The 72,089-nt window shown below is 27.6% G+C and overlaps 4 protein-coding genes across 5 annotated transcripts in view; 3 read left to right on the top strand and 1 right to left on the bottom strand.

Annotated features, from left to right (window-relative positions):
• LOC100203621 (dual specificity mitogen-activated protein kinase kinase 5) overlaps positions 1–6,167 on the top strand; it is a 27,059-nt gene extending 20,892 nt beyond the window's left edge. For both annotated transcript variants that reach the window (XR_010643348.1, XM_065816816.1), the window contains exon 20: positions 5,950–6,167. Coding sequence is in view for 1 of the 2 variants with exons in the window: in XM_065816816.1 (XP_065672888.1) it covers positions 5,950–6,051 (102 nt within the window). In the remaining variant the exon portion in view is untranslated. The remainder of the gene's footprint in view (positions 1–5,949) is intronic.
• Positions 6,168–27,812: 21,645 nt separating this feature from the next.
• LOC100215554 (uncharacterized) lies at positions 27,813–41,562 on the bottom strand. The gene is made up of 4 exons (XM_065816803.1): positions 41,412–41,562; positions 32,999–33,143; positions 28,896–29,016; positions 27,813–27,984 (listed from the first exon to the last, which is right to left on the bottom strand). Exons 1-4 carry the CDS (start codon positions 41,482–41,484, stop codon positions 27,904–27,906), a joined length of 420 nt encoding a protein of 139 aa, XP_065672875.1. The 5' UTR covers positions 41,485–41,562; the 3' UTR covers positions 27,813–27,903.
• Positions 41,563–45,993: 4,431 nt separating this feature from the next.
• On the top strand, positions 45,994–52,580 carry LOC105845389 (uncharacterized). Its single transcript, XM_065815333.1, has 4 exons — positions 45,994–46,136; positions 51,863–52,007; positions 52,092–52,212; positions 52,432–52,580. The coding sequence occupies exons 1-4, from the start codon at positions 46,064–46,066 to the stop codon at positions 52,510–52,512; spliced, it is 420 nt and encodes a 139-aa protein (XP_065671405.1). The 5' UTR covers positions 45,994–46,063; the 3' UTR covers positions 52,513–52,580.
• A 456-nt stretch (positions 52,581–53,036) lies between these two features.
• On the top strand, positions 53,037–62,328 carry LOC136089364 (histone H1A-like). The gene is made up of 3 exons (XM_065815332.1): positions 53,037–56,062; positions 56,709–56,996; positions 62,001–62,328. The coding sequence occupies exons 1-3, from the start codon at positions 55,744–55,746 to the stop codon at positions 62,198–62,200; spliced, it is 807 nt and encodes a 268-aa protein (XP_065671404.1). The 5' UTR covers positions 53,037–55,743; the 3' UTR covers positions 62,201–62,328.
• Positions 62,329–72,089: the final 9,761 nt, after the last annotated feature.

The raw sequence follows: 72,089 nt of genomic DNA, 5'->3' as shown, positions 1-72,089 counted from the left end.
GGTAATAAAGCAGGTATAGAGATAAGTAAACAGGTATAGAAGTTATATTGAGGTATGAATGTAAAAAAGTATGGAGTTTGGCTTTAGGTTGAAAATAATCATGTTTAAATGAATAATTGAATTAGTCATGATGCCCTTGGACCAGGTGAGGCTCTTTAGATGTTTTGAAGACAACTTACCCAGAAGAAGGAAAACCAATTTAGTTGTGGGTAGGCACAGAACGAGCTTTTAAAACTTTGATAGTAATTCGTCTAGTAGTAGTAGGTAATATTAAAATAAAAACTCTTAGTTTTGATCAGCAAAACACATTATTGCCCGACCCTTTTCTTTTTGAAGTTATTTCATTTTTGGTCCCATAACTTTTACTGATAATATATTATTTACTATCTGTTTGTCCTCTAAGTGTTATTAAAGGGAGACAGTGGAGGGAACTCCTCAGTGAGGTACTACATGTGATTGCCTAAAGATTTCAGAGCAGCATTGGCAATAGGTATGGCAATAGCTTTATACTCTAATAATGAATTAACATTTAAATTGTTAATAGGAGCTTAAGATAAAGATGCCACCATTAAATATTACAAAATGCAACAAAGTTAATAATCATTTGTAGCTTAGTAAGTTGTTGTCAAGCAAAAACTGTTCCTTTAGGTATATACTGATTTTCTTGTTCAACATTACAAGTTTTATATAGTATAACAATTTTGATATCCACCTTGCATTATGCAAATCGCCTAATCTATTAAATCCAAAGAAAACCACATTTTGCCCATTACTTAGATGCAACAATATTAATTGAAATTTTAATTTGTTGCTTTTTGGCAATAAGATTTTGCTTATTTATAATAATTTGGCAAATCAGATGCTCAAAGTTTTTCTTAAATCTAAAAACCGAACAATGTAGCCATTATTTTATAGCTTATAATACTGATGTTAGTTTTAAATATTTTGTTATTATATATTATTATAATATAAAATATTATGTTAGTTTTATATATTAAATAATAATAAAAAATTTATTTTATTAAAAGTAAGCTATTTATTTTATTAAAAGTAATATATTTTCAGATTTTCTGCATGAATAATATAAGAAAAGAAGGACATTAATTAATATAATACTCCAATTAATATTCTAGTAGCTTCAAACTGATAATTACAAGTTACTCCGGATTATAAACAAATTTTAAAAAGTTGTATCAAGCAGTCATCAACAAATAAACTGTTTTAGACCCCTATCTCCCCCCTCATCACAACATCGTAGTTCTTTAGTAACAAGTTCCGTATGAGTCGTCACAAAGCCACTAACTTCTCCCCCTCCCTATGGCGTTACATAATTTATGGAGGATCCCCAATCTTGAAACTTCAATTAAAATCTGCTACCACTAAACATTATCAGGTTTAATCAAAGCACATAAGGGTGGGTGAATTACCCTAATATATATCTATCATGTTAGATTTCATTGTGTCTCCAATGGTAACTATACAACATGTATATCTATTATTATCATCTCTATAAGCATAAAAATAAATATTTTTTTCAACAGAAAAAAAATATAGTTTTTCTTTAATTAGAAGAAACACAATATTATTCCAAAATAAATTAAGTTAATGTCACAAAAAGTTCATATTTAAATTAAATTAAAATAGTTCTGCATTATAGGTTTTAATTTAATTTTTTTTATTTTTCTGTCTCCTAGTTTTACTGCAGCAAAGAACAGTTTTACTATTTTTTTTATTGTTAAATTGCTTATTTATGGTTTCATATTTGTTGTATATAAGTATTTGACAAGAAGTAAATCACAGGTTAATCTACTTATAAATTGACTATGAAAACAATAATAGACTAACTTGGACCATTCCTTAATTTTTTCATCATTTACAATAGCACTTTGGTGTTCACAATATATTTTAAAGTTTACACAGCAAGTAGAAGGTTGTTTAATTTACTAACTACTACATAATACTAACTACTAAGTAACTACTACATAATACTAACTACTAAGTAACTACTACATAGTACTAACTACTAAATTTACTACTACTTGTTTAATTTTTTTATAATTCTTTGACAATTTCATAAGTGCTTTAAAGTAAAAAATTCCTCCATAGTGCATGTCTATGGATTTAGTATACCATTCTATAATTTATAACAAACCATTAAATTTTTGAAAACTTCATGAAGTGGATGTAAAAAATAGTTCAAAATTATGAGATTACTTGAAGACAAATGTACAATTTATATTTAGACATAATTATTTTTTTTATAGTCAGTTATTAAGGTGCTCCAAGACAAAAAGACCTAATGATTTTATCACAGACCACTATGGAAGAGCATTAAGCTGGGAAGTTCATGTCTTCTTCCTTGCTAAAGTTGCTTATCTGACTAGGCATTCAAACTCAAATTTCTTGGTTCTGAGCTAGAACTCTTATCACTGCACCACATCTGCAAAAAATTCCTCCTTTTCCACATGTCTACGCATTTAAAATACCCTTTTATAATTGATAACAAACTATGTGTTGTAAATGGGTTTTTTATGTTCATGTTGAATATTTGAAAATATTTTCATTTTACTTGTAAAAAAAATTTATCTGTATTAGTTATCCATTAAGTTATCTATTAACTTTCACTTAACTCCATGAATTAATTTTGCTTACATTAAGGACATCCAAGAATTATTATATATGTCTAAAATTATATTTCCAGTAATCCCATAATTCAAAATATGAAAAATGGTTTGCTAATGTTGTAGTTCTTTTTTTTTTTAATGATGATTATGATGAATTTAAAATGAGACCTGACAATTGAGATTCAAAAGACGCAATTTGCTTTTTGTTAGTATTTTGATTCCCGATAATTTTATTTTTTTATCAAATTTAAAAGTTTTATTTTTTTCAAATAATTTCTACCTTGTTTTTCCCCACTATCAAGCTTTTTAATGTATCTTTTTTTTTTCAATGATATTTTTTTTGTACAGCAAAAAATAGTTATTTACAAATTATTCTTCATATTTTAGATATCAGTGTTTTTCAAACTATTTTTGTTTTCAACCCCTTTTTACACTTAAAAAATTCAAAGAATGAGATATGTGTAGAAAACATCTAAGAGGGAAGAGGAGGTGAAAATCATTTACATTCAGAGGGAGTTTGTCTTTAATTGCACTGAAACACTCATAATTTTGATTGATAGAAGATTTATTTTTAGTATGAATAAAAATTAATTACTTATCTTTGGTACATCTTTAAGAAAAATGTTCTATGAAGACATATGTTCCGACATATGTCTTCATAGAACATTTGAGTTTTGAGTCTTCATTTGATTAATTGAGTTTATTAAATATGTTTAATACGATTGGTGAGCATGTTTATTAGAAACAAAAATTGGATTTTGTTTCTAATAAAAATTGATTTACTTCATTTATCAACCCTATTAGTCATTTTGAAGCTCATTCATTTGACATCTACCTCACTTCTGTATGTAGTAAAAGCTGTTAATAATCCGCCTCCATATCCTTACATGATTTGTAAACGACTATTAAGTGCATGGCGTTTTATCAAATTTATAATGTGTATGGCTGATATATCTTAGATCTTATAAATTATATATAAAGATCACCAGATCTTATATATATATAAATAATATATAAGATCTGGTGATATTTTTTTATCTACTAGCACTTCTCGATAAATGATATAATGGGTAAACATGATATGTCCGTTTGTAATAGATTTAACATACATCAATACAGTTATTCCCGTCCAATCTTTTTTCTTTGTATTTCCTTTTTCTGTTTTATAACTTTTTATTGGCCGACAAAACCTTAATTTATATTAAAGGCGTAGCTGCATCAAACATAAAGAGGTAATTGAGCTAAATTTGTAATATCTGTCGATTCAACCAGCTGAATTGCATATTTCAAGATTTCTTTAATTCTCTGTATAAGTTGCTGAAACTGATGACAGCTAATATCTGAAATCCTTCTAGTTTCTGCAAGAGTATCCGCTTGAAAATTGTCGATTTTACACCGACCTTTTTTATACTTATTCCCTACTTCATTTTTTAGTGAGCGCTAGACTAACTATATACATATAGAAAACTATACGTATTGTTTACCGTTTAAAGTTACGGAAAAAAGATTACTAATATTATTAACTTTAAAAAAATTTAAACGCTTCAGTAACCGTTGCGCGATTCACTATTTATCAATGAATCCGATCTAAGTACCTGTTTAAATAATATTTAGAATACCCGCTTGAAATGTGTCGATTAATTACAATCGCAATAATAAGTTTAAAAACGTGAAAATATGTGTAATAAAGGACTTACCATGACACTGTCTAATACGGGTCATAATAAGTCCATTCCGCACTATATCTATGTATATTCTTTATATGGTTGTTTTGTTTCAATAATTTTTAGTAAGTAGTAGAAATTAATAAATCTTTAAAAGTTATTGTTTTAAAATAAACAAAAGACTTGATAAAAATTGATAAAATGGCATATAAAATGCTATAGGTTAAATTTAAAGAGATAATGACGCAATTAAATTTTCAAAAGTAAAACTTGGTATAGTTTTTGATAATTACATAATTTGAAGTTTACATATGTTAGACGTAGACTTTCGTCCACATAGATAAAATACGAATCATTACGCATTGTGGTTTCAAATATATATATATATATATATATATATATATATATATATATATATATATATATATATATATATATATATATTTACGAAATAAATAATATTAAAGAGATAACTTTCTTACTTATAGGAAAGTTGATTTTACATTTAAACCTTTATTTTTTTCAAAATTATTTAACGGGGTGAGTGTCTTTATAAGCTGTAAATGGTTTGAAAAAAAGTTATGGTATGAAACTAAAGAAAAAAATTAATAAACCCGTCGCCGTTTTTTTTTTTTTTTTAAATAGTTATACAACTCTATAAAAAGAAGTTATTAAGCATTAACATTATTCGTTATTGTTACTCAAAACAATAATTTTAAAGATTTTTAATTTCTACTACTTACTAAAAATTATTGAAATAAAACAACCATATAAAGAATAAGCATAGATATAGTGTGGAATGGGCTTATTATGACCCGTATTGTACGGCGTCATGGTAAGTCCATTATTACACATATTTTCACGTTTTTAAACTTATTATTGCAATTGTAGTTAATCGACACATTTCAAGCGGGTATTCTAAATATTGTTTAAACGGGTACTGATATTGGATTCATTGATAAATGCGATTCGCGCAACAGCTACTGAAGTGTTTAAAATTTTTTAAAGTTAATTATATTAGAAATCTTTTTTTCCATAACTTTAAAAGGTAAACAATATGTGCAGATTTCTATATGTATATAGTTGATGTTCTACCGCTCATTAAAAATACTGAAATAGGGAATAAGTATAAAAAAGTCAATGTGAAAGCGACTTGCTAAAACCCGTATTTTACGTTTACGGACAGTGAGTTACTTAATATTTTTCAAAGGGTCTGGTGAATATTTTCGTATTGGAAAAAAACGTTGAATCGATTTAGCGATTTAATCGATTTTACCTGTCTATGGATAAGATTATAAAAGTTTCAAATTGGAAGAAAATCAAAAATTATTAAAAATGATTAATTTCTCTAAACAGGGGTTTTTGAGTAAACGTTTTTTGCAAGTATACTCACCATATAAAAGAGTACAAAAAAACTTTTGTGGTATTTTAAAAATATTTTTAAATAAGTGAGCCTGACTTGTTTATTTTTTTTTTTAATTAGAATCAGATTTAAAACTAATTGATAACAGATTTGACACTTACTTTTTATTGATTACAAATATACATAAAATCAAAATTTTTAAAATACTAGATTTTTTGTCATTTTAATGGGCGTGGGCTCCATTAAATTTAATTTACAGATTCAAATTCCGTTATATTTTTCATAACTTTTTTTTTAGCAATATCGTTATATTCTTCAAAATGACACTGAAAATTTGAATGCGCTTGTCGCTGATTTTGTAAATGGTTTTAAACAAAAGCTTCCTAGTGAAATTTTGTAGATATATTTTGATTTGTTTTTAAAATAGTTTTTATGGTTTTTGTTATAGTTTGCTGTATTTATTTATTTTAATGTTATATTGTTCTTAAAATTAATGTCTAGAAAAGTGGATCTTAATTTTTTTTTTTGCGGTATACTTTTAATATTTTCAAAATGTTGCGGCTCACAAGAAATACCGAGTGACCAGCAACTGCGTAGCGCAACTTTTTAAGGCCCCAGCAACTAATTTTGGATATCTGTGGCACTGCTTGTTTTTTTTTGAGACAGCTACATATAAAAACAAGCGCACTCTGGTCTAAAAGTCAAAGGTATCGAATTCTACAATGCAAAGGATAATGAAAGACCTTTACCTGAAGTTGAGAAAGGTGTTGACAAAACACTTAACCAAAAGTCACAAAGAACGATGCAAAAATCTTTTAAAATTAGTAAAAATCACATATATTACGTCACCTTTTTTCTGTTGAAAAATATTCACAGTTAAGTAACAAAGTAGTTAATCGGCTAAACACAAGGTATATGAGCACTGATAAGGTTAAATATGTTCTAGACCACACTAAACATGCCTTTAAAACCAAATATCCAGCTCTGTAATGATGCCGAGTGTCATTGGAACTAATGGACTGTCATGCTCTCCTTTTTTCCGATGAAAAGTTATTTTTAGTTGACAAAGTAGTAACTCAGCGCAATACATAAATTAATTCAACAGTTGTTTCCTGGATAAAGAAAACATAGTTGAATGGTAATTATGTTTTTTAGCAGGATGGTGTACCTGCTTTTACCTCTAAAAAATCTCATCAGTTCCTCTGTGATTCAACGGTGCAATTCTCGGATAAGTCAATGTAGCCCCCTTCAAAACCAGACTTTGAATCCTTTATGCTATTTTGTGCTGAAGGCTGTTAAGAAGGTGCATGTAAGACATTACAACAGTGCCAAAGCTTTACAGTAATCTCCTAAGGGTGGGTATTCCGGCTATTTTTATAATCAATGCCTGCTGGTCATTCCAAAGTCGACTTCAACAATTCTATGATACTGTTGGAGGTCAAATTGAATAAAACAGTCATTTGTGATAGTTTGCAGTGAAAAAAATTTTTTTTTTCGTTTAAAAATAAATTTTCTTATATATATATATATATATATATATATATATATATATATATATATATATATATATATATATATATATATATATATATATATATATATATATATATATTTGTAAATTATCTAGCACATGTATTATGTGATTGTAGGGCACGTTGTCAGAGGCCTTCATATTATATGGACCTGCGTGTCTATTGGAACATGTATCACTGTTCTAATAAATTTTAATTTAATCTAATCTAATGTTTTATTTTTCAGATAAAGGAATTTTATTTTTTTCAGGTTTTTAATGATATTACCAAGCTTGGTTGTAGGAATGTCGTACAACAGTTACACGACAACTTTGTTTTACAATAGAAACATTTTAAAGCGTATGATGCAAAACGTCGATTGTACGATATAAGTTGCATTTAAAAATTATATTTAAATAAATGTTATGCAAAATTAGCTTATAGGGTGACCCAGCAACTGCTCAAAGTTTTAAGACAAAATTTCAAAATTTCGAAGAAAATTTATTTTTAAACGAAAACAAAAATTTTCTTCGAAATTTTGAAATTTTGTCTTTAAAACTTTAAGCAGTTGCTGGGTCATCCTATAAGCTAATTTTGCATAACATTTATTTAAATATAATTTAAAAAAATGCAAATTATATCGTACAATCGACGTTTTGCATTCGCTTTAAAATGTTTCTATTGTAAAACAAAGTTGTCGTGCAACTGTTGTACGACATTCCTACAACCAAGCTTGGTAATATCATTAAAAACCTGAAAAAAATAAAATTCCTTTATCTGAAAAATAAAACATTATATTAGATTAAATTAAAATTTATTAGAACAGTGATACATGTTCCAATACACACGCAGGTCCATAAAATATAAAGGCCTCTAACAACGTGCCCTACAATCACATAATACATGTGCTAGATAATTTACAAATATATATATATATATATATATATATATATATATATATATATATATATATATATATATATATATATATAATATATATAAGGGCCCTGCGAGTCATTATTTTTGGTATCGAATCCGAATCAAATCAGGCGTTGATTCGCAAATCGAGTCGAATCTCGAAACAAATTAGCATTTTGAGGATATCTATGTTTTAGTTAAACTTAGATTTCTTCAAAACGCTTATTGGACTCGTGATTCCATTCAATTTGCAGTGATTCGCAGGATATATATATATATATATATATATATATATATATATATATCTATATATATATATATATATATATATATATATATATATATATATATATATATATATATATATATATATATATATATATATATATATATATATATATTATATATAAGACCACTGTTATAAAACAAAAACTAGTTAACCGCAACAGTACTTTTCGAAGTAGATGGAGTTAATTTTAATTTTGAAGCTCTTGATATTTTTGACATTAAAGTCAGACGGCAAGTTATTCCAAATGTTAACCCTATGTGAGAAAGAGTATTTACAGGCATCGAGTTTACAGTTTAGTTTGCGTAGTTTGAATCTGTAAACTTGAGTATAAATAAAGTCGTTTATTAAAAAGAAACTTGATTTATCTAGGTAAACTAAATTGTTCAGATATTGTTCAGAAAACATGTAATCATGTCTTGCTAAATGCGACGAATTTCTAGTAGTTCTAAACCAAGAATTCTAAGTCTATTAAAATAAAAGCTGTTTGGGTTAGCAGTTCTCTTGGTAAAACGTCTTTGCATTCTTTCTACTGCTTTATTAATTTCAGTGCGGTTTGGCGACCAAACTGAAGAGAGCGATATTCTAAGATTAGTTTGGGTTTAGCCGTTCTCTTGGTAAAACGTCTTTGCATTCTCTCCACTGCTTTATTCATTTCAGTGCGGTTTGGCGACCATACCGGAGAGCGATATTCTAAGATCAGTCTTATGTAGGTTGTGTAGTGTATTCTGTAATAGTTTTAAATAATTAAGCCAAAAATACAAAGATCTGTTTCAACAGCAAAATTCCTAACACTTATATTTGCTTTTTCTAAGAAACTAACCATGGCCGAGCATACCTTAAGACTAGAACTTTAAGATTATGTACTTTAAGACTATGACCTTAGGAATATAATTATTTAGTTTTTTAATAAAATAGTAATTTTTTTTTCCAAAAGGATCTAAAGTCCTATATAATCTAAAAATCCTGTTTTTTAAATGTTTATTAAGGCGAAATAAATTAAAACTTCTTAGGTTTAAAATTCATATTTTAATGTAAAACTTAATGTAAGTCTTTGCTTATGTCAAATATATGAATTTTTGTGAAATAAATTTAATAATTTAACTAGAAATTTAATTTTAAACACCATATTTCTACTTACACCATATTTCCATTACTTTTTCGCAGAGCTTGGGTATAAAAAAGACATTTGGTGTAAGATGCTTAGTAAATATTTTACTTATATAAATCGTTTTTTGAAAAAAATGGTTGCTTTTTTGTTTCTAAAGAGTGTTTATTAAACTTATTTGGTATGAAGATATGTGTTTGTTTGTTTTCACTGTTACGGTTGTCTAAAAGACAGTATTGTTCAAGTAAATCTATTGCACGTGCAAACTCCTATACTTTAGGCTTTTGGGAAGACACATCGTTTAACTCCTTGTTTGTCTCTTCTTCTTCCACAACACAATTGTTAATTAAAAGAAAATTTCTTATTTGTGATAGCACTCGCTTCACTTACATAAATCACATCATTTAATTTTATGAAATTGTCAACCGTCCCCCTTTACTTTAACAGCTTGAAAGGATTACATTCATTATTTTTACTTGCAACTTGTGTTTCTTGTGCCTGATCTTCTAAAGCAAGTTTTAGAGCTTTTTATAGTGTTTGCTGATACAGCAAGAAATATTTTAAAGACTTAAGGAATATAATCAGGGAAAAAAAAATGTATAAATTCGAAAAAGGCAGGAATCTACAGAATATAGAAACTATGCTAAATACTACAGTATATAAAATTTTGAAATACTACACCTATCTTTCTTACAGCAATATTGTGTGGAAAAGTACTAATTAGAGTTAAGCAAAAAAACTTTACAGTAATCAAAAGTATGCTTGCATAATTGCATGTAGCACAAACAGAACTGTGCAACCTTTTTAAAATCTTTTAAATGTCTTATAAACATTAATATTTAGTAAATATTATTATTCATGTTGAAAATGACACAATGCGTCATTATTGATTGCAGATCTTCCATGCGTCATTACCGCACGGAATACCTCCACATTTCAATGTTACTTAAGTGAAGTCTCATAAATATTCAACAAAATTTTTAAAGAACTTTATTGTTTCAAAAATTAATATAAAAGAGTTCTTATCAAACTTAGTATCAAAAACCTTTATGTGTTTTAGTAGTTTTAGTAAAAAGTTTTAATAAAAAGTTTAATAATAGAAAAAATTATATATAGCAGAAAAAGTTAAATAACAGAAAAAAAGACCACAACACCGTAAAGAAGTTTATAAGAAATTTAAAAGACTCCTATTGCAATTAGATTTTAATACAACAAAATTTAACTATTTTAATAAATCTCTATTGATGTCTATATTTTTAATAAATATATTTATATTATATAAATATTTTTATATTTAGATATAAATATAGTTAGTTAAATAAAACCATTGGTCACACCTTTCAGATTTCCAAAGCGATCGAACTGTAGGTGCTAGCATGATAGGCACTAAAATATGGTAAGAAAATGTTTCAAAAAATCTGATGAAAGTATGTTTTATAGAATTTTATATAAGTATGCTTCAAGAACTCAAATGAGAGTATGTTTCAAGAAGTCTGTAGATTGGTTGTTTTAAGAATTCGGATGATAGTATTTTTTATGAAGTCTGATGAAAGCATGTTTCAAGAAATGTTTTAAGTTTCAAGTATGTTTTAAGAAACTTGATAAAAATATGTTTTAAGAAATAATATGAGAGTATGTTTAAAGAAATCTGATAAAATATTTTAGTGAATTTTCATGAAAATATGTTTTCAGAAATCTAATTAGAGTATGTTATAAGAAACCTGATGAGTGCATGTTTCAAGAAACCTGATGAGTGTATGTTTCAAGAAACCTGATGAAAGTATGTTTTATAAAATATGATAAAACTATGTTTCAAGAACTCTGTAAAGAGTATGTTTTAAGAAACTTGATTAGAGGATGTTTTTTGAAATCTGATGATAATATATTTCAAAAAATCTGATGAGATTATATTTTAATAAATTTTCAGGAAATTTGTTTTTATAATTCTGATCAGAGTATGTTTTAAGAAATCTAATGAGAATATGTTTTAAAAAGTTTGATAAAGGTATGTTTAAAGAAATTAGATGAAAATATATTTTAAGAAATCCGATGTTTTGAAAATATATTTCAAGAAATCCGATGTTTCAAGACATCTTATTAAAGTATGTTTTAAAAAATCTGATAAGAACATGTTTCAAAAAGTCTGATAGGAGTATGCTTTAAGAAATATGATAGGAGAAAGTTTGAAAAAATCTGATGAAAGTATGTTTTATGAAATGTGTTTCTTTAGAATTTCTCTCTGCGTTATTTTGTTATGTGTTATTTTGAATTTCTCTCTGTGTTATTTTGTTATGTTGAATGAATTTCTCTCTGTGTTTGTTATGTTGAATGAGTTTCTCTCTGTGTTATTTTGTTATGTGTTCTTTAGAATTTCTCTCTGTGTGTCTCTAATGTTTTATGAAATGTGTTTCTTTAGAATTTCTCTCTGTGCTGTAGTTATCTTTAGTATATAAGCTCTTTATTTATTATTTATTTATTTTGTATTTATTTATCATTGTGTTATTATTACATTTTATGTTATTATTATATTTAATTATTATCTATGATATGTCCAAACAAATTTATATTTTATTATAATTATTTTTAAAATTATCGATACTTCGCTTATTAGTGTTTTTATTTTGTATTACAACTATAATTATTACTAATGTAATTAATATTTTTTTTAACAATCTTTTTTTTTCTTTTTTTTTATCTAACTTATTTATTTCCTTTATTTTTTTTCTTTAGAGTTTTATGTTTTTAAGGTATCACTCAATTGACTAGTTTGTAACTTTATGAGTGACACCTAACCAAATTCTGTTAATTTACGATAAGCATTTATAAACTTTTATTGATATGGTTGAATAATAAAAAATAAAAATAAAAATAAGATGAGAGCATGTTTTAAAAAATCTAAAGAGTGTATGTATCAAGAAATCTAATTAATGTATGTTTTATGAAATTTGATGAATATATGTTTCAGTTTCTGATGAATATATGATGAGTGTATGTTTTAAGAAATCTGATAAGAGTATATTTAACGAATTCTGGTGAGAAAATGTTTTATGAAATCTGATTAGAGTATGTTTAAAGGAATCTGATGAAAGTATGTTTCAAGAAATCTGATGAGAGTATGTGTCCAGAAGTCTGATGAGAGTATGGCTGAAGTAATCTAATGAGAGTATGCTTTAAGAAATTTGAAAAGCTTTCTGATTAAATTATTCTTTATTTTATAATCTGACAAAGTATGTTTTAAAAAATCTGATGAAAAGATGTTCTAAGAAATCTGATTAGAATATGTTTCAAGAAACTCTATCAGATTATGTTTCAAGAAATCTAATAAAAGTGTTAAAAAAATTTTTAACAAAGTGTTAAAAAAATTTGAGTATGTTTCAAGAAATCTGACTAACGTATGTTTTAAGAAATCTATAAAAAGTATTGAGAAATCTGACGAGAGCATGTATCAAAAATTTTTCTAGAAATCTAATGAGTCTATTTGTTAAAAAATCTGATGAAAAAAAGTTTCAAAAAATCTGATAAAAGTATGTTTTAAAAAAACCTGATAAGGGTATGTTTCAAGAAATTTGATTAGAGTATGTTTAAAGGAATCTGATGAAAATATGCTTTTAGATCTCTGATTAGAGTATGTGTTTATAAATTTGATGAGAAAAGGTTTTTAGAAAGCTGATTAATAAATTTTTTATGAAATCTGACGAAAGTATTTTTATGAAATCTAATCATAGTATGTTTTAAGAAATTTGAAGTTTGTTTTAAAAAAAAAAATTAGACTATATTTTTAAAATATCTGATAAAAGTATCTTTCATAAAATCTAACGGAAGTATGTTGTTTGAAATCACTTCATTTTTCAAGAAATATATATACTTCTTGAAATATTATACAATAACAGTATGCTTAAAGAAATTTTATGAGTATGATGTGCTATCATGTTTGATGTATAAGTATGATAAGCATTTGTCGTTAATAAAAAAATTACGATTTTAAAAGAAAGTAAGTTTTTTAAAATCTTATTTAAGTGTGTTTCAAGTACTCTGATGAGAGTATGTCAATAAATCTGATAAAAGTATGTTTTACAAAATTTAATAAAAACATTTTTGAAGATACCTGATAAGAGAATGTTTCAAGAATTCTGATAAAAGTAAAAATGTTTTAACAAATTCTATGAAAATATGCTTCAAGAAATCTAATAAGAATATGGTTTTTTTTTTAAAAAAACATGAGAGTATGTTTTTTAAGATATCTGACAAAATATCGTTCATAAAAATCTAACAATTCAAAGAATCTAATGAAGGTATACTTTATGAAATCTAAGAGAGATGTCTCAAGAAATATAATGATGGTAAGTTTTAAAACTTTGATGAAACTTTGTTTAAAGAAATAATATGTATGAATAAATATGATAAAAGTTTTTTCAAAATATCTTATTAAAGTTTTATGAATTGTAATGAAAATATGTTCTAAGAAATATGATTAGAGTATGATTAAAGAAATCTGACAAGTGCATGTTTCAAGAAATCTATTGAAAGTATTTTTAAAAGTCTCTGATGAGACTATGTGTCAAAAAATCAGATGAAATTATGTTTTTCAAAATCTGGTGAGAGTACTTTTCAAGAAATCTGATGAGAATATGTTTCAAGAAATCTAAAGGTTGTATGCTTTAAAAATTCTGAGATTATGTTTCTAGAAATTACATTAAAGTATGTTTTGAGAAATCTAATGATTAAAATAATTTGATGAAATTTTGTTTTAAGATGTAATATGAGAATATGTTTTAAGAAATCTGATAAAATTATGTTTGAAGAAATCTGATAAAAGTATATTTTATGAATTCTGATAAAAGCATATTTCATATGATGAGAGTATGTTTCAAGAAACGTAATATAAAATCTTTTATATCTCGATTTATTTTATGAAATCTAATAAAGGAATGTTTCAAAAACTCTTATGAGTGAATGTATCAAGATATCTTTTACGACATCTGATAAGAGTTTGTTTAAAGAATTCTGATGAGACCATTTTTCCAAAAATCTGATGAAAGTATGTTACAAGAAATCTGAAGAGAGTATGTTTTAAGAAATCTGACAAGAGTATGTTCTAAGAGTTTTTGTAAGAGCACGTTTTACAAAATTTGATAAAAATATGTATCAATAAATCTGATGAGAGAATACAACATGAAATCTGTATATTTTAAAGATGAAAGAAGTATATTTTAAGAAGTCTGATGAAATTATTTTTCAAGTAATATAATGAGGTTATGTTTCAAGAATTCTTATTAGAGTATGTTTTGAGAAATCTGATAAAAATATGTTTTAATTAATCTGATGAAAGTATGTTTCAAGAAATCTAAAGTATGTTTTAGGATATATGATGAGAGTATGAGGTAAGAAATCTGATAAGTTGATTTTAAGAAATCTGATGAAAGTGTTTTTTTATAGAAGTTGATGAGTATATATTGTGTTTTTTTATAGAAGTCTGATGAGTATATATTGTGCGGCCATGGCGCAGTGGTTAGAGCGCTTGCTTTATAAGCATATCCAGGTTCGAAACGAGCTTTGGACATATTTTTGCGTCACGGTAAGTAAGGAGGCGTGAACTTCCTGGTTAAATGCACTTCCGCGGTGCTCTGTGACAAGACCGTAAGGTTTTCTCCAAACATACTTTCATAAGAATTCTTATGAAAGAATGTTTGGAGAAATTTGATGAAAGTTTTTTTATAAGTAATCTGATGAGAGTTCGTTTCAGGAAATCTGAATAAAAAATATTTAAAAAATGTTTTATAAACTCTGGTGAAATTATGTTTCAAGAACTTTGATGAGAGGATGTGGCAAGAAATCTAGTGAGAATATGTTTTACGAAATCTGATAAACGGATACTTTAAGAAATGTGATGAGAGAATGTTTTACAAAATCTAACGACTTGAATCTATGTTTAAATTCTAACGATATTATGTTTTAAGTACTTTGATGAAACTATGTTTTTAAAAATTGTATTAGAGTATGTTTTAAGAAATATGGTGAAATTATGTTTCAAGAAACGTGGTGAAAGTATGTTTTAGGAAAGTATGTTTTATGACACCTGATGAAAATATGTTTTAAAATTGTGTATGTTTCAAGAAATCTAATGAAAGTATGTTTTAGGAAATCTGTTGACAGTATATTTAAAAAACATTGATGAGAGAATATGACACGAAATCTTATGAGAGTGTTTCTTTGCAAACACCAAATTACTATTATTAACATTTTTAAGTGCACTGAACTGCAATTACTTTTAATTTTTTCTGTTTAGTGGCTGTTGTTAAAAACTTTAAAACTTTTCGTCAAATTAACTCATTTCAACAACGTTTCAACGTTGGGTAGGCTGGTTTGGCGCTGTCATCCATATTTTGATGAGAATATGTGTCATGAAATATAATTGGAGTAAGTTTTTCGAAATCTGATAAGAAATTTTTGTATGATTGATGTATTAAGAAGTCTGATGAGAGATTGTTATAAGAAATCTGATGAAAGTATGTTTTAAGAAATCTAACGATAAAATGTTTCAAGAAATTTGATGAAAATATACTTTAGGAAATCATATGAGAGTATGTTTTATAAAATCTGATGAAAATATGTTTTAAGAAATCTGATGAGATTGTGTTTTATCAAATTTAATGAAAGTATGTTTCAAGAACTCTAGTGAGAGAATGTGTCGAGAAACTTGACGAGAGTTTGCTTTATGAAATCTGATGAGAGTATATTTCAAGTAACCTGATGAAAGTATATTTAAAGATAACTGATAAAAGTTTGTTTCAAAAAATCTGATGAGTGTATGTTACAATAAATTTGGTGAAAGTATGTTTCAAGAAATCTTATGAAAGTATGTTTTAAGAAATTTTGTGAAAGTATTTTTCATTAATTCTTATCAAAGTGTGAACTATGATGTAACTATTACATCATAGATGAGAGTATGTTTCAAGAAATTTTTAAACAAGGCTTTTTAACAATTATATACGTTTTGCTTATTTATATTTTTTTAATTATAATATGTGTACTGGTTATGAATGATTTTTTTTAAACCTGGCTTTCGAGGTCAGGTTACTTTTAAGCAGAGATGTAGATCTCGAGACTCATATTTAACTGGCTTAGTCTTGGTACTGGTCTTGAAGCCTAAAGTCTTGGTCCTGGTCTTGAAATCCTAGATTATTGGTCTTGGTCTCGGGCCTCTACTGTCTTTTACTTTCTTGATTCTTACGAAAAATAAAACCGCAGATAACCGCAACTTCCCGCTTTAAACGCGATTTCGTTGCGTTGGTTTGACAGGTTCTAACTGAAACTATTAATTTTAGAAGAATTTTAAAAAAAAACTTTCAATTTTTTTTAATGTTTAATTAAAATTATTTATATATATATATATATATTTTTTTATTTGTTTATGTATTCTTTTTACACAGCAATAATACATGAATGATACACCGTATAAAGAGAGCTTATGGAGAAGATCAACATACCAAATTTTATCAAAGGCTTTAGAAATGTTGAGAGCGATAAGCTTAACCTCTCCTTATTTATCTAATGCACGATAAAACCTTTTGGTTATTATTTTTAACAAGTCAACAGTAGAACGAGAAGATCGAAATCCATATTGATGATTAGAAAGTAAGTTAATATATTCAAGATGAAAGATTAAGTGTTTGTAAAATGAAGACTCAAAAACATTGTTTATGACAGGAAAAAGAATGATGGGGCAGTAGTTAGATGAGCTAAATTGCATTACAGAATTTTTGAAAATTGGGATAATAGATGCCGCTTTCCAGCAGGATGGAAAACAAGAATCTGATAAGCACGTGTTAAATAGTTTTAAAAGTATAGATGACAGCTCCAGAGAGCAGTTCTGCAAGACCATAATAGGTATGTTTTCTAGACCTGCAGCTGTAGAAGAGTCTAAGCAGGAAATTAATTTAGATGCAGAAGCTGGAGTGATACGAATATCAAGTAATGGATCAACATGTTTGTCTGCTAGTGATGTGATTAGTGGAATCAAGAGATAAAATTGATAAAATTGTTTATCAAGTAGCTCAGCTTTGTCTTAAAGGTGAAGTAACAAAATCCGAATCATTTAAAAGAGGTGGAATGACAGATATGCCCTTATAAATAGACACTGTAAAAGATTCTCCGAAAATCTTGGGAGCCTAATTTTTAAGATGAAATACAAGATTTCGAGACACGAGTATTGCGAGTTTTGGCGTCAGACAAAAGTTTTTTAGAGTGGTTTCTCGCAATAGTAAACAGTTATCTGCTTTCTAGAGAACTGTTTTGGCGATAGATATACAAGTAATGGTTACGATTAGAAATTGAAGCAGCATAATGAGAGAAAAACTATAAAGTAGAGTGAAGCTTAAGTTGAAATTTTTGAGGGGGAATAAAAGATTCCATGACAGCCTGAATCCAAGAAGTTACATAAGTAGCACATTTGTCAGCAGGAAGACGAAAGATTTCTACCCAAAGGCCGTCACAAAAAAAATCACGGAAAGAGTTCCAGTAAGCTTTAAAATAGTTGTAAGAGCAATGATGTTAAGGGGATTTTGATGATGAAGAACAATAAGATTATAGTTTTAACGAGATCAAACCGTAATCAGAAGCACCTAAGGGTAAATGTGGAGAAACTAAGCACTGACAAGCATCAGAAACAAGACATAAATCGAGTAGAGAAGGCAAATGATTCAGATTGTTTGGAAAGCCAATTTGAAAGTTGACTATTTGTGTTAAATATGGAGAAAGGCAAAAATTGTGGGCCTAAGCACCTGCAGAGTCACTGACAAAAGAACCAAGCCATTCAGTGTGATGATCAATAAATTCACCAACAACTACGATATTGCCTGAAGGATAAAGAGAGGGCTTGGTTAAGGATATATTTGATAAGAAATAACATCAAAAAGAGTGCAGTCTTGAGATAACGGAGAGCGATATAGAACATAGTGAAAGGTGATAGAGTGAAGTGGAGTTAAACGAGAGTTCATAAATTGATCAAGCATCGGAAAATCAATATTTTTGATGTACGGAAGAAGAAGAAACGAAAGTTAAGAGTTTTAATGTTGTTTTAGATCACTTGTTAAATGGTTTGAATGATCGTTTCAATCAGGAAACATTAAAACTTGTACTTACTGTTACGAATATATTAAAACTTGAGCTATTTCAAGAAGGTTTATTGTATTTGAATAATGTATTTGGAATTGATAGTGAGCAAATTTAAGTTGAAATTATGTTACTTAAAAGTATACCTATTATACCATCTGGAACCTTTTCTAAAACACTTCATCAATAGACTGATTTTCTAAATTTAAATATTAGAACTTGTATTTTTCTTTACTTCTATAAAGTCACAGTACTTTTTACCACTAATCCGGTAACAACTTGTTCATGCGAATGTGCATTTTCTAAGCTGACGATTGTAAAAACAAAACTACGCAGCTCTATGACTCAAGAAAGACTTGACTCTTTAATGCTTCTATTCATATAACAATAAATGACAACAAATATTAATTATGACGAAGTTATTGAGGAATTTACAGTGATGATACCAACAAAACGACGTTTAGAATTATAATATATATTAAGACCATTTATAATTATAAAAATACTAAATTTGTAACAATTTACAAGTAAAATTCAATAAACATTAATAGATAATAACGATAAAGCTTATTAAGGTATTTGGAGGTCATATTCCTAAACCGAAACCTAATTCTTTTGGGGGTGATGGGGATAATGTTCGTGCTGGTAAATAATAATGTATTTCTGAACAAATATTATGGAATTTTAATAGTTTTTCTGGAAAAATAAACTTTGAAAGATTAGTTAATCATAAAGCAATACGCCTAATAAAGTTGCAGAAAAAAGTTATCGATTCCATAAATGATCTTGAAAGACTGGCATTACGTTCGATGGATCAATTAGCCAAAGGATTTATACTTAGGTAACAGTTTAGAAAGAAAATTAAAATCTCTTAGAGGAAGCTAGTTTATTTATTTTAAAATTGCTACAGCATTATCTAAAGCAACTATAAGTTCTCAGTGTTGTTCAGTTTGTGGATGCAATACAACAAAAATGAATTATCTTAATGCCGCTAAAAATACGTCATTGACAAAGATAGGTCTCTGCTTTGGCCTTTTAACTTTCCATGCTTGGATTAAAAGCATCGAATGTCTTAAAATTAGTTATAAATGAACAGTGATAAGGTGATTTATAAAGACACCATTTGAAAGAAAATTATTCAAGGACGAAAACAGAAAATTCAAATAAGATTTTATGATGAAGTTGGACTGGTAATTGATATGCAAAAGTCTGGTGGCTCTGGGTCATCAAATACTGGAAACACTGCTAGAAGATTTTTTTAGAATGCAGAAAAGTTTGCTCAAAATCTGATGTCAGTATAACAAAGATGTTACATGTTATTTTGTGTACATCTTTCAAATTGACACTTCACTAGAGAATGCTGCAACAAAACAGTTGAAAAGTATGTAAATCTATATCCCTGGTATCATATGTCGCATATGCACACCATTCTTATTCATGGTTGGCAAGTTATAGAGAGAATGACAATGCCTAATGGCATGCTCAGTGAAGAGGCATAAGAAGCTTAAAATAAAAAAGAAGTTTTATGAATCATTTTCCAGAAAGTGTTCGCGGACAAAAACAAATGAAGATTTATCAAGGCGACTAATGTGTTCTACTGACCCTTTGATAAGTTGTTTGAGAAAATCATATTATCCTAAGAGCAACACTATTCTAAGTGACTTTCGTGATGTACTCAAAGAGGTTCCAATTTTTGACTCACTATAAATTGAAGTTGCATAGTTTTGATTTTAGTTGATATTCAAGATGTTGTTTACTTTGTTTGGATTTATTATTTATATTATAAAATAATACATGTTATGTAAATAAATGTTTTGTGAGTATATAAATTTGCTTGCATTCTTACATATACTTTATAAAGTATTCTATAGCCTAATTGTATGAACACTTGTTGGCTTTTATTTGGTCGCTAAGAACAATTTAACTACATAGATGCAATTAGTTCAAATTCTATTAACTGTATCTATATACCCTTGGAGTTAAGATTGTTTTCAAAGTTTTTATTTCATTTTTTAAAGAAATTTTGAGTTAAGCAAAAGTTTCATTTAAAAAATTAAATAACTGGTTTTTAAGAGCCCAAAACTGCATAGCAACACAAGTCTATTAAATAAAGGGTCAAAGTGGAAACTAATTAGTGTAGAAGCAATTTTTAGCCTAAACGTCTCTACTACCCTTCAATTGTTGAAATCCAAAATCCCACCTGCATACCCCTTGAGCGTTTTTCACAATTTGATGTCAAAGTGAGGTACCTAGTACGATAAATTTCAAAAACATGGTTTTCTTAGGAAATCCTAGAAAGGCACCTCTATTCAAACTAAAAATATGAACTTGTCAATTACTAATTTGATCTCATTTAAGTTTTTATTTATCAAATATAAATGTAAGTTAACAAAGATAGTAATTTTTTTAGAAAAAATAATATCAGGGGGTCAAAAAAATTAAAACGAAGCTCAAGGTTGAAATTTAATAGTTATCTATTTTCAGGGGGTAAAAATAATTAAAAATTCTGGATTTTTAGCCAGTTTTGCATAAGTTAGTCTGTAAAATATTAATAATAACTGTTATTGGGCTATCTTATTCTTAATTTTCATGATTAAAGGAAAATTGAACCTCAACAATAAAATTTAGAACTGTTATGTATTTTCAGGGGGTCAAAATAATTGAAAGTTATGGATTTTCAGACAATATTTCATAAAGTAGGCCTTTTATAAGCTGTAAAATGTTACCTTATTTTGAATTGTCATGACTAAAAGAAAAGTGAACCTAAACGATTAAATTTAAAACTGTTGTATATTTTCAGTATTTTTTTATATCAAGATAAAAAAATAAATATTATATCAATATGAGTGAATTTTTAAATTATATCAAATATAATTCCATCATCAAGTGAGTCGTCATCAGAAATATCGTCGGATTCATCTTGAGTTGTGTTTTCACAACCAACACCTTTGCGATCACCACATGCTGAAACACAAGAAACGCCATTTCTTCGACACAAACATTGCTTAAATTCACATGGCCTCGACGATAATTTGCAGTGACATCTAATAACGTGAAGAATTTCCTCCGGGGCAATGTTCTAAAAAATTATAGTTTTGTATATTTTCTCAAAGTATGGAATATGAGTACCATAAGAAAAAAAAAGATATCTGGTTGGTCATGATGGGTACCAATTTTCCACTTATGATCTTCCAACCCCATTCCAACGGATCAAGCTACACTTCATCAACGTTTTCCACTGCCAAACCTGAAGGTATACTCTTAAACTATGATACCATACTGCCCTTTTTGTAGGTGGTAGCGTAAATGGTACAATTCTTGAGGCAGATGCAACCATTTTCTTATATGTGTTATATCTCATCTCTGAAAGTGTGTCATCAGCTTTTTCGTTGTACAGTATCATTGGCAACTACTATTACGAAATCTCCATTTTTGCATTGATCCAAAAGCTGTTTTAACTATCATTGTGTCAGCATCATCATTTGCATGAATAACAGTGCAGCCTTCAACTTCAAACTTATCACTTATCAATTCAATTAACTTACTCTTGTTAGTTTGATTTGAAAGGAAAGTGTTTTGGTTGACTGACACCTTTATGTCTGACCGTACATCAATATCAGGACAACTAGCTAACTTCATTGACCGCCAATGATGTTCATGATCTTTTGTTGATGGAATGTTATTATAACCATCAGAAACAATTGTAGCTTTTGTGAAATTGACTTTTCTTAAAAATTATTTTTTAAATTCCATTTAAAAATTTTTAATTATGCTTAAAAACTAGAACTGAAATAATTTACCTTTCTTAACGGTGCTCCGCCATCCACTATGTGGTGCTTCATCTCGATAATATCAGATTCATCAATTGACTGAAAACCCTTTCCTAACAATGTTTCGATAAGAGACGCTTTGTTCGGCTTTCTTATGTTATTGTCTAAAAATAATGCTGTTGGAACTGGAGTCAATTCGTAGTCGAAGTCTTAATATTATCACATCGCTCTGCAATCACTATCAATCGCGTGTATAATAAAGCAGGATCAATGCTGATCTTTTGTTTGTTGATACGAGCAATATTCTTCAGATCAGACAAAGTTTTGACTTGCTGCTTTTGTTTTATTGAAACTTCAACAACAGTTACACCATCCAACGTAAGTTGTAAGTTGAACCCAACACTTTCAATTTTGTCACAGTTTATTGTTTCATCTGCAATCAAACCATTAGATTGAGACTGGAGCTGTTATTTTTTTAAATCAAATGGTTTATTTGATTCAAAAAACTGAAATATTTTATCTAATTCATCAGTCTTTTTTAATCCGACTCTTTCCCATTTCTTCATTTTTATCGCAACTGTTGTGTTTGTACCGGTCAACTCAGTCAAAGCATTGTGAATGTCCGCACAAGAATGCATAGATTGAAGCCATAGAGTGCGCACTGATGAAGTAAATTCTTTACCTCTAATCAGGCTTCCTCGATTTTTCAATGAACGCATGAGCACCTGGTAGAATAAAGATTATAAACTAAAATATATAACTAGTTCCAGTTTCCAAGGAGCTAATAATATTCTAAAGCCTGACGAATAAGCAATACTTACCAAACCTTTCAATACTTATTTGAGCATAACCAACTATAAATTTTAAAGCGGAAAGAAAGATCATTAACACATGCATGCAAATACCTGTTCAATCACAAGATCAGGCCACAAACCAGCCCAAAAGTGTTTTGATCTTCGAATTACATGAAAACCATTAGATGCTAACTTTTGATACATCCAAGGATGAGTCTGAGCATCCGTTGTAAATAAAACTTGTACTTGCTGATTTTTTGTAGTGGATGTGATCTGTACCTGCAAATAAGTTAAGCATTTGATTCAACGTGATCAAATGAAGATTCCAATCCCCTTTACGCAAAGCACGGATAAATTGACGCATATTGTTGGAATTTTAGAGTGAGAGTAGCATCAAAAAGAATGTGCCCTCGTATTGCCCTAGCAATCGCTTTGCCGTTGAGCATATGTATTACACTGTTCTCTTCATAAAGAGTTTCAAGAGTGCACTCTAAGCCTGAACCGTTCATAAAAGATCCAATACTACCGGCAAAAGTCATCACTGTATGGAAACCACCTAGATGTACTACTATATTTAGAGACTTTTAACAACAATTTCAATTGCTTTTTCCCACACTGGTTGGTCGAAAGTAATTGAAGGTGTTTCCACATTTAGTACCTATTATTGATTGATGACGAATAGCCAAGTAAAATAAGTACATGTCAAATCTGAAGGGTTGAGATCAATAATTGGTAAGATTGTAACTGTGGATTTTGGCGGATGATCACCTGGTCTTGCATGTATCCCAACCAACTCGGTCTTGGCATTTCCTTTTTTGAAAACAATGTTGGAGTTTTCCAGATGCTATCCGCTGACAGATTTGAAGGTAAGACGTATGGAAACAATAGCTCAACTCTTTGTTTAAAAATAATTTTTTAATACCATCTAAGTTTTAAATGTGTGTAATCGGCGATCGGTACTTTACTTCCACTTCTCGTCACTTCGTCTTTTAAAAGAAGTCTACTGGATCTATGTAATTATATTTCTTTAATTGGGTGATCTCTCCTAGATATGGTTGATGCAATTATACCCATCCCATGGAATGTCCCAAGCCCGTCCAATGTGCAAATATTATGATCAACATTGTTCGCTATAAAATGGGTGAACGCATCCTTAAAACTAAATTGTTTCCACTGTTTATCTACTGGTTGTGACAGCGATGCCTTTTTAAATCTTGTAACCTCGCTGAATAATATTCCAAACCCTAATTTAAACAATTCGTCATTTAGCAACCTAAAACCTTATGGATGATCTACTTCAACTGCAAGTGCAAACGATATTAACGGTATTTTCATAGCAGCAAAAGCTTTAAGAATATATAGCCCAATACTTTATTTTTGGATTCTTGAGTTTGTGAACTCTCCAAGAAACAATCTCGAACTTTCTGGAATCCAATCATCTTTTACTTCATCACTTGTTGGGGAGTAGTCAGTGCCGTATACCCTTTCTCGGATATCGGCTTTTAATAAATTAGCTGCCGCCTTTATAATTTAGCTTTTTTCACACTCAATATATTTTCTATTTCTTTAAATTTTTTGTTTATAATAAAAGTCAAATCCCTTTAAAATATATTATGCTGTCAACACCTTTTGAATTGTTCACAAATAATATATGGGGTCCAAATTTATCTTTTAATAACCTCTTTAAGTAACGTTTATCATACACTTTCTCATAATCGGCCATAAGTTTTTTTAATTTGATACGAAACTGACTCAGCGTTATAATTTCTGAAGTTGCTTCGAGCCATTCATATGCTTGGTTAAATGCGTCCATCATATGCGGCCTTCCTTTTTTTTTTTGCAGCCTTCCTATTTTTCTTGAATCTGAAGAGCCGATGAGTCATTTTCATTTTTTTCCAGTTTTAACGTGCAAATGCAAAGTAGCCTTTGTCTAACATCTAATGTTGATACCATATGCCAATCTTTTCGATTAGGGTTTTTATTGTTTAGCACAATAAAAACAGTTTATCTTTTAAGCAAATGTGTCAATATATTTTTGATTTTTTTTCCTTGAAGGTTCTTGAACAGCAAAACGCCGTTTGTTGTTAAAAAATTTTCTCCAGCTTTCGTGTACAAACACTAAAGTTTTACTCGCTTAACATAACTCTCTGTGTAACAAATCATTATTTCGAACTTTGCTGAATTATAATAATCCACTAAGTCCTCTTTTTTGATTTGAATCAAGTTCTCTTTTGTTGGTTCTTGACAAATAATACACTCGATAATTTGTTTTAAATAAGCAAAAATAAGAACAAAAGAATATAGTAAATTGTAAAAATAATAAACCACAGTTAAATAATAATAAACCACAAAATAATAAACCACAAAAATGAAAAACTACAGTTTTAAATTCTCATACGCAAACAAATAAATTCAACACGAAAGTGCTACAACACGTTAAATCTATCAAAAAATACAGTGCAATGACTTCTAAAGGAAAAAAGAAAGCCGAAAAATTGCATTATTTGGGCAAAATTGGCCAAAAATCCACCATTTTTAAATATTTTTACCCCCTAAAAATACATAACAGTTCTAAATTTGATTGTTTATGTTCACTTTTCCTTTATTCATCAAAAATAAGAATAAGATAGACTAATAACAGTCATTAATAACATTTTAGAGTATGTAAAATTCATAACTTGGGCAAAATTGGCTAAAAATATACCATTTTTAATTATTTTTACCCCCTGAAAATAAATAAATGTATCAAATTTCAACCTTGAAGTTCAATCTTTTTAATTATGAAAAATCAGAAAAAACTAGGCAGATAATAGTTGTTAATAACATGTTACAACCTATAAAAGGCCTAATTTAGGCAAATTTTGCTGAAAATCCGCCATTTTAATTTTTTTTTTTTGACCCTTCTGATATATCTTTTTTTTTTAAAGTTACATTTTTGTTTACTTATATTTATATTTGATAAATATAAACTTAATTAAGATCAAATTATTAACTGCCAAGTTCATATTTTTAATTTGAATAGAGGTTCTATTTTAAGATACCATATGTTTTTGAAATTTATCGTATTAGGTACCTCACTTTGACATCAGATTGTGAAAAACGCTCGAGGGGTATGCAGGTGGAGTTTTCGATTTCAACAAGTTGCTTTTGCGCTACTTATTTTCCACTTGACCAACTTTAAGGTCTCTGTTAACTTTAAGGTCTCTGTTAACTTTAAGGTCTCTGTTAACTTTAAGGTCTCTGTTAACTTTAAGGTCTCTGTTAACTTTAAGGTCTCTGTTAACTTTAAGGTCTCGGTTAATTTTAAGGTCTCTGTTAACTTTAAGGTCTCTGTTAGCTTTAAGGTCTCTGTTAACTTTAAGGTCTCTGTTAACTTTAAGGTCTCTGTTAACTTTAAGGTCTCTGTTTACTAGACTACACCAAAAATTATTTAATTTCTTGTTTGTGCTATCATTCAAATACATAAAGTAGGATTGTAGTATTAATTTCAGTTTAGTTTATAAATTTGACATTTTAAGAAAGTCTCTCAATTTAGGTAACTAAGCATAATGCACTGTTGATATGGAACATAGGTATCCATAGCAACTAAATAAACAATCTAATGGTACCATTAAATTTGTAGTGTGAAAAGTTATTACTTTTGTCCAGCTAGTAAAAATTTTGGCCCACGTGCATCGGTAAGGATGGAGGCGTGAACTTCCTTTCAAATGCTCTTCCGCGGTGCTCTATGATTAGACCGTAAGGACTCATCACAGAGGACTGCCGTTAACTAACTTTTACTAATTAAACTATATATGAAGAGCTAGCTGGAAGTCTTTACGAACTTAGTTCCAGCTAGATCACAAATAATTTTTTTTTTTTTTTAATTGAAATAAAAGACACAATTATTAGAAATAATTCTATATAAGAAATATCTATTATTAAAAATAATTCTATATAAGAAAAATGTTTAATAAGAAAGGAAATCTACACTTAGAATCAAGTATTAAGTATGCTTAACTCAAGATGTGGAAATTCCTTAATTTTTTTTCTTTTCAATTATTTTTTAATTGAGGTTTTTTTTTACTTTATTAATGGGTGTATAAATATGTTTATAATTAGTATGAATAAAAATGTTGTTTATCGTCTTTTTTTGCGATTATAAAGTTATTGATATTCAAAAATACTTCATCAGATAATTTGGTTTTTTTTATTTTTGCCAAAACAATAAAAATGTGATTCTTTTAAGAAATACGTTCTTTAACTCAAAGGTAGATCTATAGGGGAAGATAGAGCAATCGGAAATCGAAAAAATCATAAAATTACTCTCCATTTTAACTAGATGTTCTGAATCTGCTCCTGCTTCAACTAGGAATTGTTGAAAAGTTAAAGTCCTGTTGACTAGCCAATTTAAATTTGCAAAGAACACCTTTTTTAGTGAAATTATTTTAGTTGGGTAAGCCATAAACTCAGTAAGAAACTTAGAAAAAAGTTAAAAGTGTGAAATGCTAGGTTAAATTTAAAAATAGCCCAATCCAATACTAACCTTGTAAAGCATGCAAGTTGCCAGTATGAATTACTAAGAAAGTTATCTTTAATATATCATTTCATATAAGAAATGATATATAAAAGATATCTTAAAGCTTAAATTTAAGGGAAAAAAAATTTATTAATTTATAGAATATTCATTTCAAAAAGAACATTTTAAAACTTTTTCCGTATTACATGGGTTTTGGTTATAATATTTATAGTTTATTAGTCTTTTTTTATCAATTTTATCTTATTTGAGCAGAGAACTCGAAACAACCGAAATCTTGGCCGTTCTTGAATAGTTTAACTTTGATATTGTGAGTACCCTAAATAATGAAAAAAAAAATCAATTAATACTTTTACTAACTAAATTATAAACTTTACAAACTTTTACTACCTTTTTTTACTAACATTTATACTATTTACATTTTACTTTTTACTATTTAGATTTTATTTTTTACTATTACATTTTATAAACTTTTACTAAACAATATAGGAGTAGCTAGTTGGAACTAACAGTAGGAAAATTTACATCATTAATAAAAGTATTAGGTAACGCGTTTTATGTAGTAGTATTATCTAGTGTTTATTTTGTTATTGTTATTTTTTATAGTAGTATTATCTATTGTTTATTTTGTTATTGTTATTTTTTATAGTAGTATTATCTAGTGTTTATTTTGTTATTGTTATTTTTTATAGTAGTATTATCTATTGTTTATTTTGTTATGGTTATTTGTTATAGTAGTATTATCTATTGTTTATTTTGTTATTGTTATTTTTTATAGTAGTATTATCTAGTGTTTATTTTGTTATTGTTATTTTTTATAGTAGTATTATCTATTGTTTATTTTGTTATGGTTATTTGTTATAGTAGTATTATCTATTGTTTATTTTGTTATTGTTATTTTTTATAGTAGTATTATCTAGTGTTTATTTTGTTATTGTTATTTTTTATAGTAGTATTATCTATTGTTTATTTTGTTATTGTTATTTTTTATAGTAGTATTATCTAGTGTTTATTTTGTTATTGTTATTTTTTATAGTAGTATTATCTATTGTTTATTTTGTTATTATTATTTTTTATAGTAGTATTATCTATTGTTTATTTTGTTATTGTTATTTTTTATAGTAGTATTATCTAATATTTATTTTGTTATTATTATTTTTTATAGTAGTATTATCTAATATGATAATACAATGATAACCAATAAAAGGTTTTATGAAAGTATTCATTTACCCTGAGGAACATAGCTGCTAACGGAACATTTAGTGTTTTTGATATACTATAAACGCGACCTCCTGAAAGCTGGCACGGAAGACCAGCGCCAATGAAATCACTGCATGTCAGTTTCATCGAGCTAATAATCAAAAACATAAGTAAACATAAAACACGTTGTAATCACGTTGTAAACATGTAATAAACAAGTAATAAGATACTACAGTTTAAGATAACTGAATGCTATATACTATAGTTAGACTCTATAGTTAGTGTATTTCTTTAGTTATAATATAAAAAAAAATTAATATAGTTTAAACGACATTATATAATGAATATCGATGTAATAGTATTGCATTGACTATATTTTAGCATTACTTCGATTAAATATATAATAATTGTACTATATATATATATGTATAATTATTTCCGCTGTACTTTTTTTCGAGATATCTCTATATCTAGTAGAGATATCTTAATATCTAGTGGAGATACCTCGAGATTTCTTTCGAGATATCTATATATTTAGTGGAGATATCTCGAAAAAAAGAACAGCGGAAATAGATTACATTTTTAAAACTACGATAAACTAGAATTTAGAAACTTGGTCTAACCTTGTCAACATCCACAAAAAAAAAAAAGTGTTAAACTATTAGGTCTAGATTTTTAAGTGTTCAAAATCGATAATTTTCAAAAATGGTCATAGTTATGCTTATGGTCATGAATATTTATATACACTATATCATTAACTTTAGATATGACATTTGATATGACGATTGTCGATATCTCGACATGTCGATTGTCGATATGCCGATTTAAAATTGAAACATAAGTCTTAGTCAAAGTAAGAGTAAAGTTTAATTTGCTTTAAAATGAGAAAAAATTTAAATAAAATACAAAAAGAAATAAAAATGAGTATTAAAAAATACTTCATTGACAATATAAAGCCAATAGTTTAGAAATGACTTTAAAACCAAACTATGATATACGAGTTAGTATCAAAAAAAGACTCTTTTAAACTCTGATTAAGAGAACCACATAAAACTGTTGCTGCTGTTGTTGTTGTTGTCGTTGCAGATGTTGTTGTTGTTATTGTTATTGTTGTCGTTGTTGTTGTAGCTGTTGTTGTTGTTGATGTTGTTGTTGTTGTTTCTGTTGTTGTCATTGTTTTATAAAGAGTTGCCAATAAAATAAAATGACTTCTTTGCGTATCCTTACATCACACTCGGTACTCTTAATTTCTTGTTATTTCTAATCTCGTTATAATGTTGTATTAACTTTTAAAAATTTTCAATAAAATACAGAATATGCCACCTAAACATTTTGTAACAACTATGCATACTCTGCCTTTCGGTAGAGGTTAATTGAATTAGACCCGCAAACTGCCGCGGTTAGCCGCTAGCCGTCGCCAAGCACTGCTTTATTTTTAGTCAGCCATGAAAATAAGTAGCCATAGCCAGCCGTTACAATCATAGTTAGTTAATTGATTTAAATCTTTAAAGTAGTTTATGTCCAATTTTTGGCATATAATTTTATCATATCACCTACCAATCGTTTCGTAATATAGAATTTGGTTTAACCATGGAATTCCACGATATAAATTAGTCTCGTGTTAAAGTATCGTAAGTCTTACGATCGAATACTTAATTTTCACGCAATAAAAAAAAGTCTTTTGCAGTCCAAAGAAAAAAAAGAAAAGTTGTCATCTGCGCAATTTATTTTTTATTAAAAATTTTTTATTTTTTATTAAAATGAAAAGAAATAATCATTATAAAGGTCAGAATTATTATTATTGTATATATATATATATATATATATATATATATATATATATATATATATATATATATATATATATATATATATATATATATATATATATATATATATATATATATATATATATGGACAATTCCACGCTAAAGTGAGTAATTTCGATAAAATGAATAAATACATTCAAATATAAACCAAGTTATTTGTTAGATCTTTAATTTGAAATATGTTTTAATCTTGTGTTTAATTTTAATTTAGTGTCTTTTATGTAAAAGTCTTTTTACGACGTCTTTTGGACGTCCTGAAAGGACGTCTTTGAGCGTCTAATCTAGAATCAGATTAGAATGCGTCCGAGACGTTCTGTCTGAACGTTCATTGTACGTTTTTTGTAGATCCCCGTGTTTGCTGAGTTGTTAGTTTTCATATGCATTACACAGACTAAAATGTTATATGAGTAAATATCAATTGGATCTTTTTTGAGGTTTAATAAAGAACAAAAATGAAATTTAGTATATAGTTTTTCACATTACAAAATGCTGTAACTTTTTAAAGTATTTACATAAAGTATAGATACATTAAATAATTCTTTCACTAGATTGGATAAAATATATTAGATCGTTACTAACCTTTATTTTTAATGATTTTAGGTTTAATTGACAAAAACAAAAAAAACAAAAATCAAAACATTATATAAATTTACAGAACCAAAGTTAGACAGTAATATATCATGCTGATTTGGCATGGAATAACAATTTTATGATAGGTTCTGGCTCTCGTTCTATCTCACGTCTATCGTTAACAATCATGAATAAATTTCATTATTGAAATTCAAAGTTTTAATCATTTACTAAAAGCCGAGACAAATTAATTACAATTTTTGTTTCAAAATAATATATAGTTCTTTCTTTTTTTACTTTTTTTAGATTAAAGGAGGAGGCAGTTACAATGCTCCATTTTCTAAAAATATTGAAATTATATTTTGATGCATCTTGTAAAGTGGTAAAAAAATTTTATAAAAATTTCTATCATTTTAAATAGTATCAATTTAAGTTTATTAAAATCGCGTTTGAAAATTTTATAACTTTTTTTTAGTTTGGAGAGGCGGGGGGGTTAAAGCGATCGACCGAGGCTCACACCCTCATTCTAAGTCAATATATATACCATAAGTATATGCTGTAAAAAAGTAAAATATAATTTTACATTAGGTCTCATTTTAACAAAGAAAAAATTATTTATATCAATTAGCCATTTTTGATTGACACAACCATCCACCTTTAACTCAAAAATTCTCCACTTATTCTTGACAGAAAGCAGATTATAACAGTTTTTTGTATAAAAAAATTGTAAATTTTGTTAAAATAAACTTGTTTTATTTTAAAAAATGAATTTTTTACTGTGTAAATGGTGGTTTGGTGCCCCCTCTAGCCCTTAAATACTTCCTGTTGCTCAAAACTATTATAAATTTGTAAGCCCCTCATACATCTTTCTTTTTATAAAAAGTTGTAGGTGTTTCAATAAGAATTGACAAAGTTATAACAATTTATGTAAAGAAAAACATAATTTTGACCGTAGTTTCTTCAACAAATCCATATATCAAAAATTTAAAAAAAAATATATATATATATATATTATCGGAAATATATATTATCGGAAATATATATATATATATATATATATATATATATATATATATATATATATATATATATATATATATATATATATATATATATATGTATATATATATGTATATATATATGTATATATATATATATATATATATATATATATATATACATATATATATATATATATATATATATATATATATATATATATATATATATATATATATATATATATATATATATATATATATATATATGAATGTAAAGTTTCTAAAAAGTAAATATATGAAAGCTTTGAAAGAACTTAGCAATGTGTTCGAAACATTGAACCCAAACTACTATGATTAAAATGATAAAAAAAAATATTAAATGATAAAAAAAAAATTTTTTATTACTTTCAATGAAGGTTTAGAGTATTGGGTCAGACAAGTATTGAATTCAGTTCATCAAGATTTCAAACAGTTTTGGTAAACATATAAAGTAGAATAACGCAACGCAAATTTCAATAAAGTCTTGTGAAGCTGTCTGTGTGCAACACCTATACCTCTCTCTCTCTCTCTCTCTCTCTCTCTCTCTCTCTCTCTCTCTCTCTCTCTCTCTCTCTCTCTTAAATATATATAATATTTAGCTTATTTTGCGGTTATTTTATATCTGTTTAGTGTTGTTTTGCAATTTACTCGACACGGAGCCTTTACAAACATCACGTAATCAAAAAAATCTTACCACTGAACAAAATTGCAAAAAGGCATTTCAATCACCATATCTAAATCTGGAGTAACTCCATCTGCTGTAATAACAACTCTTGCATTTGCAGATCTTCCTGGGTACAAAGTTTGTAGAGAAAGCTCTTTTACTTTTATTTTGTTAGCTAAAAATAAAAAGTAGAAATTTTATTAGAATAAATATGCATTAAAGACATGCATTTTTAAAAGATCATTAAGCTTTCCTTTTTGTGACATACAATTTTTTTTTTTTTTTTATTAAAATCAATAAATGTGTTAGAAGTTCATGATTTTTAATCCACTTAATTTTCAAGTTTAATAATTTGCTAAACCATCAATTAAATCCGCAAACGAATCAGTTGTTGTGAACATTGCAATATATAATAAAAGAAATATGTTGTGAATATATAGCAAATGAATGTTTTGTGTGAATATGTTGAATAAATGTTCAATATTTTCATACACTAATATACCAAGTAAACACATATTATGTTTGCAATTGAAAATGTATAAAAAGAATGATGTATAAATATCAAAAACACTATTAAGGAAATACACAGAGGATTTTTCCATGCATTCTTATATATGTTTATTTGATTTATTTCTTTTTTTTAATATAACACATAATTCAATTTTTTCATTTTAGAATATTTTTGAACTTTAAACCTATATGATTTTTAAATTTTAATGAAAATTTTTTTTTTAATTTATTTTAAAAGCGACCATTTTTGTATGCAATTAAAGTTATATTTTTATTAAATTTAACAATTAAACATAATTAAACAATTAAAAATAATTAATATAATTAAGCATTGCTTAGACAACTATTAGAAAATGTTTTTTTTTTTTTTAAATCTTTGCTTCCAACAAGGCTTTAAGCAACCACTGCTAGAGTTGGAAGTTACTGGAAGAGAAAAGATGAAGTTTATAGAGCAAGATAACGATTGACAGACGACTTAAAAGATTGCAAATTATATGAATCAGGAAAGCAAGATGCTCCTAGAAACTCCAAAAAACTTAATTATTTTTCCTTTGAAGAAATGTTACAACCTACATAAATTTACAAACAAAATTAATGTTCGGAGCAAGAAGAAGACATTATTTTTGTCTTATCGCCGTGCACCGTGTTACAATATATATTCTTTAACAAAGTTTTTTCCAAGAGTATAAAGTATAAATAAGGAAATAAGATAAATGTTAACAAAAATATTAATATTATTATTATTATAAGAAAAATATTATTATTTTACTTAACCGCGAGGAAAAAAACTATATGAATAAGAGTTTATGGAACAGTCACAGTAAAATGATGAGAATTTATTGAGTGACGAGTAATACGAGAACGAATTTTAGTAGCACCTTGTCTAAAAGAGAAAGGGTATTGTTGGAAGATCCTCCCCAGATATGGCAACAGTAATTCATACTAGGACGGATTTGAGATTTATAGAGATAAAGAATAGAATTAGGTGTAAGAAAGTGTCCAGCACGATAAAGAGATGAAACCTTAGCAGATGCTAATTATGCAATGGGTTTGATAGATGGTTTCCAAGAAAGATCAGAAGTAAAAGTTAATCCTAGATGATGAAGGGTAGATGACTCATCGAGTACAATACCGTTCATATATAAAAAAAGATCTAAATTATTGCAATAACGATTGGCTGATAAAAGCGTTGAAAGTTCGCCAGCTACTGTGAACCCCATGCTGTAGCAGAACTGACATCTTTTTCAAGCTCAAATGCCCCCTCAAAGCAATCAGAGGGTGTTGGCTTCTTATCAAGACAAGAACAAATGATAGTATCATCAGCGAACAATGCCACCTTAGATGTGAGAATATCCGGAAGATCGTTAATGTAAATTAAAAAGAATATAGGGCCAAGGATAGAATCTTGAGGAACCGCTGAAGTTACGGGTTATGAAGAAGAGTGTTATCCATCGAGGACAACTTTTATACTACGATTGGTAAGGAAGGATTCAATAATATTAAAGATGTTAACTGATACACCATAAGAAGAAAGCTTATGAAGAAGATCAGCATTCCAAACTTTATCCAAAGCTTTAGAAATGTCAAGAGCGATAGCCTTAACCTTTCTACCTTTATCTAATGCACGATAAAACCAATCTGTTATTATTGTTAGCAAATCAGCTTTCGAACAAGTAGATTGACATCCATACCGATGATCAGAAGGTAAGTTATTAGATTTAAGATGAGAAGTTAAATGGTTAAGTGTTTGTTAGTTAAAGACTGAGAAACCTTGATTATGATAGAATCAAGATTAATGGGACGGTAGTTAAACGAATCAGATTGCTCTCCAGAATTTTTTAAAATAAGGATAGCAGATGCCACTTTCCAGCAGGCGGGAAAACAAGACTCTGATAAGCACTTGTTAAATAGTTTTGAAAGTATAGAGGACAGCTCCGGAGATCATTTCTGCAAGACTATAACAGGTATGTTGTCTGGACCACAAGCTGTAGAAGAGTCTAAGCAGTAAACAACTTTAGATACAGAAGCTAGAGTGATACGAAAGTCAAACAATAGATCAATCTGTGGAATCGAGAGATGATATTGATGATGAAAAGTTCTTAACAAACAATCTAGCTTTGTTTTTAGGTGAGGTGACAAAATCTGAACCATTCAAGAGAAGTGGAATAACAGATTTACCTTTATTATTGATCTGGAGAATTTTTTTGCTGGTGGATATGGAAGTAACGGTTTTGATTGGAAGTTGCGGCAGCACAATGTGAGGAAAGCCATAGAGAAGAGTGAGACTTGACTTGGAATCTTCGAGAGGGAATAAAAGATTCCATGCCAGCCTGAATCCAAGAAGTTATGTAAGAAGTACATTTATCAGCAGGAAGACGAAAAATTTCTAACCAATGGCCATTACAAGAAAATCACGGAAAGGGTCTTAGTCAGCTTTAAGGCAATTGTTAGAGGTACAATGATAGGAGGATTCTGATGATGAAAAAGAATGAGATAATAGTTTTATATCAAACCATGATCAGAAGCACCTATGGAAGAATGTGAAGAAACTGATCACTGACTAGGATCAAACATGATATAAGTCGAGTAGAGAAGGTAAATGATTCAGGTTGTCTAGAAAGCGAGTTGGAAAGTTGACTATTTGAGTTAGAAATTGAGAAATTGAAGGCAAAAGTTGTGGGCCTTAACGCCTGAAGGATAGCGGTATAGACAAAGAAAAAGGCAATAGAGTGAAGTGGTGCTAAACTATAAAAGAATAGTTGGTGGATTCAAACTTAGTTTCCCGACAAATGGGTAAATTCTTACGAATTTAAATGCCCAGGCCAAGCATGTGACTATTGGAGTCTTACTAATTAAAGGAAGATAGCCGTCAACACTAAGATTACAGGATGAGACAGCCGAACTCTAATTAGTCTCACAAAGAGCAAGTATTTTACTATAATTATTATTACACACATTTCTGTTCATTAAGGTATGCATTTAATTACAACTTTTAAGTTATATATTCTGTCAGTTAATTAAATCATCAGAAATAAGTTCAACAAACACATATGGAGCTATATATGGATACGGAGCATCTAATAAAAGAAAAACAAAGAGAGCGTGACAAAATAAAATTGATTAATGAAGCAAAAAAAATGTCCCAAAATTGATGAGATGTTTAAAACATTAAGTTTACCTATTCAATATGTCGAAGTAATTAATTGTTTTAAATACTCTTGGTTGTTATAACTTATAAGTTGTGATTTTCTGACATATTTGTATTTTTTAATTAATAACAGCAAAATACCTATTTGATTCTAAATAGGTTTATGACCTAAAGGTTTTCTATTTAAATTTTGAAAAGGTTAACGACCTATTTGATTCAAATAAGTTCAAATTTACTTCAAAATTTGAAGTAGATGATACTTTAAATGTAATCAAAGAATATCTTATTTGAATAAATAGTTTGTTTTTTTACCGTTTATTTTTAATTCATTTTTTATTTATAATTTAAGAACGAATGTGCTGAAATGCACGAACCACTTAAAGACAGTGGCCCTGCCTTTGAAAATGAAAAATTGAGTACTTCTCTACCAGATACTCTGATGACCACAACATTGGGTGAAACTGACCCCGTGAGTAAATTGAAAACATATACCTATACTAAACATTTATTGAATAGATTTAGAATAGTTTTATAATAATTTATTCTACTTATTATAAAATATAGATAGTCAGTATTTTTTTTACCCTTTTCACAGTTTATTTTTGAATTGATTTTTTATGTATAATTTAAGAATGAATGTGTTGAAAAACTTGCGATATTTAAAGGCAGTGGTCCTGCCATCGAAAGTATCAATTTGAATACTTCTCTAGTCGATACTCTGATGAGTACAACATTGGGTGCAACAACTGACTCCGTGAGTATATAAAAAATATATACTCAACATTTATTGAATAGATTTAGATTGATTTTTACTTGTTTTTAACCAAATAACTAAATTATGTAATTTATAAATGAATATAGGTAGGCACTATTTTTTACCTAATAATTATTGTAAGTTACTAAGCTTGGTACATTTAAGGGAGATTGTAAGATATGTTTCTTCAGAATATAAAACTAGGGTAGAATCTACTATACATGAAAGAGTATCATTGTTTTTAAATCCAAAAAAAGCTACTGGTCAAGCATTATGTGATTTGGTGTCAAATAATTTATCAGGAAATATGATAGATGTAAAAAAATGTTGATTCTTCCACAGATGGGTCATCAAATATGATTGAACAATAAAATGGTTTTTCTAAATGGTTAGAAAAAGAATCTCCGAGTCAACTTCATGTGTTGTGTTATGCACATTGCCCTAATTTAGTTATCACGGAAGCTACGGTGGTTACTCCAACACTGGTTGCCTAGTCATTAAAACAGAGACACAAGCAAAACCCATGCACCGAGTCAAGAAGATTCAGCATTCAACATCCTAAACTGGAAACAATTTATTATAAATACATCTACGCCAGTCTAATAGATTAAGAAGGGGTACGAGGCTGGTCAACAGAGAGAATCTGTTTATCCCTTAAGTTAAACAATTATTAGACATAGTTAAACAATGTTTAGACCTGCTCTAGCAACAAAATTTTCTGAGTGTTTTGTCTCTTTCTTTTCTGAAAATTACGATAAGTTCTGCCATGAGAATAATCTTGGTAGTAAACACAAGATAAACTACCTTCTTTTCTTTTACTTATCCAAATTTAATACTCAACGACTCACCATTAAGCAAAGTTGTAATACTTTTACTTTAACAGTTCGTTAATGTCAAAAAGAAAAAAAAAATTTTTTGACTAGTTTTTTTCGGTGCTTAAGAATTTTCTCTGGTGTTTTAGCTTTCTTTATTTGTACAACTTAAATTGTAAAACAGGTAAAATTTATTTCTGGAAACTCTGTATTTAATTAAAATGCTATAATGACATCCATAAGATAAAGTTTAAAGATTTTTTCTTTTGGATAATCGGTAAGTTTCACCTTCGCAACACGAACACTTATATAAACACTTCGCAACACTACATTGTACTTATAGAAAATGCAAACTTGAAATTTATGGTGCTTTAGATTTTTACATAGTTAAGTTTAAAAGTTATTGAACAAGCAAGAAACAAAGCATCTCGTATAATGGCGGAAAACGGGTTTAACGATAATTACTTGCAGTATCCACCAAAGTACAATTTTACACCAAAGGACCCCTTATATTTTGTTTTTATTCGTTCGAATTTAGCAAGTTTTCTAACATTTGATTCTGAACTTCATTTGCAGATCGTTCTAACTTATTTTGTTCTCATAAAGGTATTCTTATTTTATAGGAAACAACAAATCGAAATGTTTATATGGAATAAACTATCCATAAAGAAAAACAAACTAAATACGGTCTTTTCCATCGCCTCCATAAAAAAGGTGGCATTCATATATTAAGAAATCTTATGTCAAAAGGAAAGGCTTTGTTGTTTCATAAAATTACAAAATTAAGTCAAATTAAGCGAACATGTCTCAACTTACGACATGTTTAACTAAAAATCCGGACAAACTTTGTAGCTTCACGTTATATGCCTAACGATGTTTTTTATTTTATAATCTTATCTATTATGTTGCAAATTTATTCCTCTACAATTTACCATAGTGTTTTTTTTTTCAGAACCTAATTAAACATGTCTACAAGATCGAATAATTAAGAGGCACTCCGTAAACGAGTGTTCGCTTTTTTGGATTTGCATCCAAAAGAAAACAAAATGTTTATTCTTTATCATTTTCGCATGGAAATTGTCCCAAAATCAACCATGTACGATATACCGCAACAAATGGAGATTAATATTGGGCCAGAGCAAAAATTTGGAAGCGGTTGGACTGCAAAAAAAATGTTTAAAAAACAGGTAAAAACGCATATAAAAACTACCTAACAATGCCTAGATTGATAAGAATAATGGTGTTTCAAAGCATAGCTTAACCAAAAGATTAAATGTTTCCCAGCAGTATATAACCAAAACTATCAACGAAAAGACGAGCGTTCGATATCGTAAAAAACCAAAAAAAAAATTGGCTTAGAAAGCTGTTGTGCGTTCTAAGTGCCGAAATTGGTTACACTTTTTCGGAAAAAAAATTGTGATAATTGACAACATTTTTCTTTTGTACAAGACAACGCTTTCTGGTAACACAGGATATTATACTTCAGATCCTGATTTTTAATAATAAGGTCAAACTCAAAAGAAAAGGAAGTATGAGCCAAAATAATTAGTTTGGATAGCCTTGTCAGAGAAAGAGGTCTCAAAGAATTGTATTGGTCCTTCTGCCAAAGCAGTCGACAAGGATGTGTACATTTCCAAATGCCTGGGTAAATTAAAGAAGTTTATTAACAAGGTTCATAAAAACGACAAAATTGTGTTCTGGCCTGATCTAGCCTCCGCACACTATTTACTATTCAAATACAGTACAAGATTACATGAGACATAAACCCTTCAAATATGCCCGAGTTGCGTCCGATCGAGAATTTTTGGAATAAAATTAAAAGATTGGTGTATGCAGACAACTGGCAAGTTCAAAATCTCTGTCAACTAAGATATCAAATAAATTATTGTTTGAAAAATTGATCAAAATTGCGTACATAGGCTTGGGGCGAGTACCTTTACAAGAGTTAGTCGTGTTCGGCGAAATAGACTGTTTAACAAATAATTTTTATTTTATTTTGTAAAATACAAATTTTTTGTTAATATGCTTTTTGAATATATAAAATTGATAACTCCATTCAAAAGATATTCATTTTCAAAGTTTGTCCGGATTTTTAATAATAACTTGTTACGCAATCATATACAGTGTGCCTAACAGAAACTTTTCATGTTTATGTAAGTGATGGTTTTTGAACTGTTTTTTTAAATATATTAAACAACCTAAATTTGAAATATTTTTAATTGTATGTTTTGTGTATTTTGGCCTTTCTTCTCTAATGTCAATATATTTTAAAATTTTCTTTTAATTCCGTATTCTTTTTAGAACAAGTATGAAAATTATACCATGTCTCAAAGTTTATTATGTATTAAATCTTCTATCGTACTTAAATGTTATCTTATCTATGTGTTATCCATGCAGATAAAACTGTCAACATTTACATTTAAAAATTTTATTAATTGGTTTTTAATCGGACGTATGTTAAAGTCGCCAATACAATAATTAGGAAATTTATTGGAAAGTTTTTTATTTAAAATCACACGTTTGGAATCGAAAAATTGTTGTCGATTTCATTTTTGGATAAATATGGTCTAGTTAAATTTTTTCGTTTGCTGAGCATAGGATCAAAATTATCTATATAAACTAGATTTCAGATCAGAGGCGGTTCTACGAATAAAATAAGGGGAAGGGGTGGATCCTTACAATATATCAACTGGTTCCTAAAAAAAAAGGTCCACAATACTAAAATTCATCTGACTGAAATGTGACAAATACCCGGGTATTTGTCACATTTCTAAACTAGTTGGCTATTCGAATAGCCTTCTACTTTCTTCAAAATACCGACTGTAACCTGAAAATCACCTTCTTGGGGAGGGGGGTTCCTATCCCCCACCACAAAAACGCCTCTGTTTCTGATTTCCGTATTTCAAAAAAAAGTGCATTTAGTTTTTTTTTATATTTATAATCACCTTATTCAACTATTTTGTTTAATTTAAAAACTCTTTGTAGGCTATTTTTGGCTGAAAATTAATGACGCCATTACATATGCAAAGCAAAAGAGACTTAAATTTTGTAGTTGTTGTTGACTCACCCGGCATTAGATGATTTGATATCAGCTGATTTTTTACTTATAAAACATTTTACATTTGCATTAAAATCAATATAACTTTAATATCTGTGTGTAAACACGGTGTATGGCGTGAATACGGCGTAAATGGTGTAAAATAAATTTTTGTTACTAACCTCCACTGCATACTCTCAAGTTTTGAGTATAAACTTGCGACACCAAAAGAAAAACAAAAAAGATAACCAGCATATTTGCTTAAAATTAAAAACTTTGAAACAAGAAAAAAAGACACAAAAAATAAAAAAATCAAAGTTTATATAAGTTTTTTATCTTATTGTTTCCATGGTTGTTAATTTAGTTGGAAATGAACGTTTTGTTTTAAATTATTTTTTTATTTAAAAACACATTTTTCTTTTAGTTTATTATGTGTACAGCTGGCGTAAAAAAATATTGGAGCGGTATAACATATTTGGCGTTTATTAATAATAACTTAATAAAAGTTCGGCAGTGTTTGAATATTTTTTTGCTTGTATCTATGAAGTTTTTTCTTTTCCAGCGTATTTGCATACTACAAAAAGGACCATCATTTTGTCTTCTTTCTTTGAATAAATATAAAACGAATAAAGCAAGTTGTATAAGTGTTTTTATTTTGACTTGGAATGTACAGATTCCATTGTATCCTTTTGTTAATGTCACTTTTGCATCCACTTTTGCAACATCAATGTTCCACTATCAACCTTACACCACTGCTGCACCATCACATCACATGCTACATAAGCCAAACAACTATTCAAATATTTTTTTTCTAATATCAATACTAAAACAACTACTAAAGTTATTTTGGTAGTCCTTACCAAACTCACAAATAGATTGATTGGTGATTGATTGGTAATTGATTGGTGATTGATTGGTGATTGATTGGTGATTGATTGGTGATTGATTGGTGATTGATTGGTGATTGATTGGTGATTGATTGGTGATTGATTGGTGATTGATTGGTGATTGATTGGTGATTGATTGGTGATTGATTGGTGATTGATTGGTGATTGATTGGTGATTGATTGGTGATTGATTGGTGAATTCATTCTACTGCCTTTTATACTGATTCGAATATACACATCGATTACACATCAGTTTCAACTTTAGTTTATAGTAGTTAACTCATCAGTTGACTCATGTTGACAGTTATTATTGAAAACTTACAAATTAGTTTCATAACTTCTGCAACATTTTTTTCATCAAATTCATTACCTTAGGGCCATTTATATATTATGTACGAACCGAGGAAGTTTGGGGTAACCCAAGATGAGTAATTTGCGTAAGAGTGCGTATGGGTAGGGTTCAATAAATGTATGTACGCAAACGCAAAAAATTTGGGGTGACAATTCACATTATTTTGTCCATTAATCAAAGTTGTTCCAACTTAAGTTCTGCTCTGTAATACTTGTAGTGAAAATATATTAATGAGACTATTATAAATTTTTCAAGTTTAGTTTATTTCTTAGAATTATTTTTGGTATTAATTTTATCTATACACATTATAATAGTAACTATAGTTGGAGGAATGAGGGGGGGGGGGGAGGGGTAAGACCACTAAGCTTAGAGATTGTCCTTAAATTACGTAACGGAAACTTTCACAATAAAGAAAACAAAAAAGATCAAAAATTTTTCCTCGCAAACTTTTAATTTAAAAAAATAGCCCATTAAGTTAAATGAAAATCGCCGCGTAAAAGAGCTTAATATCTCCTACTTCTGTTATTTAAAAATATTTTGAGTTGCGTACCTTATGGACGATCCCTTATGTATGCATGGAGAATATAAAAATGTACGAGGTGCAAAAAGATGGGGAAGGGGGGGGGGGAAGTGGTATAAATCTGGAGATTTTTGCGTACATAATATAAAGATGGCCCCCTATATGGTTGACATTATTAACTTAAGGGTTTTTAAAATGAGGACTCATGCGACCCATTTCAACTCAGTTAATTTTTTCTAAACCAACTTTATTTCAAAGTTATTAAAGAACTGACTTTTTTTAAGTTTAGAAAAATGATTGCTGTTACAATTTTTTCACTCGCTAAAAACTTCAAAATATTGTCCTCAAAAGTCTCTTTTTTAGCTACTGCGACCATCTTTAATGCAGCTTGATGCCCTTCAGATTTTTTGTGGATAAAAATTTTCCTTCGCGGCGAACTCAACTGCTGCTTTCTACCTTCAACATATTAAAATATTTCTTGGTTCATTTTTTAAATATACGCCCACATTTTGGCAGGTAATGCAGCCAAGCTTCTTTTATCGAAATCAGAGCTTCTTGCGATGTCTATTGTTATTTACTAGATGCTAGATAAGTCATCAATGACTTTATTGTTTAGTATGAAAAATTTTGGATTTGGAATGAGCCTAAAAAGCCAATGTAAGAAAGCTTATCTGCACTCAAAAACAAAAAGGGTAGATTTTTCTACCTTAGGGTGGGATTGTGGTCCCAACTGTCAGCTACATTAAACTTATTGGGCCTGTCCGTCAAAACGCCAACGATTGGCGTTTATTTGACCTAAATTATGTGGATTATACTATGAGAAATAGTTATGACTGATCCGGTTATGGCTGCAGGACAAAAGCCATAGCTATAATTGGACTACATAAACACTGCTACTTGGGTATGTGTACAGCCAATCTCCACAAAATGAGGGAATTGTTAACTTTACATTGTTGTAATTTTCGATCACTAAAATACTATTCAATAAAGTTTAAAATCTTTCGTTATAACGAAAGATTTTAAACTTATAAGAATATTAAAAAAGAAAGTTCAGCAACTCATTATCCTCACATTTAAAATGATACAAGTGTTTTGATACTTTTGTTGTCATAAAAGCTGCTTTTATGAAGACACATTTCAAGACAAAATGAGATTTTCTTTTAATTCCGTATTCTTTTTAGAACAAGTATGAAAATTATACCATGTCTCAAAGTTTATTATGTATTAAAGTTTGAACAAATTGTAGTCAAAACATTTTACCTATAATTCAGTCTATGCAAATATGGATACACTATTATTTATTGCCAAATCTAAATTATTGCTAATATGCAAACAGTTTAATAATGATTTTGAAAAAAAAGTTAATTTATTTGAAACCCATAAATTACACTTAGACGGTGAATCCGATGCGGATATTAATTATTTTAATGAAATTAATTCTCCTGATTTTGAAACCTCTTATTTTTGTCCTTGTAACGAGAGCAAAATTTTAAAAAGCGATAATAAAAGTGATTATCTTAATGCAGTCAGCATTAATGAACATCTAAATTTTGTTTCTATATAAAGAAAAAACTAAATGGACACTTTTTTATCCACCTTCAAAAAAACAGAAACTGCCTTATATCATGCCAGACCTTTTAATTGATAATATAATAATAAAAAGAGAAAAAGTTACGAAGTTTCTCGGAGTTGCTAAGTTACTTAGTAACATTACTGTTAACTACTAAAAGTTACTAAAAGTTTCTCGGATAATTACTTTTTACCGTAAAAACAAAGATCAGTTTTTTGTTTCTTATCGACGTCCTTATCTTTGGAACAAAATAGTCTTACTAAATTTTGATTTTTCTACCCAAATGACTTTTGCTTCATACAAACAAAAACTTAAAAAAATTATATTTTTAATTGAAAATATCTTGATTTATTTTTTATTTGTTTTGTTTGTTTGTTATTGTTTTATTTTATAAATTATTTGGTTTAACATTTTATCTTGGCTTTTTAAAATTTTATCTTGGTTTTTAAATGTTTTTGCATAAAGGTGTATTATTATTTTACTAAAGATTTATTCATTTTTATTAAAAATTAAACATATATTGTAGAGGGCTTCTTGACAAGATCCTCATGATCTTCTAGAAGTCCTGTCGTTACTAATGTAAAAATTGTAAAAAATAATTGGTTATTGTAATATTTTTAAACGGCAAAACATTAAAAAAAACTAGTAAATCAAAAAAAAATTCTTTTTTCAAATCCATGCTTTATGCAAGCAGAATTCTATTGGGCCTAGAAATTCTTTTTTTGTTATCTTTTGTAGAAGGAAAAATTACTGTTACGTTTTTAAATATTTTTTTTATTAATTCAGTGTTCTTATGGGGAAATACAAATTAAATTTTTGTTAACTTAATTAACTTTTTTTGGTCAAATTTTTCCATTTCCTTGTAATGTCATCGAAAATGATTAAGTGTGCAAAATTTGAGCAAAATTGGTTGAGAAAAAAGCTTTCAAAAATTGATTTCAAATTTTGTGGCACACAAACATATATATATATAGAAAGTAACCTTATATAAAGCATGGAAAAAGAAGATATTTGTGCAATAAAACCACTATACAATTGCAACTACAAATATATTGCCGCGAATATTTCTTTAAAAATTAAATCATAAAAAATCATTGTATTTTTCCGGGATTTTTAGAGCGCAAATCAAAAAGTTAAAAACAGAATATCTTTCTACACTACAAATACAACGCCCAAATATTTCAAAAATTATCGAGACATTCTACACTACAAATACAACACCCTAATCTTTCAAGAATTATCGAGACATTCTACACTACACATACGACCCCCAAATCTTTTAAGAATTACCGCGACATGGTAAAATGTTTCTATTCAAAGTAAAATATGTTATGCATAGGTTCAAATTAAAAGATAAATGTGCTTTTTATTTAAAAATATTTGCTAATATGTGTTAATGTTTTAACTAAAAAATTAACCATGGAAACAAAGAGAATAAAAACTCCTATAAATTTTAATTCCAGTTACACACATTTCAAGTTTCATGTTTTGTAATTTTAAGCAAAATGTTTGTTCTCTGTCTAGTTTTTCTTTTAGTGTTCCAAGTTTATACGCAAAATTTGAAAACATGCAGTGCAGGTTAGTAAAAAAGATCTTAAAATATAAAAAGAAATTGTTTTCTGCGTTAATACTTTATAACAACTAGAATTTATTTAATTAAAAAAAGAAATTGGTATAAAGTGTAGACATAAAGAAAATTTTTCTATCAAAATAAGATAGTGTGATAAGGCAGCCATTATCAGAAAATGGGTTTATAAATTTTTTTTTTACTATATATAACTAAATTTATATTCAATAAAAAAATTGAAGGGGGTTTAAACTTAATATTGTCATAATTTTCGAACATAAAGAGACTATTGCATGATATTTAAAATTTGTCGATGAATATAAATTTAGTTATAAATGGTAAAAAATATTAAATAAAAAAATATTACGTTAAGGACTGGGAGGAGGGGCAAAGGGTTTTATTCAAATTTGTTTTCAGGCTTCGGTTATTTCAATTTTTTTGCAAATGTTTATTATTTGACATAAACATAAGCTTATAAATCTTTGGACTGTGCTTCATGTCTGAAAGTTAATTATCTCAAACAAACAAAAAAATTTGCTACAGACCTGATATTTGTATATATTGAGTTTTCTGTGTCAAATGAAAAAAAGTTTTGTCAAGTGATTTTCTACTAATTTATAATTGCTCTGTTCTTTTAAGAACATTGAGCGCTCTATTTTGTAAAATAATTTTCACGGCTATTTACATATTTACAAATAGTATTGAAATACTAATCTCAAGTAAATACATTAAAAAAATAATTTATATATATACAATTAATCTTAGTAATAATAATAACAATAATAACAATAACAATAATAACAACAATAATAATAATAAAGTAATTATAATATTTTAAATTAATGGTAGCCATGAGCGAGATCTCGTCTCGTTCTCGTTTCTCGTGAGAAATGGGATTTCTCGTGAGAAACGAGAAATAGAAAATTCTTGCGAGAAGTAGAACGAGACTTAAATATTATATTATTTTCCAAATTAAAAATCATTATAATTTACAAAATGCTTAATAATTTGTTCTTTTAATTAATTATTATTTTGACTCCGTGATTTTAATAAATCTAACTAAAAATTTAATTTGTTTTTGACAAAAAAATTTTAATTAGATTTTAAATATTTTTAATTAGATTTTAAATACAAAAACTTTTTGTATAAAATGGCGCACTTTCAACTTTCATTAGTTTACCAGTGGAATTCAACTTGACACATATTGTTCATATTGAAAAGAAATATTCTTGCCTCGTTTCAACAATCAAAAATGTCACCAAGAAAAAATAAAATCTGGAGATATTTTCAAAAAACAAGTGACGGTGCTGAATGCAAGGCATGCAAAAAATCTTTGAAAACAAATGATGGAAACACAAGCGGACTTCATCGTCACCTCGAAAAAAAACACAGCCAAGATTACGTTGAGTATTCTGAAAAAACTGACGACTCTCTTCTTCCTCCTCCTAAGAAGAAACAACGAACCATGGTCGAAATGCTTGAAACAAAGTCCAAATATGACAAAGACAATTCCACTCAAAAACAGTTTGACTCTGCAATGTTAGATTACTTTTGCACTGATCTGGCATCCTTTTCAGCAGTCGAAGGAAGAGGTTTCAAGAAATTGTTTGACATTGCAAAGAGCCTTCATCACAGAACAACATATTCAAGAAAGCTTTCAATTCGGTCGAGAGAAGTTCAAGCTGGAATGAAGAGCATAATAACGGAGATTACGCCAAATCTAAAAAGTGCTGCATTTACTTCTGACCTTTGGACTTCTAGAGCTCAGGACAGCTACATCTCTTGGACTTTTCATTCTATTGACGAAAATTGGAGACTACATCACTGGACACCCCATGTCCAACAGTTCCCAGGCAGACACTCAGGTATCTTAATTGAAGGAAAGCTGAGTTCTTTCTTAGAAGAACTAAATTTACTTGCTGATTTGCCAATGTATTGCGTGAACGACCAGGCAAGAAACATGAAACTTGCAGTCAAATTGTCAAAGCGCCTTGACCAATACTTGTGCAACAATCATATTTTGCAATGTGCAGTTTGAGACTCATTTGGAATGACTGCTGGAATGGATGGTGCGTTGCAAACATGCAAAGATTTGGCTTCTTTAACTCACCAGTTAACAGTTGCAGCTGAGTTGCTTGAATCAGAATCAGACGCTTAAGGAACCAATTTTAGACAGTTACGCCAATCTGTTGACACAAGATGGAATAGTGAACTGGATTGCATGGCTTCTGTCCTACATCTAAAGAGTGCAATTATCAGCTTATGTGCAAATGAAGATATATTTTCTTCAAAGACCATCAGTGCATCACAGTGGAAATCAATCGAGGGAGCAGTAGAAATTTTGGCACCACAAGCTACAGAAACGTGGTCGGCTGAGTCTATTCCAACAATTAACACTGTCGCCGATTTTCTTTATTTAATCTATAACAAAATTGATCAATTTATTGAGACGGATGGAAAAAATGGCTACGGTTTCTTGTATGCAAAAAACTTGAAAAGCTGCATTGAGTAAAGATTTGCTCTTTGTCACACTGGAAATTTATTGAGTGCTACAGCAAACTACTTAAATCCTGCTTTAAAGGGACTTCACTTGAAGCTCTTCAAAAAATTTCAAACAACAAAAGAATGGTTAGCCTCACAGGTTAAGGATAATGTTGAGTGCCAACCTGTTGCCAGAGTCCTTTCAGCAGATTTGTCCCCTAATTCAAAACTGAAGCGTAAGTTAAACGTCAGACTTGAAACACAAGAGCCAACATCTGATCTGAATCCTATTTTGAGCGAAATGTGCCAGTATGAATATCTCCCTGATGCCAAAAAAGACTTTCTCATTCTTGATTGGTGGAAATTGCATTCAAATACATTGCCAGAACTCTCTTCATTAGCTAGACAATTTTTAGCTTTTCCAGCAAGTTCAATTAAATCAGAGAGAGTTTTTAGCTCAGGTGGAAATGTCGCCCGATCATCCAGACACAACTTACACCCAGAAAAAGTAGAAAAAATTATCTTAATCAGAGAAAACATTGTCTTGTTGGAAAAGTTTGGCAAAAAAATTCTGAATTTTTATTTGAAAGAGTTGTTTATATTTGACAAATGTCATTTGTGTCTATTTGTCAAAACCATGTTTACATTTTTTTTTTTACTTGGATTTTAATAAATTTGTTTTCAAAAATTGTTAAATTTCTCGTCTCGTCTCGTTCTCGGTCTCACGAGAAGTACTAACTTCTCGTCTCGGTCTCGTCTCGGTTTGAAAAAACCTAGTCTCGCTCATGGTTAATAAATGGGTATTACTTTCTATACAGCAATCGTTTATACCATAAACCGGGGTTACTTTGAACGTTTTTGAGATATTTTTACTTGCTCTTCCTTCATTATTGACAATACTTGAAATTTAACAAAATTTTTACATAATTCAAATTAAAAATAATATTTAAATAAAAGGATTTTGTATAATATTAATTTAAATGCGTTTTTTTGTAATAGCAAAACCTATTCAAAAACGCACATCTTTACATTTTACCAAAAAATTCTCAAAAAAATATATGCAATAAATGCGTAGAGTTACCAGTTATATAACAAGATACTGTTTTCTTCGCAATAAGATACTATTTTCTTTAGTAAATTCAAGTACTTTTCTCTGTAAAAATTGCTTAGATTATAACTAATAGGAACTTTAACTCCTATAATTTTACAAAAAACAATAACAAACCAGTCAAAAAAGTGAATAGAATCAAACCGTCCTGAATTTAATTGTATTGTACATTAGGTGGTCCACTTTTGGTCCTTGTTGTCCATAAATGGTTAGCTTTATAAACATAACCAAAGACAACTTGACTAGAAGCACATTTTTGCATATTTGTAATATGCTTAATTCAACACAATATTGAATGTACATACACATATTATATGACATATTTTATACAAGATTTAATATTTATTAGTTTTTTGCAACAAAAATATTTAGATACACAGACAAATATATATATATATATATATATATATATATATATATATATATATATATATATATATATATATATATATATATATATATATATATATATATATATATATATATTTATATTAAACATATGTTTATATATGTGTATGCGTTTATGTTTATACACACACACACACACGTATATAAATGTTTATATATCTGTGTGTGTTCACATACAGAAATAATGTGTATGTATGTGTGACTTACTGTTTATACAAATAATATTTTAACTTTTATTCATAATAATATTAAATATAATACATATATGACAAAAGAATTTTTTATGTTTTTTTATGTTTTTGACTATTTATGTAGTGGGGTTACTTTGAACCTTATTCAAAGTTACCCCATATGCGAAAAAATGTATACAATGAAGTATGTTATGCTATAGTAATTGAACATAACTATAGCTAACAAACTTCTTTAGATTTTACATGCCTAATAAATTTATAAACAAAAACTATGCAATTTAGACAACAAGCTGCTACACTAGCTGAGGCAGTGTACAAAGTATTCTGACTAATTTTTTTGAGAAAAATATCCGAAATATTTAATTCATTTTTTAAGTAACAATAAAAACCAATAAACAAAGTAAAACTTTAAATGTTCAAAATATAAACTATTTTTAACACTTTGATGTTTAAAGTTTGAACAGATTCATATAAGTTCTTGCCATAATTACATAATCAAAGTTACCCTGCTATTCAAAGTAACCCCGGTTTACGGTACATGCAAAGTTTCAGTTACAAACATTAATAAACTCACAAAACGCACAAAAACTAATAATGACATAAAAACAACTATTGCTAAAAAAATTATAAAGGTTTAGTAAATATACTAATATAATTATAGTTGTTATAATATAATAATCAAAATGTATTGAAAATATTATGACCAAATCAATAAATAAAATACAAACAGAAAAATACTGAGAAAATTAAAACAAAACAAAAGTTACAAAAAACATTACAAACAAAACAAAAAGTTACCTTAGGCAAAAAAAACATAAAAAAACTCAAGTTTAAAAAATAATAATACACGGTAGAATAAAACATATATAATAAATTGCTAAAATGAAAATAAAAACAAATAACATATAACTGTATAAAAACTTTATATATCACTAAAAATAAATAATAGCTAAATAAACAAACAATAAATGACTAACAGACAATAAGTAAAACAATATTATTTAAAAAACTGAAGAAAAATAAATAATGATAAAATAAATAATCCTAAGAAATATATGAAAGAAAACTAAAGAAATATATGAAAGAAAACTAAAGAAATATTTAAAAAAATTAAAAAAATCTTTATTTCCGCTGTTTAAATAGTTTTTTTTTCTTTCTTTACCATTCTTTTTATATATTTCATCCATTAAAGTTTGTTTTTAACTTCTATTTTCATTACTTTTTTGTTTATTTTCTTTCAGATATTTCGTTTTCTTTTCTTTTTTTAAAACATTTATTTATTCTTCTTTTTTGTTGATTTTATTTTTCGTTTAATTGTTTTCTTTTCCTTTTTCTTTTTTCCTTTCAAAAAATTATTTTCAACCGTTAGAAAAAAGCGTCCACCATTTGCGATGTAATTACAAAATGATATATAAAATCAGTGCTAACAACATATTTTTGTAATATCAAATCAAAAGTACAGATTAAAGCAATTGAACTGCTTAATTATTATGCATTATAACTACACATTAAGCTTGTCTTTTTCAAAACATTTTTTTTTTATCTTTAGCTAACAGGATACGAGTTCAAGAAATCAGCCAGCTAACTTTAAATCCAGGAAAATATGCAACTGTTAGTGTTACTATTGCAGCGGATAATGTTACTCCAGATTTGGACTTGGTGTTGGAAACGAAGTTTTGCAATTTGGTTCCATGGTATAATTTTTTTTATAGAGAAGAGCATGCAAACATAATCTTTTTATGTATATCTATTATAAACATTTTATTTTTATTTATTAGTTTATACAAATTGGCATGCGCTGAATTTAGTGAAGTAGGCCTTCCATGTCAACTTTCATCTGGTAATGTGTTTAAATTAACAAAATCAGTACAAGTTCCACCAATTGCTACGTTGTTCAGAGTAAATATATATTTATTTTTATTTTTATTTATTTTCAACTTGTTATCTTAATCGAGGTAAGATATATTATTCATTTTTCTTCAAATTATTCAATAAGTTTTTTGACGTGCTTAAATACTTGATTTTTTTGTTATTATCGCTTAAAAAATATATTCTATGATATAACATTTTTCCATTTATTAACATTGAAAGATTTTTATTTTTAACAAAAACATTTAGGGAACTCACAACGTTAAAGCAAAGTTTTCTAAGAATGGCGAAGATTACGGTTGTTTTGAGTTCACTATTTATATAAAATAAGACATCAATGCAAAAAAAAGTGACAAATAGTTTAAATTATATAATATAGAATAGAATAATATTTCTTACCACGTTTTTTTTTTTAGTTCTTTTTATTTTATGTATTCATTAAGATGATTACTAATTTGGAAGTTTGGAAAAAAAGTTTAATATCCTGTTCAAATTTATGGTGTAATTTGTTCCTCAAAGAAAACTTTAGTTAATTTTTCGGCAAACTAATTTTTAGAAAGTACAATAAACTAAACAAGTTTTCTAGGTGTTCAAATTTACTAAAATGAAGTTGATTTAAAAAAATTATATTATAAATAAAACAATATACACTGTTTTAGTATCACATGTATTTTAGTACGTGGTCTGCTATATTTCAAGTATAAATGTCATACCCTTGCACATACTTATATAAGCAATACTGCAAACCTTCCCATCGGAAATCTTTTGTTTTTGACTCGGAACAAAAATGTACAGAAAATATAAAGAATGGCTGAAAATTTTAGCGAGTTATGACAATACTTATATTTAATTTAATGAATTATAAATGTACATTTATAGATCTCAAACATCAAAATAATTTTTTAAATGTTTATTAAGCATATGCAACTTAAATAAAACAAGTTAAAGAAAAAATTTTAAACAACATTTTTAGAGACAAATGAGCGACATTGGTAAAGGAGGCGTGAACTTCTTTGTTAAGAGCTCTTTCGTTATGCTCTGTGATAACACAATATTAATTAAAAAAATGCTATAGTAGACAGATAACATTAGAAGCTTCAATGTAGACGCTTTTTTAGTGATATAAAAGAAAATACTTGAAAATAAGTTCGATAGTATATCACCAGCACTTTTACTGCAACTCGTGCCACATCATCTTTTCTTGTAAATTAGCAACTCATGCTACTCACATCACCTTTTCTTGTAACGTAACCACTCGTGCAACCTGCATCATCTTTTCTTGTAGCTCAGCCTGCAGTATAAAAAGAGACATTTTTGTATTCAGCATCAAGGACGATTCAAGTTCGGACAACTGATTAATGGTATTAAATAATTTGAGACATCTTAAAGAAGCTTTAAAAACAATCAGATATTTAATTTTTTTTTGTTTAATCATTTGATAAACACCAGTTAAGACGTCAAATTTTTTATATATTTTCAACTTTTAATTTAAAATATATAAAAAATTAGTTTTAATTTAAAAAAATTAGAAATGTAAAGCCACAAGCAAAAAATTAAAAATTTAAATAAAAAATTATTCTAATGAAATAAAAAGACATGTAAAAATTATTCTAACTATGAGGTGGCACTATCTCACAAGGAGACCATCTTAACTTGTGTATATAAAAAAAAAATACCATTTGGAGACTTGAACCTCTCACAAACGCGGACTGTAAAGTTCTAACAAAATATTAGCCGGTAGATTGGAAAAAGTCTTACCTAATAATGTACAATATTGTTTAAGTAATAATATTACAAGAGACATTATTACTTTAGCTAACAAAGATAAACTCGATGTATGTATACTTGCTGTTGATCAGGTCAAAACTTTCAATATGGTAGACAGAAGTTTTTTATTCAAGATCCTTGAACAATTTGGTTCCGGAGAGTTTTGTGTGTCATATTTCAAAACAATTTACAACAAAATAATCCCAAAAATAAAAACTAACGGTTTTTGGATAAAAAATAATATTTTAAGAGTGTGAAGGCAGACCTTCTCTTTATCAATGATATTGTACATGATACAGACTGAAATATTTTCACAAAACATTGGACAGAATCAAGATGTATAAGGAATATTATTTAGGAAGAAATAAAAAAAACAGGAGAAAAGTTTTTAAGCAATATGCAGATCATTCCAATTTTTATTTAATCAGAATCTCCATCGAATATATTGGCGAAGCTCTTAAGCTAAATTTTAAAGCTATTGGCGCCAAAATTAACATTGCTGAACGCCAGAGAATATGGTTTGGCAGAAATAGATTAAAAGATAAACAATCTTTTCTAAATTTTAACAGGAACAAAAGTTCTTTTAAAAAACTTTGGCATAGTTTTTCTTTACACATGAAAAAGTAACTGGAAAAAAAGATATAATAAAATGGAAACGAGTTTAAATAACTGGGGAAATAAATTAATTTAGATAACTTGGAATATAAATAACCACTTGAAAGCAAAAAAAAGTTATAAATAGTTTTATAACTCCATGGATATTACACGTGACTCTTGGTACCTTAACCAACGAAAGGCAGGCTACACCAACTAGAGACTAAAATTGATACCTTTTTATAAGACGGTAACTTTTTAACGGTAAATAAGTGACACACAACAGAATGTTAAAAAGGAGGAACTTATCCGATAAATCTTAGTAAAAAATAATAAGTTGCTTAAAGCAATTCAAATGAACTACTTTAAGCAATTCATTTGAATTGAAAAATTAAAACAATTCTCCAAAGTTCATAATGATACTCTAAGCGGACCTTGGAATGAAGCAATACTTCATATATCAAATTTTCGCAAAAACTTGAACAAAAGTAAACAAATTTTTGAAATAAATCCAACGCAGCTTAAAGAGCTTCCGCCTTTTTAATCTTAACACATTGTTTGAAAATAAAAAAATATTCACAATGTCCCTATTGAAGAAGTTAAAATCAATTTCTGTTTTTTGAGAAACATAAAAAGTATAGGTAAAAATTTCTTAGTTCTAGTGGATTTTAAAAAACAATTTTTTTTTAGTTATTACAAAACAGACATTACAAAAAACTCAGACACAGTAACAGAAACAGGCTGGTGCACTGATCTTTTTTATTTACAAATTGTTTTGAGAACTTTTAAAGCAAATTTTTTTAATACTATGGAATATTAAGATAAATATTATTTTAATAAAATAACTTTTTTGTTATAGCTTCTTTTCTGACAAAAACAATTTAAAGATTCGTCCGCATAATGGTAGTTCCTTTATAGTGATGAAACCATCCTAAATGACGTTGCCATTTTTTTGCATTGTAAATTCTTTTTTTAAACCAATTAAACTTTTTAGCGGAGTCTTTGATTTTATGATTGTTCTGTCTATTATATAATTTCAAAACTTGTAAAGACTAAGTGATGTCACATGTCTCTTGAGAGCAATATCATATATATCAAGGAATATATTTTAAGTTTGATTTATTGTAAAATTTATTAATATATTTTGAGTTTAGATTATTGTAGTAATTTAATATCAAGTTGCATGCTTTTTTACATTAAATGTCAACAATAAAAAACAATACAGATCTTGACGATGTTTTCAAAGACAATGAAGTTAATGTAACGTACGTAAAACCAATAAATGCTGCAAGTCAAATAGCAAATGCAGCTGGTAAAAGTACAAAACAAGCTAATCCAAAAACATATTTCGATATGGTATTGGAAGCTATTGAAAAGCTTCAAGGTAGAAATGGTGTTTCAAGAAGTAAAATTACAAATTTCATTGTGAGAGAATTCAAAATAGCTGACGTCAGCACAGTTTATGTTACAAAAGCATTGAGATCTGCTCTGGAAAAAAATATAATTGGCAATACCACAGGTTTTTAAGACTATTTGCATTATCATTATTATATGCATATGTATGGGTTTGTATATATAGTAAATAAAAACCTAAATATATATATATATATATATATATATATATATATATATATATGTATCTCTCTCTCTCTCTCTCTCTCTCTCTCTCTCTCTCTCTCTCTATATATATATATATATATATATATATATATATATATATATATATATATATATATATATATATATATATATATATATATATATATATGTATGTATGTATGTATGTATGTATGTATGTATGTATGTATGTATGTATGTATGTATGTATGTATGTATGTATGTATGTATGTATGTATGTATGTATGTATGTATGTATGTATGTATGATTTAAATAATTTTAGGTAATGGGGCTAATGGATCATTTAAGCTCACAAAAGAACAAAATGATATCAGAAAAAAAATTGGAAATAAAAAAAAAAAAAGTATATATATATATATATATATATATATATATATATATATATATATATATATATATATATGTATATATATATATATATATATATATATATATATATATATATATATGTATGTATGTATGTATGTATGTATGTATGTATGTATGTATGTATGTATGTATGTATGTATGATTTAAATAATTTTAGGTAATGGGGCTAATGGATCATTTAAGCTCACAAAAGAACAAAATGATATCAGAAAAAAAATTGGAAAAGATCGTAATGTAAAAAAAGATAAACCCGTTAATAACAATAAAATAAAAAAGTTGGAATATAAAGTAGAAAGTGATGACGAAAGTAAAACAGAAAAATCTAAAATTCCTCAAAAGTTAAGTAAGAAAAAAAATACCTCAAAAAAGGTTTTGCATTCTAAAGATGATTTGGAATTGGCCAAATCTCAAAAAACCGACGACAAGAAAGTTAGTACGGCTAAAGGTATTTTTTACTTTAATATTGAATTAAAAAGTGATTTAGGTGTGTTACCTTGTTTAAAATATCCTTTCTGATAAATGCAGATAAGTAGAGTTGGCCTTGTATTTAAAGATTTTTGTTTTTTTTTACATTTAAAATGTTTATATATTTAAAAATTTTTAGATACAACTAATATAAAAAATTGAATGTTAAAATTATCAACTTTTCAAAATGATGATGTACAAAATAAATTAATTCAAATTAGTTTATCATGAAATATATATGAAGTGTAACTATTAATGCAATAAGTAACAAACGTTAAAAAAATTTTATAACATATTTGTAATAATTTTTTTGATTCAAACCTTTTTAAATTATTTTCAAATAATATATTTGAAATCCAATATATTAAATTTCAAATTTAAATGCCGTTTAGAATAAAACTTTCCAAAGTGAAACTTGAGACAAAGTCCTATTTTTCATTAAAAATATAAAGAAAATTTTTCCAAACAAAAGTTCTACAATATTGAATTTGGTACGAACGTAACTTAAGATAGGTAAATGGAATGAAAGTTATTCTCAGAAAGATTGGTTGAATGTTTATCACAAACTTCATTAAAGATTGAAATGTTATTAGAGATAACCCATATTTTAATTTAAACATTAAGAATATTTCTTGGTAAATATTAAGTTTATAAATATATAAAGCTTTAAACTTAAGTAAGAGAAGCGCGCAATGCTTTTTTTCTTCTTTTTCGCCCCCGAATATTATCTTGCAAACATGATTTTGTTTTCCATAATTTTTTTTTTAATTTTGAGTGATTGGCAATGTTACAGTATAAAATATTTTTTTAAGGATTTTTTTAAAGAAAAGGTTTTGTTACATAATATGGAAATATTTTGTGAGATCTTACTTTCAATATGTTTATTATAAAATTTCTTGGACATTTTTTCATCTAAAATCACTCCTTGGCAAATTCTTTTTATGGATTAAGTTATTGATTAAAAGATTTAATAATTTAATAGGAATATTATTGACTTTATTAGGTTTATGGAATAAAATAAATTTAGTCTCGGGGTTGCTTAAAAAAAGATTGTGTCGGTCCTATCCTCTTGATTGATGGCATTTTACGATTGGTTTGCGCACCAAAGTTTAGTAGAGATGGTAGGTTATTAAAAAAATGGTCGGTTGTAATAAAACAATCGTTTATTAGACTTCAACTTATTCAACAATTGTTATTTAGAATCATTTTACTAGATTATTAAAGGTTATTAGTAAACAGAAGATAATCTTACAACATAATAACTAAAAAATGATTAGGTTATTTTCAGAATAATTATTCATTCCAAAAATCAAGATAATATACTAAATTTTGAGTTAAGTGACTTTATTTGAAGTTATTTGATTTTTATCTTGTTCATTGTTATTGCAGCCAATGATAAACTAAAGTCTTATGCCCAATAATTAACAAATCGTTTGTGATGCAACAAAATGTTGTTGATGATGTTTTATAAAGCTGATTAAAGATGTGATGATTGTTTACCACATTTATTAGGTTTTTCAAGACATTCCATATTAAACAATAAAAAATTAGGAACAAGTGGTAGTGGTGTAGTCTATATAAAGAATAAAGTTGACTTTTCCCAGTATTATACAAAATCTTAGGATAATATGGGTAAATATTTCAAAATATTTAAAGAAACTATAAATAGGACGTCATCCATGAAACAAAATTTTAATAAATAATTACACGATGAAATAAACATAGGCTAAATTTGAAACTATTTATAACGTATATACAATTTTTAATTAGTGAAGACTTTCATTATGTAAAATTTATATATTCAAACCGTTTAATTGTAAACAAAACGGTAATGAACGTAACAAAGAGTTTGCTTGTATGGTAAACAAATCTTCATTGTATAATCAAATTGTACATCCAATGCTTTTTCAATGATTGGTTAAAAAAACATTATTTTACATCTTAAAAAAAACATTGATTGCACTTTTAAAAAAATTCAACGTTATGTCAATGGGTACCTTTAATATAAAAATAAGTTTCGAAACAAGAATTAAAATACTTGACTTACTAAACAAGATAAAAAAACGTAAAAAAGGAGAATTTTACAAATTTACAAAATATCGAAAAAATTAAATAGTAGGGTAAGGTTGCCAATATTGTACCCTCTAAGAATAAAGTCAAAAATAGAGAAAAAATACAAAGTGGAAACAATAAGACTTTATTGTATTATAACTTGGGGATAAACTGTTCTGAAAAAGTTAAAATATTTAAACGTTGGTATTTGATAAGGAATTAAATTTAAAAACATGCTATCGGTACAATTAAGGAAACAAGGTCCTAAATCGTACGATTATAATCCAATATTGTACCTATATCTTGATTTTACAAATATTATATTAATTTACAGTACATTTTGAATAATTTTTGTAAAGATCTTTTTCTGTGCCGATGTAAAAAAGTTTTGAATTTAATAAACAATGTAACTGTAAATCTTTCCTTTAACAGTCTGAAAACAGGAATCATCAGTAAGGTACGACTTCTATATTAAATGTGTAACATACTAATGTGGTAGCTAAAAATTTGGTAGGAAAGTGATGGATATTTCTGCACATTATGTTAATAATACAAAACAGAAAATCTTTATTCTTGAAAAAAGCTACCAATACTCAAAATTAAAAATGTCAGTTTTAATACAGTTAGTAAGGCCTTAGGTAAGGTCTTAAGTAAAGTTATTTTGAATTCACATAAATAGTGCTTTCACATAGTAATGATAAAAAAGACATGACATACTTAACATGAATGTGAAGTTATAGCAAGATTAAAGGTGCAATATAAAAAGTGCAAGCTTAAACGTATTTTAAATTGTAAAAAAGTATAATATATATAAATAATTATGTACCAGATTTCATCATTAAAAATGAAAGCTTAAACCTATTTAAAATCGCATTGGTTGAAAATTAGTTTACTAAGATTTAGTGAACCTGAAGAGAAAATCTGCCACTGGTTACTCTGAATACTTTTATTCTAATCAAATAAACCAATGGATGCCAGTGTCTAGTGAACTTTCTCAAGAAAGCGGAGTTCTAAGTTTTTTAATATTTAAGTTTATTAATATTATGTCAAAAAATCTGACCAAAATCATAATTTTAAAAAAAGAAAAAATACGAGTTTTAAGTTTTCTCCTAACCTCTACTATATTGACTTTTTTAAATTAAACAATCTTATTTACCTATAAACTGGTTGCTATAGAAACAATTTCGCTCTAAAAACAGTGTTGTAAAAACAACGTGACTATGAGAGGACAGATTCAGGATTTTTCATATTTGAGTTAATCAATTTCCAGGTAAATTTATAAACTCCAACCTTTTGTATGTTCATACTTATGTCATATAAAGATATTTATTCCAAAATTGCTCTGGGAATCAGAAATACCCAAAAGAGTAGACAACAACCGCTCAACTGTAATTTAATTTCTTGAATTTACAGCCCCCTCATTTTAAGGCTTGTAAACTTTAAATTGTTATAACTTTTGAATGCCAGATGATTTTTTGATAAAATTTCAAATTATAAATTTCAGTCTTAATAAAGAAAGTAATTTTTTGGAAAAACCAATTCCCCTCACATTTGGGTAAGTACTTTTTAGGACATTTTTGTTTCCAGGCTCTAATCTACGCAATTTTTGGCAAAGCATCCTATAATTACATATGTATGAGCATACAAAAGTTTGAGTTTAGAACTGAAAGTTATTTGACCCAAATACCAAAATATCCCGGTTCAAAACCTTTATTTTTCTTGTATTGAAAGTCGACGAAAAAAATAAATATCTTTGTGAAACGAAGGAATACGCAGTCAATATGAATAGTTATATCTTTGTGAAACGAAGGAATACGCAGTCAATATGAATAGTTATATCTTTGTGAAACGAAGGAATACGCAGTCAATATGAATAGTTATATCTTTGTGAAACGAAGGAATACGCAGTCAATATGAATAGTTATATCTTTGTGAAACGAAGGAATACGCAGTCAATATGAATAGTTATATCTTTGTGAAACGAAGGAATACGCAGTCAATATGAATAGTTATTGAAGACTAATAATTGCAAATTAATAACAATATGTAAAAGTAGATGTTAACGCATTCAATCGTATTTTTGAATATTTTAGCATCATTAAAAACACATTATTTAAAATAACGACCAATTTAGTAAAATATATTTCTTTTATCGTTTGCATTTTTAAGTACCTACTTAACTTTGTTAATTTCCGTTTAAAATTTACTAGTCAACATTTTATCGTAACCTAATTTTTAAAGAACAGCCTTTAACTGGAGATAAACAAAAAATTGATAATACTGTTACAAACAACGACGTTTAAGTGACTGCTACATTTAAATAGGTTGAGTAATAGAAATACTAGGTGTGCATCTCACATGATTAGTATGTCACGTGACCAAAATGTGTACTTTATCTATGAGTAACTAAAATAGACAAGTTTAATAATCGAAAATTCGAATTTTGGCCAAATAATTTCCAAGAATAGACCACTGTGCAAACTAATGACTAAATTATACATACATTTAATATTGCTAAAGTGTTCTGCAAATTTTATGACCTCATAATAAATTCATCGAAAAGACAAGTTATACTTTTCAAGAGTCCTAGAAAGAAACGGCATGATCAACTGATGGTGATAAACAGCTGTGTAATTAAACCAATCAATTTTGTGAATTTACTGGGAGTAACCCTCAATTTGCATCTTACTTTTGCTCCGCATATATAAAAATATAATTTAAGTTAAATCTAGTTATAACTTTATATAACTATTCCCGCTACCGTGGCAATACAGTATGACCAGTTTTACCGTTATTGTAATTTGTTCCCATTGACCCGGTTCTAAACTCTTTTTTTGCAGTAATTACCCATTAAAACATTATTCTCTAATTAAACTAGTTGTTAACTAACTTTTAATTTTTACTTTACATTTTTATATACTTACATTTCTAGGTAAAGAAAATGGTAAAGTAAAAGAATCAAAAGCTCAAAAAAATAACAAAGCGAAAAAAAATTTAGAAAAGTCGTTTAGCACAGGTGATATCAAGGTTGCTAAAGAAACCGTTTACGACTTTCCAGAGGCTGATGGGGAAATAAAGCCAAAAAAGCTAAAAGACTTAGCAGTAACATCGAGAAAACCAAAGAAAAAATAAATTAAGAAAAAGATATAATTTAGAAACTTTTTTTTTGCATATTTAAGTTTATAAATTAAATATATAGTATAAAAATTGTAATAAATTATTTTATGTAAAAATTTATAATGCAATGAAAATATTTTTATCTAAAAATTTATGCTACTCAAAAAAAGTATTTTAACTAGAGTAAAACCGGGTCAAACCGCACACCATATCATTCCGCACACTGATCGAAATTATCAAATAAAAACTAAACGAATATATTTATGAAAAAAATAGTTTTAAGTACAGAACTATCTACTCTATTCGATACAATTATATACCAATTTAACTCCATTTTTTCTTTTTTTATACAACTTTAACGGGAAGTCAAAATTTTTTATATATTTTTTATCGTTGCGAACAAAATAGCGATTGAACCGAAACTGATATAAAAATAATTTTAGCACAATCTTGTTGAAAATTTAATTTTAATTCTGATAGTATAATTTTTATGCAGCTAGAACAAAAAGTTAAATGAAAAATCAAAAAAGTAAGAAAGAAATTTTTTTCTGATAAAACCGCACACTCGATTAATTACTTAGTTTAAATTTTCGCAAGTGACTAAGCACCTATCTTTATCTAAATTAGTAAGTGTTAATTCCGGTTTAATTATGAATGAAATATAATGTTAGACTCTTATTCATTAAAAACTAATTATATTATATTATTTCTCAATGTAATCATCACTCACTCAATTCAATTTAACTCACTTTAAAATGTCAACTAAAAAAACAAAAGCATACAAGGAAGACGATATACTAACCGCATTCACTGATATGAAAGAAAGTAAAACATTACTGAGAAAAGCTGCATTCAAAAATGGCGTTCCAGTGTTAACGCTCAAAGATCTCAAAGTAACAACAACAATGGCTTCCATGGCTCAGGTACAACAACGGTATTCTCAAATGAAACAGAGAGATTGATGGTACATGCGTTCCTAATAATTGGTGACTAGGGTTATGGTTTAAACCGAAATGAAAATCTAGAATTTGTATGTGGTTACCTTAAACGCGAAGATCAATTGCACTTATTCAAAAATGGCAAGCCTGGTAAAGACAAGTAATTTATGCTTTTATGAAAAAATGGTCAAAAGAAATTTCAATAAGAAAAGCGAATAACTTAGCATCTAAAAGAGCTGCTTCTTGTACGCCAAAAATAATTGATAGTTATTTTGAATGTGTCGCCAAGCAATATCAACAGACTGGTATAGCTTCTGGGTTGCATATTTGGAATTGTGATGAAACAGTTTTTTTGGGTGATCAAGGCAAAGCAACTGTAGTGTGTCGAAAAGGGACAAGAAGTGCATTTAAACTTACTGGCAATAATGAAAAAATTCATAATACTGTAAACAATTGCTGCAACGCTGATGGGCATTTTGCGCCACCATTTGTGATATGCAAAGCCAAAATAAACTTTCGTCCTGATTGGGCGAAACGTATCGTGCTCCATCCAACCTGATTTTGAAATTGAATATTTGGTGTCAACTGGGCCACCTGAGAGGTGGTCCAGTTGACACCAAATATTCAATTTCAAAATCAGGTTGGATGGAGCACGATACGTTTATTGAATGGCAGAAAGAAGTATTTATACACGAAACTGAGCAAATTGGTGGTATTCATATTTTAGTATTAGATGGGCATACAAATCACATAACTTTGGAAGTGGTATTGCTGTGCAAAAAACACAAAATAATCTTGATTTGTCTACCAGAGCATTCTTCACATATTCTACAACCATTGGATAGAGGTGTCTGTTGTCATATCAAACAAGCTTGGAATGAAATTCTAACAAAGTAATACAAAGACTCAAAACGTAATAATTTAGATAAACAAAATTTTCCACCGTTGCTCAAACTGCTGTACGAGAGTGGTAAATGTTTTACATGCTGGCATGCAAACCCTGGTTTCCAGTACACTGGCTTATTTCCACTTAATAAAAGCAACATAAATCATAAGGCATTGGCAATCATACAAACGTTTAATCTATCGTCATCAACTTTAGCAGCCTCCGCAGTACCTACACCATCTTGCTCAGACACAGCTTCATCACCTTCAACAGCCGCCGCAGCACCTACTCCAACTACATACCGATTACCATCTTTCTCAACTACACCAGCTTCAAGTTTTGATAGGTATCAAGCATGTGTTTAGTGTTGCAAAAGCAGTATCGAGATAGAGTTGAAGGAGGAGTTAAGGCCCCCCCCCTCCCCACGCCTTAAGGACGGCTCTGATAGTTTCTTAAATATAAGTTGAGTTAAAAAAAAATAATAAAAATAAAGTTAAAATTTAAGAAATTCAATGTTTTAAATAAAGGCGAAATAAAGTCTAGTTTTCCCTTGAAGTAAAAACCTTTTGATTTTAAATTTACTTGGAATTGAATGGTTTGTTAAACTAAGACTCCAATAAACTATTAAAATCCTTTGAGTTAAATTTCAAATCTTACAAATATTTGAAATTTAACTCTAAGGAGAATACTAAAGTATTAAACTTATGAAAAAAAAATATATGTATAATGAATTAAAATCACGTTACTACAGAACTATAGAGTAAACTAAATTGCAAGTCAACAACTTTTTTAAATAACGATAGATACTTTTTTTAAATATTTGGATGAGATTAATAAACCCGTGATCATAAGGAAAAAAATGTATAATCATTACGAAATAAGTAGGGGAGATGGGGGCAGCTTTGAACAGGGGCAGCTTTGAAAAAATGAATTTGCAAAGTGTTTATGAATTAAAACGTTGTGTAATTAAATATTTTGTGAAAATGATATGCTTGCTCATAACTGTCACTTGTCTTTTCTAAAATTTGATACAAATTTGAAGACAAATTGTAAATATTTTGGTATAAAGTTATAAAGTTTATGAAGCAGAACCAAGTTGCTAATACTTATAATATAAAACGTAATACTTTACATAACCAAACAACGGCAAAAAAAGTGACAAATCTAAGATTCTCTCTGACTCTCCGGAGAGAAGAAATAAATAAAAAAAATTTTTACGCAAGACAAAACTTGAAAATTCCAAGAGAACTTCAAAACAAAAAACTTCCAAAACCAAGCTAACACGAAAAATACTTTAATCTATGTTCAATTGAATTAACTTGAATTATTATGATTTTTATCACAGCATATTTGTGAAATTTCAACTTTTGAATTAATAAATGTTCTTATATACATTATTTAAATTTTGATTTTACTTTATTAAGTTATAAGTTAACACTTTTACTAGCTTTAATAGTTTTACATAAAGTTTGATTTATTCTTTAAAGTGATTACAATATTAGACAGCATTAGAAAAAAGTGATTTTTACCAATAAAAGTTAAACTTGATGAAGTTAAAAAAATCCTTTATATTTTCAACTTCATATCTTAAACCTCAGTTGTTTTTATTTGCTGGTAATGATATAAAGCTGCCTCGGGTAGATTTAATGCTTGGGCGGCTTTGAACATTTTTATGTATGTTAAAAACGTAAGAATACTGACTTTACTTTTAGCTTGAAAATCGTACAAACACTGCAATTTTATTCCTTAATCATTGTTTTGACTAATTTAATAAAATATTGATTTATAAAAAAAGTTTAAAAAATTTTCAAAGCTGCCCCTTCTCCCCTGCAGTAAATCTATGTTCAAAAATTTCGGCCCTGGAAATCACTTTAGCCCAAGTTGAATTTTTTTGTTTCAAAATAGTTTATATTTAGTTCCGTAAGGTATGCTGGTTATTTGCTATTTAATCAGTGGGTATGCGTCTTCCGGCGGACGTCTTACATAGGTCTGGATGTCCTTGAGTCGGCCGACGGACATCATCTGGACAACGCGTGATAACTGGGTAGTCCAACTTATTTATGATTTATGTCTTTGTGAAATTCCTAAAATGAGCAAAAAGAATAACCTAGATAATTTGCAACCAAATTTAAGAACTACCTTTTAAAAGCCTTATTAAACAACTTTTTATTGTTTGCTTTTGAAGCCCTACTAATCCGTTTACCTGAGGGTAATAAACAGACGTATCTTCAACTTGACCTAAATTATTTTTTCATAACAAAGTTTCATCTAGCTGTACACCAAAAAGTATATACAATATTTTTCCCATTTTATTATTTGATGATTAATGAGCAACTCCGGAATTTTTAACAAAAGGTTTATTGATAATGAAATGAAATGTAACTCGTTTTTTCAGCTTAAAAATAGTTAATCAACTTCAAAACATAAGTTAAAGTTTTCAGTGCAGTATCTTTATAGCAAACACCGATTTTAAATTATTAAGTTTGTAAAAGCAAAGTTATATTATCAACATACATTATTAAAAGTACTAAAGAAAGCGCCCTATACATTGCATTGATATATATTTAAAAAAATTAACGGTTCAAGAATTTAATTACGAAATAAAAATGATTATATCAAGAACTCTTGACTCCTTATTCATGAAAAACTGTTTTCTGCTACTCATTCTATTATCTATTACCAATTTACGCATTAAGCCTTCGATACCCTAATATTTTAATTTTGATTATAAAACTCCGTGGTCAACTGTAAGGCCTTTAAAAAGTCATTAAATACGCCCAGTACTTTTTCACCTTTATTGAAAGATCGATGATAGCATGCTCAGTTGAACAACTTTTTTGAAAACGAAATTGATTTTTATGTAACAGTTTGTATAAATATAATTATAAATTACTTTTTATAAGTTTTAGAGGATACAAGTAGAAGTGAAATTGGACGGTAGTTAGTCAAAACATTGCAATCGTTATTTTTATAAACAGATTTTTTTATTTTTATATTCTGAAAATTTTTATTGATATTTACAAATATTAATTCTACTAATCTTTAAGTAAACACCAAAAATACAGAACTTTATATATATAATTAGTAATAACTTTGCATATAATTAATAATAATAATAACAATAACAAAAATAATAATAAAATGAAGAACAAAAAAAACATTAAAAGTTAAAATTAAAACATAAAAAAAGGCATTAAAAGATGAGGTGTTTTATGCCAAGAGTAAAAGCAAGCTAATAATATAAAATTAATAATAATAATAAAATGAAGAACAAAAAAAAAAACTTAAGTCATTAAAAGTATGAGGTGTTTTATGCCAAAAAAGTAAAAGCAAACTAATAATAATATAATAACAACAATAATAATATAATAACAACAATAATAATATAATAACAACAATAATAATATAATAACAACAATAATTATATTAAGAAAGGAAAGAAGATTATTGTTAAAAGTAGGATATTTAAAAACAACGATCAATGTTAAAATATATAAACCACATATCACACTTTAAAAATAACCAATAAAAAACTTCACTTAACAAATTTTATAGTTTAGAAAACCATTTAGAAACCAATTAGAAAAATTATAGTTTGAAAACCATTCAGAAAATGTATAAAAAGTAACAACAAATCGTAAATAAAAAAACTAAAGTGAAATACAGACGATAAAAGCTACTATAGAAAACAGGAGATAAAAGTTACAAAAAAAACTGTTCAAAAAAATTTTAAGCAAAGTCGATTAATGATGAAATTCATTTAGGTTATTATTTCCGTATTCTTTCATTTTATATCATATTTTATATCATATTTTCCATACCCTATTCTTTCATTTTTTTTATCATATTTTCCATACCTTATTCTTTCATTTTTTATCATATTTTCCATACCCTATTCGTTCATTTTTTATCATATTTTAAAGATTTTAAGCGCATATCAGTGTTTCTGGTATTTCAAATTTGTATTATACAAAAATCTCCACATCTTTCTCAAACACACTATGTGAGAGGTTGTCAATCTCATTATCTTACATTCTAGTGTATATTTTAACAACTTCGTCAAAACCTTTTTGAATGCCATATTTTTTAAATACTTATATATATTTTTATATATTTTTTAGTTTGGCAACCTTTTTATTATTTCACAATCTTTTCACTTTGGTTTGAACTTTAGTTTAGTTATAAAAAAAAGTTTTTGATGGCTAATATTTAAGCTTACATTTTAAATGTGTTTAAAACAACTTCAGGAAAGTTGTTAATAAAAAAAGAAAAAAAAAGAACTAAAAACCAAATTCGGAGGATTGGTTAGAGATACCTATTTCAAAATTAAACTAGTACAAACTTTAGTTACTTATTTTTAATGAACTTTTTAATCCAGCTACTTATTTGACCTGCTATATATCATACGCATACCATACGCATCAATCTTTTTTCAATATGTTTCACTATACCAAAAGTATTTACAAATTCAAGAAATATTTAATAAAATGAAAAAAAAATTTGATCAAAGAAAATTATTTACATAAACAAAAACATGTTACCTTCAATTAATACTTTCTTTTATGATAACATTACAATGGTAACTCATAGTTACAACACTGTAATTAAATATTTCTATTAAGAGAGAGTGTAGACATCTTAAGAGTTGTGACAATTTTTTTTGTATGTCTTGAAAAAAAAAAAATTTATTTAGGCTTGCAAGGGGTCTACATTTGTGTTTTTTTTGATAAAAAAGTTATTTATTAGCTTTTAAAGTTAATAAGTTTTAAGGTTTCTTATTTAATGTGTCCGTCGGTAAGTAACATTACTTTGTAAACTACAATCCATAATATCATGGTAGAGAGACTTATCTATGGGCAAATAAATGGGATATGTTTCTATCTAATGCATGCATGGCCTTTATCTATCCAGCTGATATTCTGGAATATCATTACAACGGATGTAGATACGTTCAAACTGGTTCTTTTCTTTTTGGGAAACGGCTGTGCTCCGTTCCTTATCTTTAAATTCCTAATATTGGGGTTCAGAAGGGATCGAGACAAATTCAATAAGAGAACTCAACAATTGAAATGGCTAGCCAATAATTTGGAAAGAAACGCGCACCGATGGTACTACTTTGATTTACATTTTAACTCCAATAGGTATCTTAACTTACAACCCTACATACGGTATGATGATAACGACGACAACTGCAATGATATACCTTTCTAAACTTTATTGTCAACAATAGTTCTTGCATACAATAAAATATATACTATACTTACTCGTGGTATTTTACTCTAGTAAGACTATACTTAGACAGTTGTAGACAGTTGTAAAATAGAAAGGAATATGTGTGCCTACTTCTTCTACATAAGCTTTAGTTTTTTACTGGACATCTGTCCAAATTTTAGTAATCTGATACTAACACTTAATCTTACTAGTTAGTTCTTCCTTACTTCTCTCAGGCTATTACGGCTCAAAGTGTTCCAACCAGTACACGAACCCTGTTCGTGTACGAAATTATACAAAAAAATATAATGATTAATTTTTCAACAAACAAATTGAATTAAATGTTGAGCTTTTGACAATGTTCTTCTTTTTTTTTTTTGTAGCTATTTTAGGTGCAGAAGTCCTTACGGTTTTATCACCGAGCACTGCTGAGAGCGTATAACAAGAAGTTCACGCCTCCTTCCGTACCAATGTCGCTTTTTGGGCTAGAGCTGGCGTCGAAACTCGGACCTCTGGGTTCTAAGCCAGAACTCGGCTTCTTTCATTATATAGAAAGTCTTTAAAACGCAGCCTGTTACTTCATCAGCCTCTCTAGGCGCACACTGCTTTCTCATCACTATTACGGTAAAAACACTATTTATATGAACAAAGTGTCTCTTTTAAAAAATTTTGTTAATCTAAATCTAGGGTGTCTGCAATGCTTGTTGCAAGTTCATGTAAAACGTAAGTATATTACTACCATCCTGATTTGATTCATTTTGTTGCTTTTAAAAGCATTATTTTCAGCTTTAGATTTCTGAAGGTTTAGATTGGTGAATTCTGTGTTATTACTTTCCTTAATATACAACATGTATTATTCAAAAGAAATTAAAAACTAACTTTATATTCCGCGTTAAAAATGGTTTCATTAACATTTGGTTTCACGAGGTCAAACAATCAGTATAATTCTTGTTCCGTGTTGAAAAATTTTTTATTTTGGAACAAAATTTGGGGGAAGCAATTTTTCCGAAGCCTTTCTGTTTTAATCACTAAAATTTTCTTCAAAACATTCTTATTTAATATAAGCACAAACATATTTAAGTTTGCGTTTGTATTATACCTCAAAGTGTCATATTTAAAAAATAAAATAAAAACTTAGTGGAGTCTTTGTGTTTAACTCTCAAGTAAAATATATATTTTTGTTCTGAAAAAAAACGCTTTTTTTTATAAAAAATTTTTTTAACATTTATTTCCAACTTTATATAAAATTAGTAATCTAGTAAAGCTTCTTTAAATAAACGATTTTCTGTTGCAAAAAATTACTTAAGTAATAAGATGTACCCCATGTATCAAATGTATCTGGGATATGATATCTATGACATATAAAGTGGTGCATTCTCAATCAAATCCCCCTCAGTTTTAAGTTTCTTAATAAAATATTAAGTTGTTGGTTGATGTTTTCAGACTACATAATACCGTGATTAAGAAAAACTTTCAAGTGATTATTAGAGTAACAACGTAACGTATTCTCGATGACAATTAATAATAACATAACGTGTCAGAAACAACAATAACTTACACCAACATAATAAAAATATTCTAGGTTAAACTCAATAGTATTTAGAGTATTTGATTTTAATAACGTACGTGTTTTTAGACTTTTTTTTAAATAAAAACAACTGCCAAATAAACAATAAAACTGTGTCGTAGAAGTAAACAAAATGAAACAAAAATATTTTTGATGAAAATTGCTTTTTACAAAATGTCTATTATTAGGTTTTATAGTGTTGATGAGTCATACGGATAAACATTAAACTATTTCATGGAATGTCATTTAATTTAACATTTTTTAGTTTTGGGAAAGTCATGTGAATCGCTTTTTTTACTTTAAAAAAGTCACTTGAGTGTATGTACATATATATATATATATATATATATATATATATATATATATATATATATATATATATATATATATATATATATATATATATATATATATATATATATATAAGTGTACTTGAGTGTATGTACATATATATATATATATATATATATATATATATATACATATATATATATATATATATATATATATATATATATATATATATATATATATATATATATATATATATATATATATATATATATATATATGTTTAAGACCAATATATTTTATGCGGTGCGCTGTTGTTAGATTTGTATATATATATATATATATATATATATATATATATATATATATATATATATATATATATATATATATATATATATATATATATATATAAATCTAACAACAGCGCATCGCGTAAAATATATTGGTCTTGAACAGTCCGATGGAGAATTTTTTTTAGCTTTGGGTCATAGTTGTCAATTTATTTATTTATAAAAATTTTATAAAAAATTTATAAAAAATAAACATTCATTTTTTGTACTTCTTGTTTTTGGTCATTTTTTTCATGACTCTTTTTTTAGAATTATTTTAAAAAATTTTTTGCTTTTTAATGTCTTGTATATATTTGTCTAAGTTTGTTTATAACATTGTTTATTTGTCTCTTTATTTACTGTTTTGTTTTACGTAACTGCTGCTTTTGTTTATTTGTTTACTTTTTTTTGGTTTTTTTATTTGCAAAACACATTTTCTTTTGCTTTATTTTAAATTATTTTACTCTTAATAAATGACGTAATTATTTTCAACTTTTATTTTTTGTCTTATACTATTTGTTTTTATTTAAATATTGTTTAATATATATGCTTTTTTAACATTCTTTACAAAGAGCGCCTTTTTTTTACAAACAATGATCTAGATTTAAAAAAAAAATGAAATTACAACTGTGACAAAGTTTGAAGATGTTTTTTAATATAACACTGTTTTATGTTAGTT

The sequence above is a fragment of the Hydra vulgaris genome, chromosome 13 (genome assembly GCF_038396675.1).
Source record: "Hydra vulgaris chromosome 13, alternate assembly HydraT2T_AEP".
Taxonomy (NCBI): domain Eukaryota; kingdom Metazoa; phylum Cnidaria; class Hydrozoa; order Anthoathecata; family Hydridae; genus Hydra; species Hydra vulgaris.
The sequence above is the reverse complement of the archived record's forward strand: the minus strand, read 5'-3'. Positions and strand labels throughout refer to the sequence as shown.

What these genes read in the sequence shown, in the direction of transcription:
- LOC100215554 (XM_065816803.1), bottom strand. Translation starts at nt 41,484, where the DNA reads ATGCTGGTTATCTTTTTTGTTTTTCTTTTGGTGTCGCAAGTTTATACT. An exon ending in CTTGAGAGTATGCAGTGGAG is followed by an intron (nt 33,144 to 41,411) that starts GTTAGTAACAAA and finishes TTTTATTTTTAG; the next exon opens with CTAACAAAATAAAAGTAAAA. An exon ending in TTTTGCAATTTTGTTCAGTG is followed by an intron (nt 29,017 to 32,998) that starts GTAAGATTTTTT and finishes TTTGATTATTAG; the next exon opens with CTCGATGAAACTGACATGCA.
- LOC105845389 (XM_065815333.1), top strand. Translation starts at nt 46,064, where the DNA reads ATGTTTGTTCTCTGTCTAGTTTTTCTTTTAGTGTTCCAAGTTTATACG. An exon ending in TTTTGCAATTTGGTTCCATG is followed by an intron (nt 52,008 to 52,091) that starts GTATAATTTTTT and finishes TTTATTTATTAG; the next exon opens with TTTATACAAATTGGCATGCG. An exon ending in CAATTGCTACGTTGTTCAGA is followed by an intron (nt 52,213 to 52,431) that starts GTAAATATATAT and finishes AAAAACATTTAG; the next exon opens with GGAACTCACAACGTTAAAGC.
- LOC136089364 (XM_065815332.1), top strand. Translation starts at nt 55,744, where the DNA reads ATGTCAACAATAAAAAACAATACAGATCTTGACGATGTTTTCAAAGAC. An exon ending in TATAATTGGCAATACCACAG is followed by an intron (nt 56,063 to 56,708) that starts GTTTTTAAGACT and finishes AAATAATTTTAG; the next exon opens with GTAATGGGGCTAATGGATCA. An exon ending in GAAAGTTAGTACGGCTAAAG is followed by an intron (nt 56,997 to 62,000) that starts GTATTTTTTACT and finishes TTACATTTCTAG; the next exon opens with GTAAAGAAAATGGTAAAGTA.